At 42.7% G+C, this 72,089-nt stretch overlaps 1 protein-coding gene across 6 annotated transcripts; it reads left to right on the top strand.

Annotated features, from left to right (window-relative positions):
- Positions 1–19,401: 19,401 nt before the first annotated feature.
- YWHAZ (tyrosine 3-monooxygenase/tryptophan 5-monooxygenase activation protein zeta) lies at positions 19,402–53,956 on the top strand. Of its 6 annotated transcripts, none has more exons than XM_030795433.1 (8): positions 19,492–19,606; positions 19,829–20,036; positions 20,577–20,956; positions 23,974–24,278; positions 47,464–47,587; positions 48,211–48,374; positions 48,459–48,554; positions 51,768–53,956. In XM_030795433.1, exons 4-8 carry the CDS (start codon positions 23,985–23,987, stop codon positions 51,825–51,827), a joined length of 738 nt encoding a protein of 245 aa, XP_030651293.1. In that variant the 5' UTR covers positions 19,492–19,606; positions 19,829–20,036; positions 20,577–20,956; positions 23,974–23,984; the 3' UTR covers positions 51,828–53,956. The 6 variants fall into 6 exon arrangements, with proteins under 6 accessions (XP_030651297.1, XP_004090834.1, XP_030651293.1 ...); XM_030795434.1 differs by having other exon boundaries at positions 19,493–19,606; positions 20,761–20,956; XM_030795435.1 differs by lacking the exon at positions 19,492–19,606 and having other exon boundaries at positions 19,832–20,036; positions 20,758–20,956.
- Positions 53,957–72,089: the final 18,133 nt, after the last annotated feature.

Genomic DNA, 72,089 nt, shown 5'->3' with positions numbered 1-72,089 from the left:
CAATCATAGGTCACTGCAGCCTCAACCTCCCAGGCTCAAGTGATCTTCTCACCTCAGTGCCCCCCAGTAGCTGGGACTACAGGCATGCACCACCACGCCTGGATAATTTTTTGTATTTTTCATAGAGATGTTGTTTTATCATGTTGCCTGGGCTGGTTTTGAATTCCTGGGCTCAAGCAATCCACCCACCTTGCCCTCTAAAGTGCTGAGATTACAGGCATGAGCCAATAGTTTTATTTTTTAAAAATTAAAAATTAAAAAGAATCCTCTGCAAAGCAAGTAATTATCCCTTATTCTATCCTGTCTTATCCTTATCCTATCCAAGCTATATTCAAGTGTCACATCTGGTTTCTTGAGTGACCTGATTAAAAATACAAAGTCATAATTAACAGTAAAGGGCAGGCTGAATCACAAAGGTCCTAAAGTACACCTACCTTCTCACTACATTTGAAATGTGTTGGGCAGGATACATGCAATGGCAATGGGAGTGGAGAGGAGGAGGAAACTGGATGAACAAATGAATGAATGAGTGAAAGAACAGATAGTAGGACTACTTTATGGCAAAGCAAAAGTAGAAATTCACTTCACGAATCACTCCATCTTTTTGGAACTGAGTTCAAAGGGAGCAAAATGATGCAGAAAAACATATACACAATAATCACTTCCGGCTACTTTGGGTAGCCTGACAGTTTTTTTGAAGACCATGAAAGTGAAGCAGACAGCTCAGCCTGGCATTCAAAAATGAGAGATGTGGTTGGGTGCAGCAGCTTACGCCCAGCAATTTGGGAGGCCGAGGCAGGCGAATCACCTGAGGTCAGGAGTTTGAGACCAGCTTGGCCAACATGGTGAAACTCCATCTCTACTAAAAATACAAAATTTAGCCAGGCGTGATGGCGGGCGCCTGTAATCCCAGCTATTCAGGAGGCTTAGGCACGAGAATCACTTGAACCCGGGAGGCAGAGGTTGCAGTGAGCCGAGATTGCGCCATTGCACTCCAGCCTGGGCGACAAGAGTGAGTCTCCATCTCAAAAAGAAAGAAAAAAAGACAGAGTGAGAGACAGACAGACAGAGAGAGAGAGAAGAGAGAGAGAGATGTGACAGCTCCTGCCATGGGAAAAATAATCACAGTGGTGCAGAGGCAAGCTGGACATGTTCAAAGTTTATACAAGTTGGCCAAAACTGAGACTCAAGGGACAGTTCTTAGAGGTTCAGGGTCAATCCTCATCTTTTACCCACTTTTATTATACAAAGAAACAATAATCATCAGCATTATCACTTGCAAATTCAGAGGATACTCTCCTTAAGAAAGCAATATGTCCAGATCACCTATGATTACTGGAGTTTGCTGCAAGGATATATCAGGCAGCAAAGGATATGCTGCCTCTTCAAGCAACAACAGGGCTTCTAGGTCTCACTGCCGTCTAGACAGCTCAGTGCAGCAGGAGAGAATGAGAACAACAGCTCAGTGTTCTTTAGGACACAGCCTGGGCACGTGCTTCAATCTCTCCTTGTTCACTTACCACTTGAGTCTTCCAAAAAGAGTATTGAGTTGGTTTGTCCACATTCAAAATGGGACAGTTTCACATCAAGCCACCTCCAGCCTCTTTGCTGCCTTTGCCTGCAGATCAACCCCCTGGCCAGCACTATCAATTGCAGGTAAGGAGTGTGGTTGGTCACTCAACACAGATGGCACAAGCCATGGCAACCTATGTAATAAATAAGCAGGCTGCTTTCAGTAAAAGGCAGCTGTAGGCATGGTATGAAGAGGTTATAACTCAGCCAAACCACATTTGTTGAAGTTAATGCTATCCTAGCCATCAGGGTTATCTTTGACCTCTCCCTCTATACATCTGACCAATCACCAACTCTTGTCAAGACTTCTCTAAAATATCTCTCAGATTCTTCCCTTCCTGCACTTTTAGGGAAAACACAGACATGCATGTTGCTCAAGCCATCTTCAAGAAATAACCCATGGCCAGGGGCAGTAGCACACACCTGTAATCCCAGCATTTAGGAGGCTGAGGTCAGAGGATTGCTTGAGGCCAGGAATTTGAGACCAGCTTGGGCAACATAGTGAGATCTCATCTCTACCAAAAAAGAAAGAAATGACTCTCTGCCCAGCTACACAGAGTGTGGTTTCCCAACAGCCTCCAGCTGTCAGCTCCTTTAGAATCTGCATCAGCTTTTAGGCCAAGAGCTTGCTCTTCTTGGGAGGACCCCTAGCCAATGACAGAGCAGGATGGTGCAAACGCCTAGCCATTTCCGCTTAGTGCCAGACTCCTGTAACAGGCAGTCTCTGCACTGGGGCTCCTCATGGGGATGGCAGACTCTGTCAGGTCTGCAGTACTTTCTGATGGCTCCACTTGCCCAATTCTTCTCCTTCCATTTCCCTTTAAAGGATTTACTCCCAATAAACCTTTTGTTTTCCCAACTCCTTCTCAGCACCTGCTTCTGGGAGAATCTAACCTTTAACTGGGGCTCCCTTGCCCTAACTCTGAGGGTATGTCAGCTTCCACTGTTCGAGAGAGTTGTGTAGTTTGAAAAAGTCTCCCAAGACCCTGCACCCAACCCACTGATGCTGACATGCTCCCCAGTCCTTGAGGAACAGTGGAAAGTACTCTGACTTTTCACCTGGAGAGAAGAGGTCTGAAGGGAAACACAAATGATGTGTTCAGAACTTCAATAACCATTCTGTGAATACAATGAAAAATGTGTGCAAATTATCCCATTTGAGTTCAAATTTATAATTCTTTTCTTTCTTCTGTCCTTTCTTTCATTCATTCATTAAAAAAATAATAATTAGAAGTATTCAACAGTAGAAATAGTTGTGCCTGCATTGGGAACTCTTGTCACTGGGCTATTTGAAATGCCAAATGGGAGCACATGAGTGGTAAAGTCCAGGTTCTATGACTCTATTGAGAATTCCAGGCCAGGTGCAGTGACTCACGCCTGTAATCCCAGCACTTTGGGAGGCCGAGGTGGGCGGATCACAAGGTCAAGATTTGGAGAACAGCCTGGCCAATATGGTGAAACCTCATCTCTACTAAAAATACAAAAATTAGCCGGGTGTGGTGGCGGGCACCTGCAGTCCCAGCTACTCAGAAGACTGAGGCAGGAGAATCACTTGAACCCAGGAGGTGGAGGTTGCAGTGAGCCTAGATAGTGCCACTGCATTCCAGACTCCAGCCTGGGCCACAGATCGAGACTCCATCTCAAAAAAAAAAACAAAAACAAAAAAAGAGAATTCCATTATTTACTTGTTGTGGGTAACACAAAGAAGAAAACTGTCTTTGATTTTAATAGTTCACAATCTAGTTAGCAAGACCCTGTCTCAAGCAGATCTGATTTAAAGTCATATTATATAAATAAAACTTTATAATACTATCTCAATATTTTGCCAATATCAAATGTCTGTGTACCTTCTCAATGTGTGAATTATTTAAAACAAACCTAAAAACTAGAATCGGGCTTGCTGGGTGCAGTGGCTCACACCTGTAATCCCAGCACTTTGGGAGGCTGAGGCGGGCGGATCACGAGGTCAGGAGATCAAGACCATCCGGGCTAACACGGTGAAACCCCGTCTCTACTAAAAAATACAAAAAATTGGCCAGGCATGGTGGCAGTCGCCTGTAGTCCCAGCTACTTGGGAGCCTGAGGCAGGAGAATGGCATGAACTCGCGAGGCGGAGCTTGCAGTGAGCTGAGATAGTGCCACTGCACTCCAGCCTGGGCGACAGAGCAAGACATTGTCTCAAAAAAAAAAAAAACTAGAATTGAGCTAAACAAGTATGAATGTGATTAGAAGCAGGAGGGCTCGTGTTCTTGTAATCTGCTCCCTCCTGCTACAGGTTTGGAATGACTAGAGTTCTTTGACCTTCAGGTCATGGAAATAAGAATCATCCATTCCCTTGGGCACTTGCCCAGGTAGAAGCCAGGTTAAAATGGAAAATGGGAATCATTAGAGGCTGTGTTGTAGAGGATTTTAATTTCTGAAACAGTAATCAAAATTGTAATTTGGAAATTAAAATTGTAAAGGGCTTAAAGGTAAACAAAAGAAATAAAAAGTTATAAGGATAATATTCAAACTCGTTCATTTCATTATTTTAATTAAAAATCAAAGTTATATTAACCAATACAAATATTCATTCTCTATAGTAATTCTTAAGAATTTATTTTCTTTGACCATAGCTAATACACCATCCTTAGGAATTTTTTGATTTTTTTTTTTTTTTTTTTTTTTAAGATGGAGTCTCGCTCTGTCGCCCAAGCTGGAGTGCAGTGGCGCGATCTAGGCTCACTGCAACCTCCTCCTCCCGGGTTCACGCCATTCTCCTGCCTCAGCCTCCCGAGTAGCTGGGACTACAGGTACCCACCACCACACCTGGCTAATTTTTTGTATTTTTAGCCGAGACATGGTTTCACCATGTTAGCCAGGATGGTCTCGATCTCCTGACCTTGTGATCCACCTGCCTCTGCCTCCCAAAGTGCTGAGATTACAGGTGTGAGCCACCGTGCCCGGGCAATATTTTTAAATTAAAATAAATAGAATGGGCCATGCGCAGTGGCTCATGCCTGTAATCCTAGCACTTTGGGAGGCCGAAGCAGGCAGATCACCTGAGGTTGGGAGTTCGAGACCAGCCTGGCCAGCATGGTGAAACCCAGTCTCTACTAAAAATACAAAAATTTGCCAGGTGTGGTGGCAGGCACCTGTAATCCCAGCTACTTGGGAAGCTGAGGCAGGAGAATCGCTTGAACCCCCGAGGCAGAGGTTGCAGTGAGCCGAGATTGCACCATTGCACTCCAGCCTAGGCAATAGAGTGAGACTCCATCTCAAAAAATAAAATAAATAGAACGAAACGGAATGGAATTTGACGAAGTCAACTTCTAGATCTTAGGTCCTGTAGGAGAGAAAACCTGGGTGTGCTAAACAGATCACATATTGTTCAAGTTTATATACATAACAATTCCAGTGATGTAGATGGATAATATCTGCAAGGAAACATGCAAACATAGATGAGGCTAGATTTAAAGTAATATGAGTTTTAGATTAGGTAAAGCTTGGAATGCAAATAAAAACAAAAGTGGGAAGCAGGAAACCATAGTGGCTAAAATGCCAGGGTCAGAATCTGGCTTTAGTTTGAATTTAAACTCTGCTTCTTCCTGAAGAATCCTGAGCAAGTTACTTCAAACTTGTGTGTCTCTGTTGTCTGTAAAATAAGAATAAGGAAACCTACCTGCCTTGTGAGATTTCATATATAAAGCACTTGGCACAAGTAAATGTCCAGTTATAGCCTGGCACATAGTAAATGTCCAATTACAGAAAATGATCTATAACAAAATATAACTTTAAAGTTAAAATCTTATCACAATTTCTAATTTTTTTTTTGAGATGGAGTCTCACTCTGTTACCCAGGCTGGAGTGCAGTGGCGCAATCTCCACTCACTGCAACCTCCACCTCCTGGGTTCAAGCAATTCTCGTGCCTCAACCTCCTGAGTAGCTGGGATTACAGGCGCCCGCCACCATGCCTGGCTAATTTTTGTATTTTTAGTAGAAATGGGGTTTCACCATGTTGGCCAGGCTGGTCTCGAACTCCTGACCTCAGGTGATCCACGTGGCCACCTCAGCCTCCCAAAGTGCTGGGATTACAGGCATGAGCCACTGCACCTGGCCTCACAATTTCTAATTTTTAAGTGGTTAAGTTGTAGACTAGGAAGATCAAAACATGAGAATAATAGTTACTATTTATTGAGCCAAACATAGCAGCAGGCACTTTGTTTACCTAGTCCTAATTTTCACATTACATCTAGTATCATAATCTCTATTTTATAGATGAAGAAACTGAGGATCAAGTCAGAGAGGTTGCAAGTGACTCTAAAACCCAATCCCTGTTCACTATGCCATACTGCCTGTAAAGAGTTGTGATACAATCACATTAAGCTGTAAATAAAACTGATTTTTTTTTTTTTTTTTTTTTGAGACGTTGTCTCGCTCTGTTGCCGAGGCTGGAGTGCAGTGGTGCAATCTCGGCTCACTGCAACCTCCGCCTCCCAGGTTCACTCCATTCTCCTGCCTCAGCCTCCCGAGTAGCTGGGACTACAGGCGCCCGCCACCACGCCTGGCTACTTTTTTGTATTTTTTTGTATTTTTAGTAGAGACGTGGTTTCACCATGTTAGCTAGGATGGTCTCCATCTCCTGACCTCGTGATCTGCCTGCCTCAGACCCCCAAAGTGCTGGGATTACAGGCGTGAGCCACCGCGCCGGCCAAGAACTTCCTGCCATTTCTAGAGGAGGCATACTGCAAGATACAGAGAGGCTTTTCAAAGGTAGAGAAATGAATTATTACCTTTGAGAGGGGTCAGAAAAGTCATTATGAAGAGTTATTCGATAAATGGTAACGTGGCTTAAAAGAGTTGTCATTCACATTGGATCAGCAAAATGAATCACCAAAATATTGCATTCACTTTAATTCACCAAATGATGAATAGTAAGCATTATGCTTTTTATTCTTATTTATTTATTTATTTTTGAGATGGGGTCTTGCCATGTTGCCAAGGCTGGTCTTAAACTCCTGGGCTCAAGCAGTCCATCCACCTCAGCTTTCCAAAGTGCCGGGATTACAGGTGTGAGCCACCATGTCCAGCCACGTTTTTTAGCTACTTTGTCATATATCTTCTTTAAACAACTTAGTGCTGAACATGGACATTCAAATAGATACACCAAATAAATTAGGAGATTTATTTTTCTCCCTCTTTTTTAAAAATGTGGAGCAAGTTTTATTTTCTTAAAGACCTAAGTTTCCTTGAGGCTGGAAAAAACCACTTCAGGGTTCCTTTGAGATAATCTCCCTCAAAATACTTACTTGGTATTTTAAAAACACACAACTAATAAGAAAAAGAACTCAATGAAAAATGAGGAAAAAATTCAAAGATACACAAATGGCAAGTAAGAACATGAAGAAATGCCCAATATATCATTAGGCATTAGGAAAATGTATTTTAAAATCAATATGAGATACTGGACACACCCACTAGAGTGGCTAGAATTAGAGTCTGACAATAAAAAGTGTTGACAAAGATGTAGAACAACTGGAACTCTTAGTTACTGCCGGTGAGAATACAAAATGGTTTTTGCATTCTGTATGGACCAGCCCTATGGGGCTTTGTGGGTGTTCTCCCCATGTGCAGAAATGAGAGATCGTAAGAAATAAAGACACGACAAAGAGATAAAGATAAAACAGCTAGGCCTGGGGGACCACTACCACCAAGACACAGAGACTGGTAGTGGCCCTGAATGGCTGGGCGCACTGATATTTATTGTATACAAGACAAGAGGGCAGGGTAAGGAGGGTGAGTCGTCCAAGTGATTGATAAGGCCAAGCAAGTCATGTAATCATAGGACAGGGGGCCCTTCCCTTTTAGGTAGCTGAAGCAGAGAGGGAACGCAGCATACGTCAGCGTTTTCTTCTATGCACTTATCAGAAAGATCACAGACTTTAAGACTTTCACTATTTCTTCTACCATTATCTTCTAAGAACTTCAAAGAGGAATCAGGAGTACGAGAGGAACATGAAAATGGACAAGGAGCATGACCACTGAAGGACAGCATCACAGGGAGGGATTTAGGCCTCCGGATGACTGCAGGCAGGCCTGGATAATATCCAGCCTCCCACAAGAAGCTGGTGGAGTAGAGTGTTCCCTGACTCCTCCAAGGAAAGGAAGACTCTCTTTCACGGTCTGCTAAGTAACGGGTACCTTCCCAGGCACTGGTGTTACCACTTGACCAAGGAGCCCTCAAGCGGCCCTTATGCGGGCGTGACAGAGGGCTCACCTCTTGCCTTCTAGGTCACTTCTCACAATGTCCCTTCAGCACCTGACCCGATACCCGCCAGTTATTCCTTGGTTATATTAGTAATACAACAAAGAGTAATATTAAAAACTAATGATTAATAATGTTTATACTAATTATTGATAATGTCCATGATCATCTCTATATCTAATTTGTATTATAGTTGTTCTTATTCTATTTTCTTTATTATACTGAAACAGTTTGTGCCTTTAGTCTCTTGCTTTGGCACCTAGGTAATCCTTCGCCCACAGCATTCTCACCAGCAAACCAGTTTGGCAATTTCTTATCAAGTTTCTTGTAAAGTTAAACACACAGTTACCATGTAATCCCTCAATCTCACTCCTAGGTGTTTGCCCAAATGAAATAAAAATGTGTCGGCCGGGCACAGTGGCTCGCACCTGTAAGCCCAGCACTTTGGGAGGCCAAGACCGGTGGATCACGAGGTCAGGAGATTGAGACCATCCTGGCTAACACAGTGAAACCCCGTCTCTACTAAAAATACAAAAAATTAGCTGGGCGTGTTGGTGGGTGCCTGTAGTCCCAGCTGCTCGGGAGGCTGAGGCGGGAGAATGGTGTGAGCCCAGGAGGTGGAGCTTGAAGTGAGCCGAGATTGTGCCACTGCACCCCAGCCTGGGCAACACAGTGAGATTCCGTCTCAAAGAAAAAAAAAAAAAAGAAATAAAAACGTGTCCACACAATAGCTGGTATGAATGTTCACAGCAGTTTTATTCACAATAACCCAAAGCTAGAAACAACCAGATGTTCAAGAATGGGTGAAGGTATAAACACATTGTGGTATAGCCATACAATGGAATACTACTCAGTAATAAAAAGGAATGAATTAAATAGACCTACACAAATATGCCCCACTGATTTTTTTTAATTCAACCAGAGCCTTTTCAGAATTTTTTGTGTCTTAATTTTTTAGTTTGTTTTATTTTTAGTGATGGGATCTTGCTATATTGCCCAGGCTAGAATGCAGTGGCCATTCACAGGCAGAATAATCACACACTACAACCTCAAACTCCTGGGCTCAAGCAATCCTTCCACCTCAGCCTCTTGAGTAGCTGGGACTTAGGTGAGCCCCACCTTGCACACCATGCCCCACTTATTTCTGACGAAGTTGCAAAGGCAATTCAATAAAGGAAGGATTGCTTTTTCAACAAATGATGCTGGAGCAATTGGACACTTATAGGCAGAAAAAAAAAGGAAACTGAACCTCGACCTAATTCTTATACCTTACATAAAAATTTACTCAAAATGTATCGTGAACTTAAATGTAAAACTACAAAACTTAAAAGAAACATGAGGGAAAATCTTTAGGATGTAGGGGCAGACAAAGAGTTCTTAGACTTGATACCAAAAGGACAATTCACAAAAGGAAGGGCTGACAAACCGGATATAATCAAAATTTAAAACTTTTGATCTGTTCAAGACCCTGTGAAGATGATAAAAAGACAAGCTAGAGACTGGAAGAAAATATTTGCAAAACATATCTGACAAAGGTTTAGTATCTATAGTATATAAAGGATTCTCAAAACTCAACAGTAAAAAAAAAAAAAAAAAATCCAGTTAGAAAAATGGGCAAAAAGATGTAAACAGACATTTCACCAGACAAGATTAACAGATGGTGAATAAGCACTGAAAAGATATTTAACATCATTAACCAGCATGGAACGCAAATTAAAACCACAATGAGCTATCACTTCACAGCTATCAGATTGGCTAAAATAAAAATAATGACAAAATCTAATGCTGCTGAGGATGCAGAGAAACTGGATCACTCATACATTGCTGGTGAGGATGTAAAATGATACAGCCACTCTGGAAAACAGTTTGGTAAATTTTTACAAAACTAAATATCGTAGGCCAGGCGCGATGGCTCACGCCTGTAATCCCAGCACTTTGGGTGGCCGAGGCGGGTGGATCACTTGAGGCCGGGAGTTCCAGATCAGCCTGGCCAACATAGTGAAACCTTGTCTCTACTAAAAATACAAAAATTAGCTGGGCATGGTGGCGCATGCCTGTAGTCCCAGCTGCTAGGGAGGCTGAGGTGGTAGGATCGCTTGAGACCCTGGGAGGTGGAGTTTGCAGTAAGCTGAGATCACACCACTGCACTCCAGCCTGGGCAACAGAGCGAGACTGTCTCAAAAAAAAAAAACCTAAAAACGAAAAACTAAACATCCAACTACCATATGACCCATCAATTGCACTCTTGGACATTTATTCCAAAAAATACAACCTATATTCACACAAAAACTTATGTTCACACACCAAAAAAATGTTTATAGCAGCTTTTTAAAAATATTTATTTATTTATTTAGAGATGGAGTCTCACTCTGTTGCCAGGCTGGAGTCCGGTGCTGCAATCTCAGCTCACTGTAACCTCCACCTCCCAAGTTCAAGCAACTCTCCTGCCTCAGCCTCCCAAGTAGCTGAAACTACAGGCGCATGCCACTACACCCGGCTAATTTTTGTATTTTTAATAGAGACGGGGTTTCACCATGTTGGCCAGGATGGTCTCAAACTCCTATAGCAGCTTTATTTGTAATAACCCTAAACTGGAAACAACCCCAGTGTCCGTCAACCAGTGAATAGTTACATAAACTTAGATATATCCATACCATGAAATATTCAGAATACAAAGGAACCAACTACTGATACTTGCAGAAACCTGGATGAATCTCTGGAGAATTATGCAGAGTGAAAAAAGCCAACCCCAAAAGGCTACATACTGTGATTCCATTCATACAACATTCTTAAAATGACAAAATCATAGGAATGGAGAACAGATTAGTGGTTATAGAGCAACAGCTCTCAACATACCTTGGCACTTTCACATCCCATATCACCCCCGATCCTCCGGAAAAGTTGAACGAACCAACCGAACTCTTAAAGAAACCCTAATTAAACTCACCCTCGAATTACACCTAGATTGGACAAAACTTTTGCCTGCTGCTTTATTCAAGCTCCGAGCTCTCCCAAAAAAACCAACTCTCTTATCCCCTTTCGAAATTATGTACGGCCGACCGCCTCTCCCGCCAGGCATTAGCCCGTCTTCCCCGCCATCCACCCAACACATCCCATCATCCCTCCTGTCCTTCATCCGTTGTGAGCTCTGGAGAACATACGAAAGCCTTTTGCCTACCCCTGACTACACTACCCCTACGTTCCCCCTCACCCCGGGAAAGTGGGTGTACTTCTTGTTGCCAGACAACCCACAGTCAATCTCTCTCACTCCAAAATGGAAAGGGCCCCTCCAAATTATACTGTGTACACCTACTGCAGCCAAACTCCAACAATCTCCAGGACGACTAACTCCCTGGCTCCACATTTCCAGGTTAAAACTGGCCGCCGGCCCAGATCAACCAGATGCCCCTCCCAGCGGCGCCTGCCCGCCCCCCACCAAGTACACCTGCACGCCAGTTCTGCACCACCCCCTCAAACTTCGCATCTCCAAAATGCCTTCACCTCCCCCAATCACGGAAACATAACACGTCCCTCTCTCTACGCCTTTTCCTCAGTTTTCTTCCCCTCAGCCTCCTCCCCCTTCACCTCGCGTCTCCCTCAAAACATCTCCGCAAAACTCCTTGTATGCTGCTGCCTCCCAAATCCCAGCTGCTGACTGTTTCCGATGTTCCCCTTCTAACAAACCATAAAGTCTCTGTTTGTTCCAACTCAACTGCACCTACACCACCGCTCCTCCAAACTTCCCAGCCCCCGAAGGCTGGTGCAATGGCTCCCTACACAAGTCTATCAACTCTTCCACTGGTGGCCCCTGTGTTCCCATCACTCTCTTTCCCCAACTCACCCTATTACCCTTCTCTGAAGGCTCATCAGCATACCACTTTGACCACTCTGACCTAGACCCCTCACAGATTCACCGACACAAGAGAGCAGTTTTCCTACCATTCATTCTCGGGCTATCCCTCACCACCTCCCTATTAGGCTCAGGACTAGGGGCTGCCTCCCTAGGTTACAGCGTGTCTCAGTTTTCCGATCTCAAGATTCCCAGTCCTTAGCCGCTTTACAACGTCAAATCACATCCCTAGCAGGGGTAACACTTCAAACCGCCGAGCTCTATATTTACTCACCGCTGAAAAGGGCGGTACTTGCATCTTCTTACAAACATTAAAACTTACATAACATTAGAAAGAAACTAATAGGGGCCAACTCATCCCGATCATTGTGGGACACCCTAAAGACCCCCTCCTAGCCTGGATCCTCCCATTTCTAGGCCCTCTCATGCCTCCTCTTGTGCTCTCCTTCCGTGCCTTCTCAAATTCATGAGACAGCAAGTCTCATCCATCTCTAACCAAACCTTTAACCAGCTTCTCCTTAGACGTTATCAACTCCTAGCAACCAGCGAAGAAGCGGCCGACTCCAGAGACAGACTCTGAGCGCCACGTCTCGGTTCCGCCAGTTCCTAGATGATCTCCGCAAAGACTGCTGGCTCATCACAGACCCCTCCCTGCCCCTTGGCTGGCTACAAGGAACATTCATGGACTTCACAACCGAGGAGGTGTTCACATACAGCGCCCTACTGCTTGGCCTTATACTCCTGCTGTGCCCTGTACACAACCCCCACAGTCCTCCCATACCCCTCCCCCATGACGCCCCCGCTCAGCAGGAAGTAGTCAGACGAACTACAACGCCCATTTCCCCACTTCTTAAGAAACAAAAAAGGGAGGAATGTTAGGTCGCATGGGATACCTTAAAATGGCGCCGTACCTTAAGATGGGGCCGGTTCCGGGTTCTTCTCCCCTCCTTGACCGGGCACTGTCTGAACCCGCCAAAGGAGGGCCAATCAGAAAGAAGCATCTCCCGCCTTCCCTTGGGCCCGCCCCTAGCACAATCCACGTAGGCCCAAGGGATATAAAACCCAGCACACCAGCAGCCCTCTCTCTCTTCTCTTTCTTCTCCTTGCATGGTGTCGCTCGATACCTCCAATAAAGATCTCTTGACCGCGACTGGTGTAGTTTGGTCTCCGCCCGGCCCCTTTCACAAACTCGGAAACTCTACCATGGATACTTTATCCTCTGAAAAAGAAAAGCAAAATTGATAGGAAAGAATTTAATCCTTCAAATTATTATTCAATCAGAATTTACAAATCCCAGAGAAGGCACAACAGAAATACAAAGGCCTGGCAGGTGGCTGGTTAAAAACTGTGGTGGGCTGGGCACAGTGGCTCACACCTGTAATCCCAGCACTTTGAGAGGCTGAGGCGGGAGGATCACTTGAGCCCAGGAGTTTGAGACCAGCCTGGGCAACATAGCAAGACCTCCATCTCTACAAAACAATTAAAAAATTAGCCAGGCATGGTAATGTGTGCCTGCAGTCCCAGCTACTCAGGAGACTGAGACGGGAGTATCACTTGAGCCTAGGAGATCAAGACTACAGTGAGTTATGATAGTGCCGCTCTACTCCAGCCTGGATGATAGAGTGAGACTCTGTCTCAAAAACAGAAAGAAAGAAAAGGAAAAAACTGTGATGGATAGTCTCCTAGAATAAAGAGCTGCTGATAAGGGAGCATGCGGAAACACACTGACAGCTGACAGTGTTCAAATGTGTAGTTTTTCCATTTATAATCACAGCTGATTAAAGAACCACAGATAGCTTCTGATTCTTGACAACATAAATTCCCCTCACTGCAGACAACTGGACAATTGGGTCAGGGGAAGATCTTGTCATGGCGTCCACTCAACAGGCGATAAATGTAAATGTCAGCTGGATTCCAGAATTTGGGCAAGAAAGTATGTACTTGCACCCTCCTACAACTTTAGATCAGTTTTCAAGAGAATGTTAAAGAGAAGCAGAGGAAATTTTATCTGTTGGTTGGCCAACTTGGAGACTGGAAATTTCCCTCATTGACATATAACAGAAAAACAATCACCACCACAAATAACAGCTACCAAAAATTGTGGAGTACAAGGAAATAGGACACCATCTGAAGAGTCTAAGGAAAAGCGGGTATCTGAAAATGATTACAGGAAAATAAGAAAACTTTAGAAAATGTCTGTTTGTGATCTTAACAAGGTGTAAGGACATATGGTATCTATCAAAGAGTGACCTATATGGTAAGGATGTAAGGAAACTAAAAATTTAACTGCAAAATGTAACATGCAGTGAAGAAAGCAAAATTGACTCTGGTGATAACCACATCAGTAATTTGTAAGATGAATGAGTTTTTGTAGGGAACCTTAAACTCTCCATGGATAGTTGGTACTCATAGCTCAGATTTCTTAAAGCATAATTTGCTTACCTCCATTAGCCCTTACCTCACTGTGCTGCACTGTAACTGTATTTAGTGTGTCCCTGCCCCTAGACTGTGAGCTCCTTTAGGGAAGGTCCATGACTTATCCAACTTTATCACCAGTGACTAGCATGATCTCTGACCAGTGAGTCCACATTAAGTGCTTCATGACATGTATGAAATGAGACCTCACAGTCAGCATGGCTTTCTTTCTTTCCTTTTCTTTTTTTTTTCTAAAGAGACAGGGTCTCGGCCAGGCACGGTGCCTCACGCCTGTAATTCCAGCACTTTGGGAGGCCGAGGCAGGTGGATCACGAGGTCAGGAGATTGAGACCATCCTGGCTAACACGGTGAAACCCCATCTCTATTAAAAATACAAAAAATTAGCTGGGTGTGGTGGCGGGCACCTGTAGTCCCAGCTACTCAGGAGGCTGAGGCAGGAGAGTGGCATGAACCCGGGAGGCAGAGGTTGCAGTGAGCTGAGATCGCACCACTGCACTCCAGCCTGGGCGACAGAGTGAGACTCCGTTCTGAAAAAAAAAAAAAAAGAGACAAGGTTTCACTTTGTTGCCCAGGCTGGAATGCAGTGTGGCTATACATAGGAGCGATCCCACTAAGAATTAGCACAGGAGTTTGGATCTGTCCCACTTCTGACCTGCACAAGTTCACTCCTCCTTAGGCAACCTGGAGGTCCTCCGCTCCCAGGAGGTTGTCATGTTGATGCTAAACATAGTGTAGACACCCAATTGGCGTAGCACACAATAGCCCAGAACTCCTGGGCTCAAGCAATCCTCCCACAGCATGGCTTTCTTGTTTTTTAAAAGCAGGATTCCAAAAAACCCAGTCTGTCACCAAAGTACCATAGAACACAGGGCTAGAGTCTGCAATGTAGGAATTGAGTTAATAGATATGGGTTTAAAACACTTTTTTTTTTTTTAAGAAAATCAAGGCAACGTAGTAGAAGATGGTAACAAATAAAGTAAAAAGTAAAGTAAGTAGTGAGACTATTAAATGTATTTAGAATTAAGTGAGGAAATATTACTTTTCTAAGGTCATTCTGAGAGGTGACAGTGTGCTGGCAGCCCTCACAGCCCTCGCTCACTCTCGGCGCCTCCCCGGCCTTGGTGCCCACTCTGGCCACGCTTGAGGAGCCCTTCAGCCCGCCGCTGCACTGTAGGAGCCCTTTCCTGGCCTGGCCGAGGCCAGAGTTGGCTCCCTCAGCTTGAGGGGAGGTGTGGAGGGAGAGGCATGGGCGGGAACCAGGGCTGCACGCAGTGTTTGTGGGCCATTGCGAGTTCCGGGTGGGCATGGGCTCGGCGGGCCCTGCACTCAGAGCGGCCGGCTGGCCTGCAAGCCCCGGGCAGTGAAGGGCTTAGCACCTGGGCCAGCAGCTGCTGTGCTCGATTTCTCGCCAGGCCTTACCTGCCTCCCCGCAGGGCAGGGCTCGGGACATGCAGCCCGCCATGCCTGAGCCTCCCCCACCCCACTGAGCACCACTCCCTGCTCCACGGCGCCCAGACCCATCGACCGCCCAAGGGCTGAGGAGTGCGGGTGCACAGAGTGGGACTGGCAGGCAGCTCCACCCGCCGCCCCAGTGCGGGATCTACTGAGTGAAGCCAGCTGGGCTCCTGAGTCTGGTGGGGACTTGGAGAATCTTTATGTCTAGCTAAGGGATTGTAAATACACCAATCGGCACTCTGTATCTAGCTCAAGGTTTGTAAACACACCAATCAGCACCCTGTGTCTAGCTCAGGGTTTGTGAATGCACCAATCAACACTCTGTATCTAGCTAATCTAGTGGGGATGTGAAGAACGTTTGTGTCTAGCTCAGGAATTGTAAACGCACCAATCAGCACCCTGTCAAAACAGACCAATCAGCTCTCTGTAAAACAGACCAATCAGCTCTCTGTAAAATGGATCAGTCAGCAGGATGTGGGTGGGGCCAGATAAGAGAATAAAAGCAGGCTGCCCGAGCCCACAGTGGCAATCTGCTTCAGTCCTCTTTCACACGGTGGAAGCTGTGTTCTTTTGGTCTTTGCGATAAATCTTGCTACTGTTCACTTTGGGTCCATGCTGCCTTTATGAGCTGTAACACTCACCGCGAAGGTCTGCAGCTTCACTCCTGAAGCCATTGAGACCACGAACCCACCAGAAGGAGGAAACTCTAAACACATCCGAACATCAGAATGAGCAACTCCAGTTGTGCTGCCTTTAAGAACTGTAACAGCGAGGGTCCGTGGCTTCATTCTTGAAGTCAGTGAGACCAAGAACCCACCAGTGCCGCACACAATTCTAGAAGTCAACAGAATAGATGAGAATACTTATATTTTTCTTTACTTTTTCTTTTTGAGACGGTGTCAGTCTGTCACTGAGGCTGGAGTGCAGTGGTGCAATCACAGCTCACCACAGCCTTGACCTCCCAGGCTCAAGTGATTGATCCTCCCACCTCAGCCCCCCAGGTAGCTGGATTTACAGGCACATACACCCAGCTAATTTTGTGTATTTTTTATATTGACGGGGTTTCACCATGTTGCCCAGGCTGATCTCCAACTCCTGGGCTCAAGTGATCCATCCACCTCAGCCTCCAAAAGACCTGGGATTACAAGCGTGAGCCACTGCACTTGGCCTGTATTTCTTTCAACTGCCTTTTATCAAAAGATGAGTTTCCCTTTCCTTACTCTCATTTTTCTTCCCCTTTTCTTTCATTTAAGAACAATCTTTCCCGTATTTTAGATTTGCCAATTACTTTCACAGATATTACAGTGCTGTTTTAACAGATAAGCCCTCAATTGCGGTGGCCTAAAAATAGAAGTTATCCCTCAGTAAACTCCAAAATGATTGGGGCAGGCTTTCATAGGCTTCCAGGGACCCAGGCTGTCTTCATTTTATGACCTCACTCTCCTCTAAGGCCTGGGAATTCTCTCCATTCAGCTGGAAAAACAGGGCTGGAATGAACATTCAAACAGGGAGATTTTTATGGGCCAGGCCTGCAAGTGGAGCACATGCCTGCAGTCATACTCCATTAGCTACCACTCAGTAACATGGCCACATGTAATTGCAAAGGAGAATGGGCAATGGAGTCCAACTGGGGCAGCAAGCGGAGAAAAATGGGTTTGGTGAATAGCTAGCTTGTCTCTGCCACTAACTGCAGATTATTTCAACAACAGAGATACATGATCTGGTGTACTACATGTAGGTAGCCCTTTCCTTACTTTCTCATGAAATCATTGCAACAACCTAATGGGATTAGAAATTAGTATGTCCACTTCAGAAACCTAAGGTCACACAGTTCTGAATGACAAACCAAGATTTAGTCCCTGTTCTGCTGCAAAACCTTCTGCAATATGTTGGATTTCTCCAAATAAAACACGGTGAAGTGAAATTATAGCCTGACAGAATTGTGATTATACTTAAAATATCATATAACTGCCACATCATCAATAGAGTCCATCCTTGGAGATGTTTTCCCAATTGGAGTGGTGGACTTGTGCTAATTCACTTAAACTCTTTTCCCATTTTAGTGTTTCATTTTTGAGACAGGGTCTCACTTTGTTGCCCAGGCTGTAGTGTAGTGGCACAATCACAGCTAACAGCAGCCTCTCCCTTCTGGGCTCAAATGATCCTCCTACCTCAGCCTCCCCAGTGGCTGGGACCGCAGGCACATGCCACCATGCCCAGCTACTTTTTGTATTTTTTGTAGAGAAGGGGTCTTGCCATGTTGCCCAGGCTGGTCTTGAGCCTCTGGACTCGAGCCATCTGCCTGCCTCCCAAAGTGCTGAGATAACGAGAATGAACCACTGTGCCTGGCCTTTTTCTCATTTTAATGTATAGCATTATATATTGATGTATAGCTCTGAAGAGATCATTGCAGTCCCATGTGGATGAATGAATCAATATTCACTCTCATCACTCATGTCTCATTGGCACTGAGAAACACAAATAGGCATTTCTACTTTTAAAAGATACTTAAAAAATATGGTTTCTTTCTGCTACTAAAGTTTCCTAAAAATCAAAAAGAAAATAGTTTCATTTTATCTTTACAATCCTTTGAACACTAGAGATATCAATCAGATATATCCATTTACAAATGAATAATAGCTAGGTTACTCTGTGTAAGAAATATACGTATGTGTATATTCGTTTAATCCTCAGCATCACCTGATGAGTTAAGCGTTTTTGTTGCCAGTATTTTATTGCCGTGGCTATCAAAGCACATAGAAGTTAACTAACTTGAGTGAAGTCAGAGTTGCACATTGAAGAAAATGCAGGTCAGGGTATTAGTGAAAGTCTCCAGCAACATTCCCAGGGTTCATAGGTTCTATGTATTCTGCTCTGTATGCCATAGGTTATTCCTTATTTCTTAAAAGATCTTTTCCTCAGGGCTTTCATAACATCTCGTTCCTTTCTTGCAGCTTCATTATATCTTTATTGTTCAGACACGTTGACTTGAGTATGTAAAACCTAACAGTGCCTATTGCACTAAAAAATGCCTTGCTATTAAAGCATAAGGCAAAAGCCTAACTTAGCTGTTTCCTGAAATCCACATTTATACGGAGAAACCCCTTAACTTCCTCTAAAACAAAAGGCATATACTCTACATAGACATATATTTGAGACATTAAAGAAACATCAATTTCCATTTAAAAAAACGTTTAACTTAGTATCCTCTTTCAAATTTCTGGTGCCTACTACAAAACTGGAAAGAACTGTAAAAAAAAATAGCTTTCGAAATATTAGTCATTTTAAGTGAGTCACGCCCTAGAAGAATTTACTTGAGAGTAAAAGCTAGTTGACCCTAACATCTCAGAAATAAAACTCCAATTTGTTCATCCATTTAACCTACCATGAGTCTGTGATTTGGCAACTTGTGGAAAACAACAACAAAAAACCCACTAAAATAGAACTGGTCACTGGAAACTCTCTTTCTGGTCTGTACTATCTAAATGCCTGCTGTCATGTCAGGCAAAAAGTAATTTGTAGAGCAGCCTTGTGGTCCACTGTATTATGTAGGAAGGACAATGTACTGGAAGAGCGAGGACTCAATCATTTCGTGTCTACTACTGAGAAACTAAATTCTGTAGAGAACATGAGACTAAGCGGAGGCTCTTTGGTCAGCTCAACAGACAACGTTGGAAGAATCAATGGGGAGTTTACACAAAGGTAAAATGAAGAGTTCCAAGCTCTCTCATTGCTAACCGTACACTCTCCATGACTGTTCCAAGTGGTTTTGCAGGTCATCCAAGCACTAATATTTTCTTAGCCCGAATACATTTAAAGAGGGAAGGGGCAGAGATCATTCACACTGTGAATGTTTCTCTCTGAACTTCCTGAAGTCAACTGGGCGGAGGCCCTACTGGTTCAAGCACCTGCAATTTCCGCCCTTCTCCTTCCCCTTCTTCCGGGCTCGCGTCCCGGCTCATCACCCGGCTTGTGGCCCACTCCCACCGCCAGCTGGAACCCTGGGGACTACGACGTCCCTCAAACCTTGCTTCTAGGAGATAAAAAGGTAATGATCGTCATGTGTTAAATCACTGCAGTATGAGGTCTTCACGTGAAAGCTTTATTTGGGTAGGAAAACCTAGCCTACGAGAAACGGGTCCGTGCGGTCACGCCTGACTGCCTGTCTCCGGGTCAAGGCTGACAGGACCAGCTCCAGCCCTCCGCCGGAGAAGGTTGTCTTTTCCCCTCGGAACTCTGGCTTCCCTAAAGCGGCCGCGCCTCCTTCCAGGCCTCACCTCCCGCCGGCTCCGCCCGGCCCGGCCCACCTCGCCCCCACCTCGACGCCCACCCATTGTCCCATCGCGCAGTCACCGAGCGCAGATCCCGAGCTCTCGATTGGAACGCCTCCCCATCACTCAGCCACACTCAGGGGCTGGACGCCTCACTCCCGTTTCCGAGCCATAAAAGGTCTAGGGCCGCTTCCCCCGTGCCAGCAGGTAAAGCCGCGGCGGCGGGAGGGAGGCCGGGAGGGGCCGCGCGCCCCGGTCGGCCCAGCCGGGGAAGAGGAGCGGCGGGCGGGGGGGGAGGGCACCACACACACAACCCTCCTTTGCCGTGCGACCGCACCCTGCCCCCGCCCCAGGGCCCCCACCCCTCAAGTCCTGATCACAGTGCCAGAGCCGCGGAGCCACCCTTGTCATCCTGCCCGGGGACGGCCCTGGGGCAGTTACTACCGCGAAGCACGGAGGGCGGGGCGGGCCGGGCCTCGGGGAGGGGGTGGGGGGATGTGAAAGGTCCCGGATGTTGCTGAACGGGAGCCCCTTCCAGAGGGAGTGACTGGGGCAGGCGCTGACGGGCTGAGCGAAAGCTAAGGTGGGGGTAGGGAGAGAGCGCCTTCCCGCAGGCTGAGAGGAAGAGTGGGCCGGCGGAGGCTGCAGGGGAGAGGGAAAGAGAGGGCGTCGGGTACCCAAGGGGAAGGTGAGGAGTGGGGGATTTGCGTTGGGGAGGAAAAGGAAAAAAGCAGCCTCCTGCCCTAGGTGCACTCGGGACAAGCGTAGACGAGCTGGGAGCCGAGCGAGGTGGGGAGGAGTGGCGGCTGCGGGCGAGAACGCGCGCGCCTCCGCTCGCCCTCCAGCGCGGGCGGGCAGGACGAGCGCTGGGGAGCGGCGGTTGCGCGGGGCCCGAATCGCTGTGGGCACCAATCAACGGTTGCCATAGCAGCGTTTGACGTCATCGTGCGTGTGGTGCCCCTGCTGCCGGGGCTGGTGATTGGAGGAAACCCCGTGTCTGCGGAGCCGCTGTAGCCTGTGAGCAGCGAGATCCAGGGACAGAGTCTCAGCCTCGCCGTTGCTGCCGCCGCCGCCCAGAGACTGCTGAGCCCCTGTCCGTCCGCCGCCACCACCCACTTCGGGCACAGGTGAGGAACCCGGCCGCCGCCGCGCCTCGCTTCCTGTCACAGGCCAGCCTTCCGAACGCGTGGGAGCCGTCCTCGTTCCGTCCCCTCATACCCACTCGCCCCGCGGTGGCGGCGCCGGGCTGAGGCGGAGTCTCCTCAGCGGACACGGGCGGCGGCTCCTCTTCCGCTGGGCTCGGGCGGGAGGCTAGCGGCCGCCTTCGGCTCCTTGCTTCCGCATCGACGCCCCGGCGCCGATCGGTGCTCACTCCCCCGTCCTGCCCCCGGGGGTGGGGAGGGCGCCCAAACGCGAGATCCCCGGGGATACCCCTGTCGCCGGTTCCCGAAGGTGGACGAGGCATGGCCGGGGCGCCGCCGGCCGCGATCCGTCCCCACCCTTGTCTCTGCGGACTTCCACCCCCTCCCTCGCCGCCCTTCTCGCTTCCGCCCGAGATAATGACTCGGCTGCGGCGGCGGCGGGCATCGCAGTGGCGCAGGTGAGGCCGCCCCCTCCTCTCTCCCTCGGCCGCCCCCTCCTTCCCCTCCCCCTCGCGCAGCCTCCGCGCTGGGCGCTGCGGCTGCTGGACCCGGCCCTCCCCCACCCCGGGAGGCGGCGGCGCGGCGGGGAGGGGCCGGGGGCCTCGGGTACCCAGGCGCCAGGGAAAGGCCTGGCCGAGAGCGGGTTGGAGCCCAGGCCCGGCGCGGCGGCGCCCGCCAGGTAGACCGGGGCGAGGCCGCGCGTCGGCGCGAGGGGAGCCCACTGCGGGGTGAGGTTTTGGGGTGGGGTTCGCCTGGGACCTAGAGCTGAATTTTCTGGGCTCCGCGGTGGGAGGAAGGACTTGAATTTTCCTGGCGGGGGTGGGGGATGGGTCTGACTTTTTTTGCTCCTTGTGAACGGGCGGGGGAGGTGTGGATGTGGGCTGCAAGTCCAGGTGGGGGTAGAGCGGGGTGGGTAGCCCGCGGTCGGCTCCCGTGCGTGATGGACTAGAACTGGAGGGTCCCTGCGCTCGGTTTAGGGACGCATATCCTGCTTTGGTGGCGGGTGAGCCTGAGCATAGCCGCTGCTGGCCCCCTCGGCTGGGTGTGGCTCTCGTCCCCTCCCCCACCTGCAGCTGTTGGTCCCTTAGAGACGTTGTACACGGGCACCGGCGCTGATCGGTGGCGGGGAAGGCGCTGGATGGGAGAGCGGGGTGTGTCCGCGGCGGGGCTGGTAGTGGTTCCGCTTCTGCGGGCTGCTGTGGCGTCTCTGCCCCGGGGTCAGGCGGCTTCGCTCCCCCCCCCACCCCACGGCTTGGGCGGGGGCGCCGGCTGCTCCTCCCTCTGGCTCCAGTCGGGGGGAGGAATTAACACTCTGCAGTAGGTTGGGCTCCCTGACACAGATCCGCCATGACAAAGGAGGAGAGTCGGGGACTTGAGCCGAGGCTCCGACTTGGGCGGAGCCTGGAGGGGGGTGGTTGCGGATACGCGGACCGGAGGATTTGCACTTTAAAGTCCGGGTCTGCGCGTTTTCGTTTCACCGTACCCGACGTCTCAAGTCAGGTAAGGGTTAAATGGGTGCGGTGAGTCCTGCCCGCAGTGTAGAGGCGAGGCCTTGGAGCACTCGTTACTGTGTGAGAAACCTTATCCACTTCCTCTTGTACCGAAGTGATTGGGGAGAGAATCCTTTGTACTGGCCTAAATGATTTTTCGTTAAAAGCAGAATTAACCAGAGAGCGTTTCTGAGATTCTAAGGGAAAAATCAGTAATTTAGAGACCTGAGGAAAATAATGCTGTCATAAAGGTTAAATAGTTTACGTATTGAGCCAGTACCTTGCATCCAAAGTGGCTAATTATTTGTTTAAAATGTGGGGACCTGTTCTCTCATTTGGTTAAAAAGTATTGTGGGATTTCCCTGGAAAGGTAAAAGATGATTACGGGAGTCAGTTCCCAAGGTGGACTCTTCCGTTCACCTTCTAGTTTAAAAGTGCACTTCATTCAGGGTGTGTATTTTCCTCTAAAGTCATTTATTCTGTGGTGTCACTGTGGATTAGTATCTTTGTGCTGTTTGGCAACTTGCAAAAGGGTATCTTTCCAGAAAAATGTAGCTGAGGTAAATTGAAAAGGTCCAGGAAACTAAAATGCGAGAGAAAGAGAATTAGATGGGTAGTCATGGTGAAGGACAGCTTGAGTGATAACATCCAATTACATTATGACGGCTAGAAGCAAAATGCAGCACTTCTGCATTTCAGCTGGAGCGACGACATTGGAAACACTTGTAAATTAAGTACTTCCATTGTGATATATTCTAGTACTCACAAAAAGAGTTGAAGTGCCCTGATTTTGTGGATATTTTTAAAGCATGTGGACATATAACAAGATAAAGAGTTGAGGCATTAGGGTCAGATATTGATCTTTTGTGGTGGATTTATACTCAAAATATCTGAAAACAAACAGTTTGGTCATTCCTCCCCCAAATTGTTATGCTATTATCGGCTGGCAAATGTTGCAGAGATCTAGTAGGTTTGGGTAGGGGTAACACTAAAACTAAAATGTAATCACTCTTGACAAGAGTATTATTAAAGTAAAAAGACATGAGTTACATTAAACTGATATGAATTATGATTCTGGAAATACGATAGAAATCCAGATGTTATCTGTAAACAATGCTTTTACTAAAGGAAGAAAAGCTGCTTAATTTTGGATCACTGAGTGGTATTGGAAATGAGTTGAGATTTTGGTCAGGTAAGATGAGGGGTAGTTTTTGAGGCAGCTTTTGGAAGTAATTTTGACCTTATGTGAAATTTGGATCTTCTGAACAAATTTTAGTTTTGCTACACTGATGTGTTAATGGCTGTAAGTTTACCTCTGATGCTGAGTATGCTAAATTTTTTTTCCTTTTCCGACTGTCCTTTTGTGAGGCTGCATTTTAATTCCTCATGTGAACAGTCTTCCACAGGCAGTTAGGTTTCAGGTTTAAAAAACTGAATTTACCACAGGTATAATTTTGAGTCTGTTTATTCTGATGGGAAAAATTTTAAATACTCCTTTTTTCCCCCCTGCAGAACATCCAGTCATGGATAAAAATGAGCTGGTTCAGAAGGCCAAACTGGCCGAGCAGGCTGAGCGATATGATGACATGGCAGCCTGCATGAAGTCTGTAACTGAGCAAGGAGCTGAATTATCCAATGAGGAGAGGAATCTTCTCTCAGTTGCTTATAAAAATGTTGTAGGAGCCCGTAGGTCATCTTGGAGGGTCGTCTCAAGTATTGAACAAAAGACGGAAGGTGCTGAGAAAAAACAGCAGATGGCTCGAGAATACAGAGAGAAAATTGAGACGGAGCTAAGAGATATCTGCAATGATGTACTGGTGAGAATCAATTCAGTCTGGCTTCATTATACTGTAGGGTCCCTATGAGTATCAGTTACATTACTCTTAACTTTGTCTTTGGTTTTTCTTTTCCTTCTACACATTGTGTGTTCCAAATTTAAAAGTTTTCATGGTGTCATGACTAAAAAGATATTAAGACAATTAGATACGTATATGTAAAATAATTGCAACAATGATTATGAAACAGTTCAGTTTTGTTAAAAATAACAGACTTTAGTATTGTATTTTATATTAATTGAAAAGATAAACTAATAGTATTACTGTTTTACTTATGGTTAGAATATTTGTAGTAGCTCTATAGCTGGTTATCTTAAATGTACATCTATGGATAAAGGAATTTTACATACTTTATGTAAGAGAGATGTAATAGGATACTCATTGTAGAAATAGTACTCTTCTCAGGATTAGCCGCTATAATGTTAATGTAATGAGTCAGCCATGCAGAAAACTCTGGCGTCACAACTATGAAACCTCTTCCTGCATTGAATTCTTGAAGGTAAATTTTGAACACTCACAACCATGATGAAAGGTTATGAACAACTCAAGCTTGATTTTCCAGTTTGAATCGAGTATTTTAAATATTCAGTACTTACTATGTTGAAACACTGCGCTTAAAAGAATTAAACTACATTTTGGTTATTTTTAATCTGTCATATAAAGTAGGGCTTTTTGATCAAGAATAGTTTAAATTTGAGGATAAACTAGGAGAAAATCCAACCAAGCTGGCAGTTTTTAGAATAATATTTAAAGTGGTTTTACTAAATGGTTACACTTAACCAGTATGGCAGGTCTCTGATATACAAAGAGGTGCAGCATCTCGATTTTTCTGGACAGATTACTGAATCTGGGACTCAGTATGGAAATCCAGATGTGTTACTTACTATATGAACCTTCTTTATGGAAGAAGTACTATAATGAGCAATAGGATAATGTCTGATGTGGTTGTAGGTTGGGGTTTTTTTTTAAAGTTGTGATGATACTATGATTTCTTTACATTTGTATTTACTAATGGAATAGCATCAGTTCCTAAACTGTAATTTTCTCAAATGATATTTACTTAACACTGTCTTTTTAAAGAATAGTGATTTTTTAAACATGGTTATTTGGGTTCACAATCACAAACTCAATGAGGCATCTGTCTTGGGGCATTTTTTTGTTCTTTGCTTATTGAAACTTTTAGAATGATAGCTATTATTTGTATCTAAGTTGAAAAAAGGAATATCTTGCTTTTATTGAGGCCAAGTGACAAATGCCTATTTTGTGATTTTGCTAAGGTAATAAGAATATTTAAATTTTGAAAATGTGATTTTTTTCTATAATAAATAATGTATTGGATTTTTTTTTTCCTGCTCACCTTACTAATACCTGTGTATATGTAATTCAGTTTTGTTCAGTCTGGTGTGTTTTCCCCAGTTATTAGACCTGATCAGAAAGTTTTTATTTTGGCTTCAAAGGGTGTGTTACACGTTAACATTTCCCTTAAGGTGAAAGCCAATTTTAGGAATGAAAAGGAATGTAACATTTACCTTTTACTAACACGCTTATTTGCAATACTAGGTAGGTATGTGCATGTTTTCCATATACAAAGTATAAAAGTTCCTGTCATTGTGAGTCTTTTCCAAGGAAAAGACTTGTAGCAGGTTTGTTTTTGTGTGTGTGTGTGTGTGTTTGTTTGAGACTGAGTTTTGCTCTTGTCACCCAGGCTGGAGTGCAATGGCACCATCTCAGCTCACTGCAACCTCTGCTTCCCCTGTTCAAGCAATTCTTCTGCCTTGATCTCTCGAGTAGCTGGGATTACTGGGCGTGCACCACCACGCCCAGCTAATTTTTGTACTTTTAGTAAAGATGGGGTTTCACCTTGTCGGCCAGGCTGGTGACCAGGTCAGGTCAAACTCTTGACCTCAGGTGATCCACTCACCTTGGCCTCCGAAAGTGCTGGGATTACAGGAGTGAGCCACCACGTCCAGCCCAACTTATAGCAGTTTTGACTATGCTTCCCTTTAGTTTCCTTATCAAGAAAATTTTTTGACATAGAACCAGTAGATGAGGATAACAAGATAATCTCTTAATATAAATAGCTTCTTCTTGTTATGATTATTAAGGAGGTTCATTCTGGTCCCTACCCACATTGTTACCCTCCAGAATAGCACTGGCTTCTCAAAAAGTCTAAATGGTATTTACATTTGAAAGTTTGGATAAATGAGAATTTAATTCTTTACAAATGGCTTTGAAGAGAATTCTAAACAAGCTTTTGCTTCCAGCCTTGGTCTTTTCAAGAGTAAGACTTAGTGATCTTTGCATACTCAACGTGTAGTAGATGCTCAAATATTTGTTAAACAAGCAAAAAGGCTTCTTTTAAGAAAGAGGTTAGAATTAGGTCAGCAGCACTGCAAAATTTCCCTAGCTTTTTCTTTTTCTGCTTGGGAAAATTTGATATTTACAGATAATAGGCTTCTTTTTCCTACCATCTTTTTCAAATAGGTCACACCAACTCTGGAAACATGTTGCATAAAATTCCTTCTCCCCTTTCTGTGAAATGGAAGAATAAAATGTAGCAGAACTGATATTTCTACTAGAGAAAGTTTTTGAATCATTATTACTTAATGATTAGTAAAAATATTTTAAATTATATTTTTAAGATCTTACATGATAAATCAATTATAATTTTTTATTACTCCGGCCTTTTCTGGGCTTTGATATATATATTTTTTTAATTTGAGAAAAATAAGCAGGTAATCTTTTTTGCAGAATTAATGGTATTGGCTTGTGGCATTAGTGATAACCAGATTTTTTATATTGAGCACCTATTTTATAATAGCTGTGAGAATAAACTTTCTTCCTACAAAAAGCAGCTAATCTCCAAAGTTCTGAGTTTTTCTGAAGAGCTCTTCAGTAACCCATTCTGGTTACATGTATTTATCAATTGTTTAACCATTTAATAAGGAACCAGAGCTTGGACCATGTTGCATATTGCAAGAGTTAATAGAGCGTTACCGTGGGAAGTGGTCACTGGCATGTTATTCACAATGTGGACTTTTCGTTATGTAAAAGAACTTGGGGCTCTTCTCTTCCATGTGTTAATTTGAAACTGCAATATGTGAACTAGTGCAATCTGCCTTTCCTGCCAGATGCTTAGACAAAAGCTCTCTTGGTAGTTGGGGAGGGACTCAACACTAGTACCTCTTTAAACCTGAAAGATGGCACCCATAAATTGCATAGTTTTTATCTTGCACATGATGAAATGAATACCAAGGAAATACAGCCTAGGAAGCCTGTTTCAAACTCAAAAGAAGTATGTCGAGGTGAATAATAGAGCTCAAGATACTGAGTCAAACTAGTTTTACCATTTAATAGATTCATGGCCTGAGGAAATCACTCAGTCCCTCTGAGAAAACTAAGCTCAATTAAATAGGAAAAATACTCATCCCACAGGGTTGTGGGGAATGAGAGTCAGGTAAAGCACCTTGACTACCTTCTGTGTCCTGTTTATCTTAGCTTTTCAGTTCTATTTAAAAGTGTGAGCCTGCCTATAATAGTGCAGTGGTCTCTTAACTTACAGTCCATGAATGGAATTTAGAAGATTGAAGAAGCCTTTAAAATTGTGTATTTTTCTGGGGCAGAAGGTACATGCCAACCATCAGATTTTCAAGTATTTCATTTTAAAATTTAAAATCCACTGCTGTAGGCAGAGAATGACTTTATAGGAGGTCTACAAGAGGAAGCAGTGTAAAATTGTGTGTCTAACATTTGTAACAGTTGGCAACTGCAGTTAAGTAATCTTAATAGTGACTCTGTTAATTTGACTGAGTTCTATTTTATTGCTGCTCTACATTTTTATTTGCTCAGGGCAATTTTAAGTTGTGGTTATGGGGCACTGATTTTTATCTCCAGCCCACAGAACTACCATTAAACAGAAATAAGATAAGAAAGCAAGCAGCTTTGGGTCCCTTTTAGTCTGAATGTGTTATTACGTGCCTTGGGCTTTAAAAACTGCTATGTAGAGTTAGTTTTTAAGATGAAAATCACTAGACAGCTCATTGGAATAAGGGCTTCTCCAAAGAACTCTGTAGGGTTATATCTGTTGTTACTATTTTATTTTATTAAGATATACTGTATATTTACATGTCTTCATGGTTTTGGTATGTTTCAAAGTATAAATAATTCAAGTTCTGTGGTCCCAGGAAGGAAAAAATTGGACAGTGTCTTTTTTTTTCTTTTTTTCTTTTTTTTTTTTTTTTTTTTTTGAGACGGAGTCTCGCTCTGTCGCCCAGGCTGGAGTGCAATGGAACGATCTCGGCTCACTGCAAGCTCTGCCTCCCGGGCTCACACCATTCTCCTGCCTCAGCCTCCCGAGTAGCTGGGACTACAGGTGCCCGCCACCATGCCCAGCTAATTTTACTGTATTTTTAGTAGAGATGGGGTTTCACCATGTTAGCCAAGATGGTCTCAGTCTCCTGACCTCGTGATCCACCTGCCTCAGCCTCCCAAAGTCCTGGGATTACAGGTGTGAGCCACCACGCCCGGCCTGGACAGTGTCTTTGGTAATAAAGTTCATTTTTTTTTAATGTAAAGTGCCACACCCAATGACATATTTTGTACAAATACAAAAAGTCTGAGGTATATGAAGTGGAAATGATGAAAATAAAGGCAAGGGAATGGAAAGGTAGAGGCCTTTGCTGTTTGATGGGAAGAGAAACTAGCTGCCTTTATAATACTAAATTAAATGTCATCGGACTTTTGGATTAATTTCTCAAATTTTTGATTCCAAAATAAGTTACTCTTGGCATATTTATATTGAAGTGCGTGTGTGTGAGAGAGAGAATTTTTAAGTCAAAATGACGGGTGTTCTGATATCAAGTAAGTTTTAAAAGTTAGCGTATAGTTTATTGAAATTCTAATACGTTTCTTAGAGTTTTTTGTAGAATTCCTGGTTCCCTATTGTGATTTCATCCTACTTCCCATAGCTTTTGCTTTACTCTTGACAGTTCTACATAGAGAATAAACACTGCTCAGGGTTTTAGGGGACTTAGAACTGCTGTCAGTTTCAGTATACTCAAAGCCAGCGTTCCTCTTCCTTTTGAAACTGCCTGTCCTTTATAACTACCCAATTTTAGCATGTTTTCTAGACTTAATCACATGACATGTTGGACTCAACTTTGACTTAATTTTCAGATTACAAGCTGTTGATGTTTCCCATATCATTGGTTCCCTATCTTTTACATTCATGCTGAATTGTATAGTTCCCAGGATTATACTCGGAAAAGTGCACATTGCCAAATAGGAAAATGATACTGTAAGGATAAACTTGATGTGCTTTTAATGGACAAAAGCTAAATTATAAACATCTTTTTACTGCTGCTTGTGGTCATTCACTTGGACTTGTTATTCTTATTTTTCCTTTTTCAGTTCTATGTTGCATGTATTTCTTATTCTAATCTTTCTAAAACGCTGATTATTTGCTTGATCCTTGCCAGAATTCCCTGCAAGAGGCTTTTAGCTTTTGTTTGGTAGTCTCACTATCACTGATAAAAACCATTGCTAATTACCATCTTTATGGCCTGAGGGTTTCTGCTTCATTACTCGATTTAGGACTTATTTTAATCTTGATTATCTGTCTTTCAGCATCAGAAGATTGGCTCTGTTCTTTTCTCCTTGAAAACATTTGTGTATTTGTAAAGTACACTGAAGGAATATATGCTTTGATATTTAGATGGCACAAATTTAAATTTTGGTGTGGGAAGAACGGTGTGCTTGGCCACCATATCAGCAGTTCTCTCTTTTTTATTATGCGTATTTCTATGTAACCGATCATTCACTTGTTCTCTAGTCAGTAATTCCCTGTAATTATGAGAAGCTTGTATCTGTGAAAGTTACTGTGCAATAGCAGTTGTCATTGATTTAGTTTTGTTTTCTGGTAAGGTATAATGTGATAGAAGTAGTAGTGTAGTGTAGGATAGTTTTACATATTGGCAGATTTCACTAGTTTTTTTTCTATTGCCATTCAGACACCAAAGCCATGTGGATGAATATAGCTGACTTGATATCAGTAAGATCATTTTGTGTGACACCTGCCCTTTTGTTTACATTGGATAGGTTATTAAAAAGTTTCAGCATGTAAGCTCTTGCTGATTTCTTTTGACAGGATTTGTTGTGAACCTTCCTTTCTCCCCCAAATAAAAATGTGCTTACAGTGGTAACAACAGGTAAAAGAATATAAGGATAGTTTCAGCCAAGTATTAATCTATAAAGTTAAGCGGACCAATGTAAGATTTGTTTAATGGGTTGGCCTGTATGCATGTGTTGAATTTTAAAATCTAAGAAAGATTATTGCATTAAATTTGCAGGGACTGCCCAGTTTTTGTTGTATTAGTATTTTATTTGAATCGTTTAATGAGTTGGGAAGTTAGAGATGTTTTTTGTTTTTTGTCGTTTTTTGTTTGTTTTTTTCTGAGACGGCAGTCTCACCTGGTCGCCCAGGCTGGAGTGCAGTGGCATGATCTCGCCTCACTGCAGCCTCCACCTTCCGGGTTCAAGCGATTCTCCCTCCTCAGCCTCCTAGGTAGCTGGGACTACAGGCGCCCACCACCATGCCCGGCTAATTTTTGTATTTTTAGTAGAGATGAGGTTTCGCCATGTTGGCTGGGCTGGTCTTGGACTCCTGACCTCAGGTGATCCACCCACCTCGGCCTCCCAAAGTGCTGGGATTACAGGCGTGAGCCACCATACCCGGCCTAGAAATGTTTTTTAGTGGTAGTTAATTTCTAACTTGCAACAATTTTTGGGATCTAGAGTTTTTAAAAATTAGCATTATACCAAGGAACCCAGTGGTATGTGGAATGTTTCTCATCTCAGTGATAAATTACAAATGCTTTTCTGAGAAAGACCTATTTGTTGATCGAAGACTTATGAACACTCAGCTTATAATTTTTTTGCTCCTTAAACGTAATAAACATTGTCCAGTTTAGAATGACATACTTGGACCACATTCAACCAAGAGACACTTGATGAAAATATTATGCAAAATACTTACTTAAATGTGATTCTGTGGAATTGACAGTTGAAGGTAGTATTATATAGGCAAGCTGTAGTTCTTGCCTAGAACAGGCAAGTTTTCAATTCAACAATTTGATGAGTCTTTTAGCATTGTGTTTGGAAGATGTTTGGAAATAAAACTCAAGCAATCTGCTTTTTGTAAGAGTAACGACTTTTCCTTCCCAGTTGCCCTTTGATTGTTGCCATCTAGTGGAGGACTATCATCAGGCTCTTTTTCTTTAATTGGAGCAGAGATAAAACTTTAAGCATATCCCTGTGTAACATTTCTAAATAAAGGATACTAAAGTGTATACTACCTTACTTTAAGAGAGGTGGTAAAACTTAGCATGAGCCATGCAGACTTGAATTTCTGATTCATTGTGTGATTTGCGGCAAGTTTTACCGCATTTCTCTGTGACTCTGTTTCCACATCTTCAAAATGGGAATAATACTTACTATCTACCTCTAGGATGTTTTGGGGAAATTGTTGAATTAACACACCCCTGTGGTGGTGTTAAATAGCAAATATACTGCTTTACCTTTTGTACCTCTGTGATACCACTTTATTGTGGTTTGATTTATAAATTTTGGATTAAATTTAAGAGAACTTTAGAAAGCTGAAATTTTTTATTTAATATTTGACAAGTTGCTATTTTGTAATAGCCCTGTGCTATTACAAAAATAAATGTAAAAGCCCTTGCTATTCAGTCTGGAGAGGGAAATAGACATGCACAAATAATATAAATCAAAGAGGGAAAAGTATTGCAAATTCATTGAACATAGAAAAGCTGGTCTTTAGCCTTTTTTGAAAAGGGGCTGATAAAATATAGTCCCCCTATGTAGTTTATCCATAATACATAGTGTGCACGTACAAGCTAAAAAGCCCTATGAAAAATGGGGTGTTTTAACTACCACCACCACCAACAACAAAAAGCATTGTGGGGGAAATACTGGTAAATTGGGCCTTGGTTTGTGAGAAACTTCAGCGCAGGCCTAGATTCTGGGGGAGGGGAGAAGAGGAAAGCCTTCAGTGAGAGCGTCAATAATTTTTAAGTTTATACTTAACTACTCATTAAGTTCTTTTTGATATAAGTTCTTTTTGATACTTGTTAGTATTTCACTTTTTTTTTTTTCGAGACGGAGTCTCGCTCTGTCCCCCAGGCTGGAGTGCAGTGGCGTGATCTTGGCTCACTGCAAGCTCCGCCTCCCAGGTTCATGCCATTCTCCTGTCTCAGCCTCCCTAGTAGCTGGGACTACAGGTGGCCGCCACCACACCCGGCTAATTTTTTGGTGTTTTTTAGTAGAGACAGGGTTTCACTGTGTTAGCCAGGTTGGTCTCGATCTCCTAACCTCGTGATCCACCTGCCTCGGCCTCCCAAAGTGCTGAGATTACAGGCATGAGCCACTGCACCCAGCCTAGTATTTCACTTTTAATCTTTAGGAACAACATTTCAAAATTTGTTTTCAGATGTTTCTTTTTTTTTTTTTGAGATGGAGTTTCACTCTTGTTGCCCAGGCTGGAATGCAATGGTGTGATCTTGGCTCACCACATCCTCCGTCTCCTGGGTTCAAGCGATTCCCCTGCCTCAGCCTCCCAAGTAGCTGGGATTACAGGCATGCACCACCATGCCCAACTAATTTTTGTATTTTTAGTAGAGACGGGGTTTCTCCATGTTGGTAAGGCTGGTCTTGAACTGCTGACCTCAGATGATCAGCAGTTCGCCTCGGCCTCTCCAAGTGGGATTACAGGTGTGAGCCACCGCGCCCAGCCTTAGATGTTCTTAAAACACTGATTCCTTCTAGGATTATTTTGCTAACATTCATGATTTGGAGGGAGACAATTCTCTGAACCCGATTTAATTTGGCAGTTTTTATTCTTGCTTCCTGCTAGCCCATTCACCCAGTTGATTAAAAAAAAGTTGTAGAACAGAACAGACCGGGCTTTCTATTAGCATTGTTTAGTATAGGTATCTTTTGTTTTGGGGTAAATATCAGGGAGCAGCTACTCTTTTAACAGGAATTATATTTAATAATAAAGTTTTAGGCTGGCTTTAACAGTTCTTGAACATCAGGGATAATATACTTTTGCTTTGCCAGATTTCTTGTTGATTAAAAGTGCAGATTTGCCATCGGTTAATGGAAAATGCGTTAAGTGATTGGGCACAAGCCTGCTTATAGATGACCTTATTTATAGAACATATGTTCACAGCTTAAAATCTTATTCTGTTAGGCCACATTGCATAGAAAGGTAAGAATTTGAATTCAAAATGTCTAAAAGACTTAATAAATTAGTTCTTGACACCTCCTAATCATTAGCATTTCTGGTGGAGCGCTTTTCTAATTGGTTGGTTGAAAGCAAGTGAGGAAATTGCAAATCAAACAATGGAAGCCACTCCGGCCACAAGGGGGAGTAAGAGATTAATTTCCAAATCTATGGGCCCCTAATGTGTGACAGATTACGGGCTTCTTGCATGATTTCTTTTTAAAATTTTAAGAGATCTAGGAATTATACAAGGCCCAGTGGCTCTACCGAATAAAAATTATAGGAAAATTATCTCTGCACAAGAGAATTGTACAAGACTAGAAATTTGAACTACACTATGCTGAAGAGTTGGAATTAAATTTCCTGTTAATGAGGATGTTATTAAAATGACATTTGTGGGGTATTTTTGTGAGTTTTTAAGTTGAATAATATAAAGTGGGAGTTTTATATAATTTGTAGGTTTGTAGAAATATGTTTAAATATACAAAAATTTCATTGAGTCATTGAATTTTAGGGTTGAAGGGACATCTGATCTAGCCTTTTTATCAAGACACTGCAGCTCAGGGGTTCAGCTATTTACATGAGGTCATACAGTAAGCATTCATATTTGTAGTCCCTTAATGTAGTATCACCTTATTGTAGATTGAAACACGACATTTAATCTGCTATCAAGATACTTGGTTTGTAGGGGGGATGAGGAGTTGTCAGAATAACAAAATAAATGGCTTTAATTTCATTAAAAACAGTGGGGTTTTTTTTTTGTTGTTTGAGATGGAGTTTGACTTGTTGGCCAGGCTGGAGTACAATGGCACAATCTTGGCACACCGCAACCTCTGCCTCCTGGGTTCAAGTGATTCTCCTGGTTCAGCTTCCTGGATAGCGGGGATTACAGGCATGCACCACCACGCCCAGCTAATTCTGTATTTTTAGTAGAGACGGGGTTTCTCCATGTTGGTCAAGCTGGTCTCGAACTCCTGACCTCAGGTCATCCGCCCGCCTTGGCCTCCCAAAGTGCTGGGATTACCGGCATGAGTCACTGCACCCAGCCGATTTTTGTTTTAGACTATATTTAGGGTGGTGTACTTACTGAGAATCACTTTTGAGGGCTCTTGTGCCTCAGTTACTTGCTACCTCAACCTTTTAACTTCTGGTGTGTGTATGCTTTGTATAAAAGCAGGCATGTCTGTGTCCTAATGTCTCTCTCTTCGTTTTTTGTCTTGGAAGAGAGCCATGACAGTACAATCTAAAACAGAAAAATGGGTTATGGAGGCTTGGTCTTTCTCTCACATATTTGGTGAAGTCATGTCAAAGTTAGCCCAGCTGTGTTCCCAAATTTCAATTCATAAATGTCTCATTAGAGGTTGATTGTTTTGCTTTGATATTCTGGGGGGATTTGCTATTTGCTAATGACACTTAATGTCTAATTATCTTTGTGCGAATTAAATTTAATACTAGGACCAATTGGTGAAAATACTCTTTTAAGACAAGATGAGAACTTTCTCTCCACCCCACATATTTTTCTTTACAAATGTATCATTGTTTTTGTACCATTTCTGTCTTAAATACAAAAGTAGTATCAGCCACATAAGGAAATTTGAAAAAAAAAAAAAGAGCTTAAAAAGGGTATGAAAAAGGGTATCTTTCAGAAATAAAGACAATTAAAAGGGACTTCTTTAAAATGTGTTAACTTCTCATTTTGAAATAATTTCAGATTTAGAAAGAGGTTGGAAAAATATGAAGAGTTTTTCATATATTTTGCCAGATTGTCCAAATGTTAATAACTACAGTATAATTATTAAAATCAGGAAAATGATTAAAATAAATGATAAACTATTATGTAACCTATAATCTTAATTAAATTTAGCAAATTGTTTTACTGTAATTTCCTATTTCTGCTCCAGAATTCCATCCAGAATTACACTTTGCATTTTGCTTACATGTCTCCTTACTCTCCTTTAATGTGGATCAGTCTTTTTTTGGTCTTTGCTTCTAATGATTTGGGCACTTTTTTCAAGAGTACTGGCTGGTTATTTTGTAGAATGTCTCTCAGTTTCGATTTGTCTGGTGATACTTTTTGTTTGTTTGTTTGTTTGTTTTGAGATGGAGTCTCACTCTGTCCCCCAGGCTGGACTTTAGTGGCACGCTATCCTGGCTCACTTTGCAACCTCCGCCTCCCAGGTTCAAGCGATTCACCTGCCTTAGCCTCCCCAGTAGCTGGAATTACAGGCACCCGCCACCACGCCTGGCTAATTTTTGTATTTTTAGTAGAAGTGGGGTTTCACCATGTTGGCCAGGCTGATCTCAAACTCCTGACATCAAGTGATCTGGCTGCCTTAGCCTCCCAAGGAGTGAGCCACCATGCCCGGCCTGTCTGGTGATTCTTCATGATTAATTAAATTTAGGTTGCAAGTTTTTGGTGAGAATTCCTGGAAGTGATACGGTGTCCTCCTCAGTGCATTATATTAGGAGGCACGTGGTGTTGTCCTGTTACTTAACCAATTATATTTAGATAGTGCATTGTGCTGTTAGGACTTCTGAAAACACACCCCATGGTGCAAAATACCCATTGAATCTTTTTTAAGGTATATGCCTTAAGATTATGATTACTTTGTCAAAGGTTACAAACTAAATTATTTTGCCAAAGTGCTTTTTAAATAAGCTGTGTTTATGCTGAACAGGTTGCTTCTTCAAAGGGGAAAATACGATCCCAGCTCTGTAACTTGTAATTTTTTTTTTCGAATTTATTTTCATTAGTTGGCTTCTTGTGTTCTAGTTGGCAAGCCCAAATCTCAGCACATAGCACGGTGGTTTGAGTGTATAGTGGCAGGGTGGCTATTCTTCAGGGCTGAGGTAAATGTACAAATACTTAATGATTGAGTTCTTGTTCATAATTTTGGGGTTTGGTCTAAGGACCCTTAGTCTATAAATTCTCTGATTCCTTTTTAAGAAAAAAAGTGATCTTGAATTTAAAGAAATGTAGGGAATAGTGGTGGGGTGGGAAATTCATTATGTTAGAGATTTCCTGGCATTGGAAGGGAGATTTTGAAATTAATGCTGTAGTGAAACACAAGAAGATTAAGGTGAGGAGGAGGCTGGTCATAGTTTTGTATTTGAAATGCGTGTCTTGCCTCTTAGTTAGCAGAATTAGTACCATAATCTAGGACCCTTGACTTTTTAACAAGTTGACTCTGCCTTGCAACCTCACACTCTCTTCCAGTTCTCTCTGCAGGATTTTTCTTAGGTTCTTCTTTGTTCATTACATAGAAACCTGGAGTTTATCCATATTAGGAGGTGCTTAGCCTGCCCCTTTACTGCTGTTTCTGAATATATGTGTTTAGTTCAGCACTCACTTGTTATTTTAAATGAGCAATTTCTTAGGTTTTCAGAGAAGTAGAACATTGTTTTGTCTCTTACAGCAGAATATTCATTATCGAATGTAGTGTCAACCTCAGTTTCTATCAGGTTTTGTCTTAACTAGGAATTTGGTAAGGTAATACACTCTTGATGATGAAGACTTTCTGAAAAATAGTTTTTAGGATGTTGAGATATTAAAATATCCTCCAAGATAGTTTTAAAATGTTTAAATGAAGCTATTAAAGTTAGGCGTATATTATTCAGTCAGGGAATTTAATATTTTTGAGTGCTTAAAATGTGTAGAACGTGTCTTTAATAGAGCCTATAAGTGGGTTGAGTATGTATGCTTATGAAAAGTTAAAGGTGCAAAACCATAATTGTTTTATTTGAGATGGAGTCTCACTCATTGGAGTGCAGTGGCACAATCTCGGCTCACTGCAACCTCTGCCTCCCGGGTTCATTCAAGCAATTCTGCCTCAGCCTCCCAAGTAGCTGGGATTACAGTCGTGTGCCACCACATCCAACTTTTTTTTTTTTTCCAGTGGAGACGGGGTGTCACCCAGGCTGGTAATCTTTATTTTAAATTGTACTTGTTCCATATAAGAATTTAGGTGTTAAAAGCATAGCATGTAGAGGGAAAAAATAAAGCTGCTGTAACCTCATCCTGCCTTCTTGGAGGTAATCTCTGTTAGTCCTTTGTGTATCCTGGGAATTTATGTGCAAAGTAAACAATTCTGTCCTTGAAGAATAAGGATCATATACTTAGTTTTGTAAATTGTACCCCCACACACACTTTGATGTATATCTTATGGTTCATATTGACAGGTACCTCCTTACTCTTTTTTTTTTTTTTTGGAGACAGAGTCTCGCCCTATCGCCCAGGTTGGAGTGCAAATGGCACAACCTCCACCTCCTGGGTTCAAGTGATTCTCCTGTCTCAGCCTCCTGAGTAGCTGGGATTACAGGCGCCTGCCACCACACCCAGCTAATTTTTGTATTTTTAGTAGAGACGGGGTTTCGCCATGTTAGCCAGGTTGGTCTTGAACTCCTGACCTCAGGTGATCCACCCACCTTGGCCTCCCAAAGTGTGGGATTACAGGCGTGAGCCACCACAACCAGCCCATACCTCCTCACTCTTAATGTCTGTATAGTACTCTATTATTTGGGTATGTAGCAACTTACTTAGCCAGACCCCCCTTTAAAAAAAAAAAAAAAGAGTTTCCCTCTGTCCCCCACACTGGAGTGCAGTGGTGCACTCACTGCAGCCATGACGTCCTGTGCTCAAGTGATCCTCCCACCTCAGCCTTTGGAGTAGCTGGGAGTGCAAGTGCACACTACACTAGGCTAAAATTTTTTTTTTTTTTTGAGACAGAGCCTAGCTTTGTCACCCAGGCTGGAGTGCCTTGGCACGATCTCGGCTCACTGCAACCTCTGCCTCCCGGGTTCAAGTGATTCTCCTGCCTAAGCCTCCCAAGTAGCTGGGATTACAGGTGTGCACCACCATGCCCAGCTCATTTTTTGTATTTTTAGTAGAGATGGGGTTTCACTATGATGGCCAAGCTGGTTTTGAACTCCTGGACCTCAAGAGATCCGCCCACCTCTTCCTCCCAAAGTGCTGGGATTCCAGGTGTTAGCCACCGCACCTGGCCACACTAGGCTAAGTTTTTAAATTATTTTTAGTAGAGATGGGGTCTTGCTGTATTGCTTAGGCTGGTCACTAACTCTTGGCCTCCAGCAGTCCTCCCAGCTCAGCCTTCCAAAGTGATTGTGATTAAAGGTATAAGCCACCACACCTGGCCGTTAGTCCTTTATTGACAGAAATTAGGATATTGCCCTTTTTTCTCTTCAGTTAAAAAGCTCTACACTACACACTATCTGTACAGACAATGTAGATGAAGCTGAATAGCTTTGAAGAATTAGCTTTAGGGAGAACATAGCATTAGAGCTAGGTATGGAAAGTTATTTAGCACAGGTTTTCATTTTATTTTTCCAGCTTTATTGAGGTACAGTTGGCAAAAAAACACATGTATTTAAGGTGTACAACATAGCAGAGGTTACTTTAAATCAACAGTTGTTAAAGTGATATGCCGACCACTGGGAGTCCTTTGGGGAGGTGTCTGTTAGTTAAGTCACAAAAGTCACAACTGTTTTCTTTTTTTTTTTTTTTTTTTTTTGAGACGGAGTCTCGCTCTGTTACCCAGGCTGGAGTGTAGTGGCACAATCTCGGCTCACTGCAACATCCGCCTCCCAGGTTCAAGCGATTCTTCTGCCTCAGCCTCCCAAGTAGCTGGGATTATAGGCGCACACCACCATGCCCAGCTAATTTTTGTATTTGTAGTAGAGACGGGCTTTCACCATCTTGGCCAGGCTGGTCTTGAGCTCCTGACCTCGTGATCCACCCACCTTGGCCTCCCAAAGTGCTGGGGTTACAGGCGTGAGCCACCGCGCCCAGCCAGGTCACAACTATTTCCATGGCAAATACTGTTAATACTGATTCTTATCACTTTGTTGACATTTAGCACTGGTGCAAACCCAAAGGTAGCTCAAACTTACTGGTTCCTTATCACTAATCAAGGCAGTGGTACTATACTGTACTAGTGATTATTGTATTTCTTTACCATTATGCACTCACTGTTTCTTTTAAAAAGAAAAAAGACTTTTTTTTTTAACGTCCTTGAATCTGAAACATTATTGTATTAATAGCCCTTAAATAGACATCTTTCAGTGAGGCAAAATGGGAAGTCCAGTGGTTGTCTCTAAGGAAAACACTTGTAGTTATTTGAATTGTGAGATAAACTAGCTGCTCTTCTTTTTTTATGGGACACTTTTTTCTCCAAAAAACTGCAGGCAGATAAGCTGTGGGTATTCAGACTTAGGTATTCGACAGATATCCTAAATGAATTGAGCCTCTCACTTTAAGGGAAAATGATATTGTTGACAAAGATAAAATTGAAGCTTTGGAGCAAAAATGAGAACTTTGGAAAATAATTATTACCACCATGATCTTAGTTTTCTACTTTTTTATGACTATAAAAGTGTCTTGAGACAAACTTTTAAGGCATAAATTTTTGAAGTATTGTTACCGTTTAGGGTTTTTTCCTAGAAAATGTACCTATTTATAGAGATAGTACATATGTACCATGATTGGGAGAAATAAGGTAATATTATTTAAATATTAGGAAATTATTTCACATAAGAGGGAGTTCAGAGCTAAGGTGGTTTCTGGGTGGGTGAGTGGGTGGGTTAAGATCAGTTACTGCAGTACAAACAGTACTTGAAGTCTAATGTGGTTGACAATAGACTTTTACCTTCCAAAAGGATGGCAGCACTTCTTTGTTGCTTACTATTTGCCAGACTCTGCTAAATGCTTATTATATGTTAATTCATTTAATCCTTACAGCAACCTTGTGCATTATGTCTACTACTAATATCCACCTTTTACAGATGAGAATCTGAGACCCAGGAAGATTTCAGAGTTTTGTCAAGGTGACAGAGTTTGGATTTAGGCAGTAAGCAGTCTGTCTCCATAGTTTGTGTTTCTAACAAGTCTGTTGTTTAAAAAGAGAAAATAAATACTAAAGGAAATGTTCTTTTTTTCTTTTGTTCTTTGATACGTCTTAATCCTGTGTTTTTGAATGAAAACTTTTTTGCATCCTACTTCACCATTTTTCCCAGTTATACAAATTTTAGATTACCAAAGCCAAAATGATGTACTTGAGAGTACAAGAGCACTAAAGCAGATTTTTGAATGTCAGAATCTCCATACTTTATTTTCACGTAACTGAGCAACCAGTGAGTAGAATGCCTACTCTCGGTTGGGAGCTGTGAATGGTGCCTTTCTGTTTATATGTTCATTTAGACCTCATAACAGCCTTTTGATGTGGATTTTCATATAGATGAGAAAATAAAGATTAGCTATTGTGTAAATCTCAAAATTAATGGGTTAGGGTGGAATTTCAAGTCTGCCTGGTTTTAGAGTTTATATGATTTGCATTACATCAAGCTCTTCTTCTACAAGTGTTGAATGCCCAAAAGGTTATAGTCTTGCCACCAGCTCAGGCAGCAGTTTTGGTGGTTTAGGGGTAATCATACTGAAAGACCAGTGAGAAAGGCATATCACTAGAGATGGAGTCTCAGTTCATTAACTTTTCATTAGGAATACTTGACTACAGGCAGGAGTGTTTATAAAATTCATATTAGTGGGAGCAGGTTGAGTCTATCCCAAGAAGGGATCAGAAGTAGACGACCTGTCAATTTATGTGGTTCCTTAATTTTAATAGACTTAATTTTAAAGACAAAACATCATTGTAAATGTAGACTATCTTTGGAATAAGGCATCTGTTGGAAACTGGCTTGGGAGGAAAAATGTTATTTGAACCCCATCTCTTGGAAGTTTTTTTCACAATCTAAGAGGTTAATTATACTATGGTGCAGTAGAGAGAAAAATCTCTTTTATCTCTAAAATCTCAAATTTCATGTAATTTACCTGTTGGTTAGGTTAAGGATTAGTGTCCTCTCTTCAGAGCCCATATCACATATTTAACTCTGGATTAGTAGGAGCTATTTACCAAAGAGTATTAGATACTGGCTTCTTGTGGCATTTTGCTGCTGAGTAAATGATTTCTTATCCTACTTAGTATTATTAGGGTGAATGCTGTATAAATGCATTAACTCTAATTCAGCAAATTAATCTTGGGTATTTTTTAAAATGTTGGCCATGGTATCTTTAAAAGACAGTGGCTGTCATGAAAAAACATACTTAAAAGTTAATGGTAGCAGGGCAAGCTATGATGGGGCCACTGCATTCCAGCCTGTGTGACAGAGCAAGACCTCATCTCTAAATAAAAATTAAAAAAATTAATGGGAGGGAAAAAAGTAAAACCACATTTTGAAGTAAACTGAGGAAATACTGTGGATTTCTAAATGAGATTATATTTCAGGAATATTCAACAGATTAACATTTAGCCTTGATTTAGCTTGAGTGTAGGATGTTCTTGAATTTTGTTTGACCTGAAAACCCTTTAGATTTGGTTTAAAAACTTAATGTACTGTGATAATTGGAAAATTTTACAAGTTGAACCTTCAGTCAACCTAGCCCTTGTTTTACAGTTGGAGTTGGCTGGGCACGGTGGCTCACACCAGTAATCCCAGCACTTGGGGAGGCTGAGGCAGGTGGATCACGAGGTCAGGAGTTCAAGACTAGCCTGGCCAATGGGGTGAAACCCTGTCTCTACTAAAAATACAAAAATTAGCTGGGTGTGGTGGCATGTGCCTGCAGTCCCAGCTACTCAGGAGACTGAGGCAGAAGAATCACTTGAACCTGGGAGGCGGAGGTTGCAGTGAGCCAAGATCACACCACTGAACTCCAGCCTGGGTGACAGAGCGAGACTTCGTTCTAAATACAGTTGAAATTGTGACACTTAGTATATACTTCCTTATATTATGGTGTGCCCAGTCCCTCCCCTTTTTACTTCAGACCTTATTTCAGTCATGATTGCTTTCATTGTACTGTTGTAGGTGAGCGAAATTTAGGAGGTTTATTTCTGTGTTGAGCAGGATATTCTCTGAAGTTGTTGCATATTTTGAAAGTAGCTATCAGCCCTTTCCTCCCTTCCATTCTCTATTTGGTGCACCTCCATGTTTTTTTCTGCTTTGTTGTAACTGCTGCTTTCTGATACGTGCTGCTTCCTTTTTCTTTTGTTCTTTTATTCATTTTTTTCTATTCTCCCTACATTTGGTTTTATCTTCTGGCTTCCAAATCTGGAAAACTTGGATTTGTTATTCTTTGGTCAGTTTGACAAAGCAGCATACTTAATTGCCTCTTTTATGTTACCATTAACTTAATTCTGTGAACTCTGTCTTCCCTTAGAATTGAAAAAGACCACGTGTACAAAAATCCAGTTAGTAGAAATAAGTTCTAGTATTCAGTAGTACAGTAGGGAAATTATAGTTAACATTTATTTATTCTACCAAAGTAGCTAGAAAAATGGCAGTGCTCCTAACACAAATGAAAGATCAATGTTTGAGGCCACGTGCAGTGGCTTTACGCCTGTATTCCCAGCACTTTGGGAGGCTGAGGCAGGTGGATCACCCGAGGTCAGAAGTTCGAGACCAGCCTGGCCAACATGGCGAAACCCCATCGTTACTAAAAATACAAAAGTTAGCCGGGTGTGGTGGCACATGCCTGTAATCCCAGCTACTCAGGAGGCCGAGGCAGGAGAAACGCTTGAACTCAGGAGGCAGAGGTTGCAGTGAGCCGACATTGTGCCACTGCACCCCAGCCTGGGCGCCAGAGCAAGACTCTGTCTCAAAAAACAAAACAAAAAAAATCAATGTTTGAGATGATGGATATCCCAGTTACTCTGATTTGATCATTATATCTTATATGCATGTATCAATATCACATGCACCCCCAAAATATGTACAACATTATGTCAATTAAAATTTTTTTTAAAAGAAACAGATGACATCTTATTTATGAATCCCCTCTACAAAATACCCAAGTTATCCTCTTTAGTTTCTTGTTTTACCTTTATGTGAAAAGAGGGAATTCACTGAGCAGGTGACCTGTTCCCAGTACTGGACCACTCATAAGTTCTTTCATACTGAACAGAAATCTTCCCTCTTGCTAAATTTAATTGGTCTTGTCTCTTGGAGCCATTCATGTCCTGTTCTTTCCATTATCCTGACAGTTTCTAGTATACTCGCCATAACTTTGATTCCTGATTGTGGAATCACGTCCTTTCTAATAGGTATATCATCCCATTGAGGCTGAGAATATGTTCCTTTTTTTTTTTTTTTTTTTTTTCTTTTTAAGACAGAGTTTCACTCTTGTTGCCCAGGCTGGAGTGCAACGGCGTGACCTCGGCTCACTGCAACCTCCACCTCCCGAGTTCGAGTGATTCTCCTGCCTCAGCCTCCTGAGTACCTGGGATTCCAGGCGTGTGCCACCACGCCTGGCTCATTTTTTTGTATTTTTGGTAAAGACGAGGTTTTACCGTGTTGGCCAGGCTGGTCTCGAACTCCTGACCTCAGGTGATCCACCTGCCTTGGCCTCCCAAAGTGCTGGGATTATAGGCATGAGCCACCGTGCCTGGCAGAAAAATGTTCTTTTATAGTTAGCTTTTTTTGAGCCACAGTGTTAGCCCCTTTAAATTTAATCTTTAATCCAGTCTTGCTTGGTTTTTGGTTTTTAAATCTTAATTAGCTTATGTCATTGGACGATTTATTAGAAGTAGGCCATTTACGCCTTTCTCAACTCTTTTTTTTTTTTTTGAGACAGTCTCTCACTGTGTCGCCCAGGCTGGAGTGCAGTGGCACGATCTCAGCTCACTGCAAGCTCCACCTCCCGGGTTCACGCTGTTCTCCTGCCTCAGCCTCCCCAGTAGCTGGGACTACAGGCGCCCACCACCACGCCTGGCTAATTTTTTCTTTTTTTAGTAGAGACGGGGTTTCACCATGTTAGCCAGGATGGCCTCGATCTCCTGACCTCGTGATCCGCCCACCTCAGCCTCCCAAAGTGTTGGGATTACAGGCGTGAGCCACCATGCCCAGCCACCTTTCTCAACTCTTATGGTCACCCTCTCACCAGAAACACTTGGCGCTTGTTTGGTTCTTTTGGTCTATCATTAGGCCAGTAAGCAGCCTGACTGCTGTTTACCCAGCCCTCCTGTTACTTGTGGGTTCTAACAAATAGTTTTAAAGTTGTTTTATGGTTAACTCAGTGTTCAGCTTTGGGGAAAGAAGTGCTTAACTGCCGTTTTAATTCCCAGGGAACTACTTAGTTCAGCATATTACCCAGGTGCAAAGTTACTACCTACAAAAGATAGATTACTAATTTTAGTAGCATTTATCAACACCTTTCCTAAAAAATTTAAGTTTTTAGTACAGCTTTAAAATTTTACATCTTAAGTGATTGGTTCACTCTTAAGTAACTGCATGTGTTTAATGGCCTTCATCTCTGCCTACATAGAGGGGGTTAAAGTTACTGAAAAGTGAAGGACGTGATTAGGCAGTGTTACTCTTTTTGAGACAGTCTCACTGTCACCCTGTCCTAGAGTACAGTCGCACAATTCAATTATAGATCACTGCAGCCTCAAACTCCTGGACTCAGACGATCCTCCTGTCTCAGCCTTCCAAGTAGCTCGGACTGTAGGGGTGCGCCACCATACCTGGTTAACTTCTAGTTTTTTTGTAGAGGCAGGATCTCATGTTCACCGGGGTGGTCTCAAACTCCTGGTCTCAAGAAGTGATCCTGCCACCTCAGCCTCCCAAAGTGTTGGGATTACAGGAGTAAGCCACCGTGCCCTGCAATACTTGTTGTAAAGTGTATTGTAATGGAAGGAATGATAGCCTTGTCTCTATAGCTAGATTATGAAGTACCAGAATATTGTGCTTCCAGCTTCTAGCATGGTGTCTGGTGTTATTGTGATAATAAACATTTAATTGAGTGCTTACTCCTAAGTGCTTACCTGTATTTTTTCTCAACAATCTTAGAGGTCTCTGCCTTACAGGTGAGATAACTGAATCATTGAGATTAAGTAGTTCACACAGTGTATAGTGCTGTAATTCAAACCCAGACTCACCCCAAAGCCACTATGTTTATACCATCTCCCATAGTTGAATGAATAATACAATTCGTATAACAATGAAACTTTTGAAAACCCTGGTCATTTGTTTCTTAAAACCATTGTTTTTAAGTGGAAAGACAAACTTGACTATTTTAAATGCAATTATCTTCCACTGTTAGAGGCAGATCTCCACAGAGCAACCATAGGTGGTAAAAAGCATTGTATTCAAAGGACAAAACACTTGCAGCTCAGAGAACTTTGAATATGAAAGTATGAATGTGGTGTAAGACAGAGGTTGTTGTCCTAACCAAAATGTTCTGATTTCCAGCCAGTAGGTTTATTTTTATTTTTTATTTTGAGATGCAGCCTTGCTCTGTCATCCAGGCTGCAGTGCAGTGGTGCAACCTTGGCTTACTGCAACCTCTACCTCTCGGGCTCAAGCAGTTCTCCTGCCTCAGCCTCCCGAGTAGCTGGGATTATAGGCGCCCGCCGCCACCATGCCTGGCTAATTTTTGTATTTTTAGTAGAGACAGGGTTTCACCATGTTGACGAGGCTCACCTCAAGTGATCCTGGCACCCCTAGCCTCCCAAAGTGCTGGGATTACTGGCATGAGCCACTGCGCCCGGCCTCAGGCCAGTATTTTTAAATATCAGTTAATAATTGCAGGAAACATCATTTCAGGTTGACTTTTCTCATCTTTAACCTCTTTATAGCACAGTGCAATCTGGCCCTGCTGCCACTTCATCTGGGTTATCTGTAGCTTGAGTTGTAAAAAAAAAAAAAAAAAAAAGTTGGGGGAAGAAGTAAAACTGTTCACCTACCCACCATTGGAACATAATGGGTAAACACAAAGTTGGAGTTGGTATTTAAAAGCATTTTTCAAATTTATATTTTGCATATAAGTAGGTGCTATATAAACCGATACTTTTTTTTTTGTAAGAATGGATTTGGAATTTAGCTCAGCTGAAAATTGACTTCACCTTGATTCTCAGAGTGTACTTGAATTTTAAAGGAAGTGGGGTAGTGAGAATGGGTGGTTGGGGTTTTTTTGTTTGTTTTAATGTTTACCTAATTCTACTACTAGACTTATTTTTCTCCCCCTTAACTGAAAAGAAAAAAATTACACATTTATGGAGACTTCTTCCCATCCCCAACACAATGATCTAATTTTTTTGCTTTAAAATCAATTAAAGAGTGTAATTTTTAAAATCCTGATCAAATGACTCAGGTTGTAATAGTAGTTTTAGACAGAATTTTATAGGATGATGTTTTAATTTTATCTGTTGTCTGGGATGATCTGTAATCATGTATCTTACAAGCCGAAAATGACTTCAGTGAGATTAAAGGTCTGCTCTTTAAGATCTGTAAGTCTCCTACCACTGTCTTTAGGAAAAATAAAACTTTTGAACAGTTTTTTTATGTGTTGTGAGGTTTGCTTGAATTGTGTTCTTATAAATGAAGTTTATTTTGTTCCTCTTTCTCTGGCATGGACTCCTTAAGTGTCTTACATTATCGGTTTCTGCTTTAGTCATTTCTCCAGAGTCCCAAAAGGTTCATCCCATATGTTCTATTTTCATGTCATGACCACATGAAACTTCAGATGGAAAGCTTGCCAGCTCATTAGAAAATGTTCCTAAATATGAACGGTCATGCTTCACATTCATTGAAGTCAGCATGTAAATAGATAATTGTTAGGGACCAATATTCAATTGTATTGTCCTCAAATAATAAACTGAACACTAACTTCAAACTTGAAGTATTGCTGCCCAAAGCATTCTGCTTTAAACCACAAATGCATGTGCCAGCTGCATTCACAATTGTATTGACAGTGACTGGGCGTTAAAGTTTTATAACTTAGGCTATAGCTTGTTCTTTAAGAAATGCAAGTTCTTTCACTTCTGTAAATGTTTTATTCTCACTATGTCTGTTTCTTTTCTTCTTAAGTCTCTTTTGGAAAAGTTCTTGATCCCCAATGCTTCACAAGCAGAGAGCAAAGTCTTCTATTTGAAAATGAAAGGAGATTACTACCGTTACTTGGCTGAGGTTGCCGCCGGTGATGACAAGAAAGGTATGCTGTTTTTAAACCTGTTGGTTGAACTTGTATAAGATAACATACTGAGGAAGAGTCTCTGAAGCTTACATAATGTCTTGTTTTGAATTGCTTAGAGTGCTGAATAAGGAGTAGCAGTGGTCTTTGTGTCCTGAGAATACATATCTACTGCCTCATACTGCTATTCTAAAATAAATGCTTTCTGAAAAGCCAATTTTGTGTACAGGAATGTTTTTTCAAGATTTTAAGAAAAGTGACCAGCCTGAGCAACATCTCTCTCTACAAAAAATATTTTGAAAATTAGCTGGGCATGGTGGTGCAAGCCTTTGAAAGGTCCCAGCTAATCTGGAGGCTGAGGTGGGAGGATTGCTTGGGTGTGGGAGGTCAAAACTAGTTAATTTTTTAAAAAATATAACAATAATGAGATTATAAAGTTGTTTTATCTTGACATTGGCCAATGGCTAGTGTGTACCAGGAGAAACCTCCCTTTAAAAGAAAAAAAAGGACCTTGTTCAATTAACAAATATTAAGCTGTTACAGGTTAGTATTTCAAAGGATATGTGAGATATTAAAGGTTTGGTTTGAGGGGTGAAGATATAATGCACACTTTATCTTAGTACGTTTTGGCGTGTCTTATCCAGGGATTGTGGATCAGTCACAACAAGCATACCAAGAAGCTTTTGAAATCAGCAAAAAGGAAATGCAACCAACACATCCTATCAGACTGGGTCTGGCCCTTAACTTCTCTGTGTTCTATTATGAGATTCTGAACTCCCCAGAGAAAGCCTGCTCTCTTGCAAAGACAGTATGTATTTTACCTGTTATGTAGAAATTTAGCAGTCTTTATTATTTGAGCACTGAAATGTAATGTACTATTTTTAAATCATAGGCTTTTGATGAAGCCATTGCTGAACTTGATACATTAAGTGAAGAGTCATACAAAGACAGCACGCTAATAATGCAATTACTGAGAGACAACTTGACAGTAAGTACATAACAGCATCATTAGTGATGAATGTGGTTGAAGAGGTTATGTTTTACTGTAAGGAATTTTTTTTTATTAAATAAATCTTTTTAAAATTTTTTCTCAACACAATTCATAGGCTCTCATAAATATATCTTAGCTACTGTTAAAGTCCTATGAAGGAAAATTACAGAAACTGAAATATTAGACTAAGAACTAAAAAATACACACATTGATGAGTTACCTGTCTTGTTAAAATTTGTTAGTATCAAAAGTGTGCTGAGACTCTACATGTTTTATTTCCTTTAAGAATGATTTTCTTGCCCATCAGGTTGCCTCCGTATTTGTAAAGATAATGGTAGGGAATTAATAACTTGAGTTACAAAATCTCAGGTATCTACAGAATCCAAGTGGAAGTCTATTTTGCCTAGCTTCTTATTTTAAATGACTTAATATGAAAGGTCGTGATTGTCCTTGGGATACTGCAGACGTATAAAAAGAAACAGTGTCACTATCACACCAGGAACATCAACAGTAATTCCCTAATAATGTTTGAATATCTAAATAATACTTGAATTCCAACTGTCTCTCTTTAAGTTATTTGAATTGGGATTCAAATTCAGTCCACAATGCAGTTGATTTGTATGTCTCGTTAGTTTCTTAGGTCTTCTCATTCTTCTTCAGATAAATACTAGATTTGAAATTTTGAGGCTTAGGTGAAAAAATTATCAAGCATTTGCTGTGTGTCAGGTAAAGAGGTAGGAATTGCAGATCGTAATCTAGGTATTACTGTTTTTTTTTGTTAAGACTTTCAGGGCCATTTCTCTTGGGGACTATGTAACCTCATTTTATACATTTCTCTTCCAACTTCATTCTAGTCCACTGCCATTTTCTGTAAAGCAGTTCTATATGATAGTGCTGAAAATCTTGAAGAGTTTTTTGAATACTATTGTATACTTGTTTATTAAACCTAAAATTACTTTATTAGCACAATTTGGAGCTATCTATAAACTTTTCTGATACTTGAGTCAAGATAATAAGCCACAGTAAAGAATGAAAGACTCTTTATATCAAACCTAAGAAGCACTTTGTTAACTAACTTTAGTATTAAGGATTTTTCTTTGCTAGTTTGAAGTGATGACATTTTTAAAGTGATGACTTGAGACCTAGATACTGTGTTTTGTTCACATCACTTTTTGAGAGACCCTGATCTACTGTCTGCTTCCAACTGAATTTTGCTATCAGTATAGCATGAAGAGCGCATATTGCAATAAGAAAACCAGGGTTGGCCGGGCGTGGTGGCTCACGCCTGTAATCCCAGCACTTTGGGAGGCCGAGGCGGGTGGATCACGAGGTCAGGAGTTCAGGAACAGCCTGGCTAAGATGGTGAAACCCCATCTCTACTAAAAATACAAAAATTAGCCGGGCACGGTGGCGGGCACCTGTAATCCCAGCTACGCGGGAGGCTGAGGAAGAGAATTGCTTGAACCCGGGAGGCAGAGGTTGCAGTGAGCTGAGATCACACCACTACACTCCAGCCTAGGCAAAAGAGCAAGACTCTATCTCAAAAAAAAAAAAAAAAAAAGAAAACCACGGTTTTTATTCTAATTCTGTCACTACTTGTATGTCTTCTCTGAGCCTTATTAGTGTCAGTTGTCACCATTATAGGTTGATTGGAACATTTATCTGTCAAGAAATTATCCCAGAACTTAATATTTCATTCTGAATTTGGTTGACCAAGACTGTCAACACATTACTCTAGAAAAAGAAATATTTTGTATCAAATTTGCATGTTTATACAGAAAATTCAAGAATCCTTGAAAGTTAGAACAGGAAAGAGACATTAGAAACAATTTCATCTTGCATTTACAAAACCCCTTGTTTGACAGGAGGAGCACACAGTTTCTAAGAGGTCATTTGGCTATCTGTATGACCCTGGAAGTAGTCTCCTTTCCAGGCCAGAGATATATTTGCTTTGTAGATAAATGAAGCTAATGGATGATTTGGGGAATATAAAAATAATAATTAGTGTATTTTCCCCTTCCCCTCAGTTTTCATGTGTAAGTCATATAAAATTTAAGATTGTCTTGAATCCTTTTGTAATTACCTCTGAAAATCACTACAGAGTGGTTAAGACTTCAACATTTTTAACATTGGAGCTGGTGGAATAGAGTTCATAACCCTACCACCTATGGGACAGCTTTCATTTTTACCTGTTAAAAGATATGGTTCTGGTTTTTGTCCATTTATTTTGAATCATATGATAGGTTAGTGCAAAAGTAATTGAGGGTTTTGCCATTTAAAGTAATGGCAAGAGCCGCGATTACTTTTGCACCAACCTGATAAATAAACAAAGGTTTGTTTTTCTAAGCTTAAAGTGTTAGAAAAGCTAGATTTGTAGTTTAGCTCAGAGTTGAGGCTGGTTCTTGAATTTCATGGAGTATAGGATTCTGTTTGGAGTGTGAGTCACTTTAAGATCTACCAGAGGAGAGCAGTCAACCCTAGCTCCTTCAGCATGGGCCAAATTAGATGCTTCTGGTATAGTTGCACTCACCTTGGATGTCCATCTTTCATATTGGGGCTCTTTAGGTTCTGACACCTATTGATGCTTAGTTTTTAAAAAATAATTTAGGGCCTGGGCACGGTGGCTCACGCCTGTAATCTCACCACTTTGGGAGGCCGAGGTGGGTGGATCACAAGATCAGATCAAGACCATCTTGGCCAACATGGTGAAACCCCGTCTCTCCTAAAAATACAAAAATTAGCTGGGCGTGATGGCACACACCTGTAGTCCCGGCTACTCGGGAGGCTGTGGCAGGAGAATCGCTTGAACCTGGGAGGTGGAGGGTTCATTGAGCCAAGATCACGCCACTGTCCTCCAGCCTGGTGACAGAGCGAGACTCCATCTCAAAAAAAAAAAAAAAAAAAATATATATATATATATATATATAAAATTTCTTCTGCTTTCTCTTCACCTTCTTTGGATAACCAAAACTTTCCTGTATCTAAAGATTATTTGAAGGCAACTCTGTGGTGTACTTACCCTGCTTATATAGTGGTTACAGAGAAAGTAAATTTGTGTATTGAGATGTTTTTGTATCTTGAAGCTAAGTGATGCTGCTGCCTTTTTAAGAATGCTTTCCAACTAAAACATTCGGGTATCTTGGCACATGTATGAAAACGCCCCCCGCATCCCATTGAAACTTGCTGAAAAATCTTTCCTTCTTTTACCAGTTGTGGACATCGGATACCCAAGGAGACGAAGCTGAAGCAGGAGAAGGAGGGGAAAATTAACCGGCCTTCCAACTTTTGTCTGCCTCATTCTAAAATTTACACAGTAGACCATTTGTCATCCATGCTGTCCCACAAATAGTTTTTTGTTTACGATTTATGACAGGTTTATGTTACTTCTATTTGAATTTCTATATTTCCCATGTGGTTTTTATGTTTAATATTAGGGGAGTAGAGCCAGTTAACATTTAGGGAGTTGTCTGTTTTCATCTTGAGGTGGCCAATATGGGGATGTGGAATTTTTATACAAGTTATAAATGTTTGGCATAGTACTTTTGGTACATTGTGGCTTCACAAGGGCCAGTGTAAAACTGCTTCCATGTCTAAGCAAAGAAAACTGCCTACATATTGGTTTGTCCTGGTGGGGAATAAAAGGGATCATTGGTTCCAGTCACAGGTGTAGTAATTGTGGGTACTTTAGGGTTTGGAGCACTTACAAGGCTGTGGTAGAAACATACCCCATGGATACCACATATTAAACCATGTATATCTGTGGAATACTCAATCTCAATGTGCACACCTTTGACTACAGCTGCAGAAGTGTTCCTTTAGACAAAGTTGTGACCCATTTTACTCTGGATAAGGGCAGAAACGGTTCACATTCCATTATTTGTAAAGTTACCTGCTGTTAGCTTTCATTATTTTTGCTACACTCATTTTATTTGTATTTAAATGTTTTAGGCAACCTAAGAACAAATGTAAAAGTAAAGATGCAGGAAAAATGAATTGCTTGGTATTCATACTTCATGTATATCAAGCACAGCAGTAAAACAAAAACCCATGTATTTAACTTTTTTTTTTTAGGATTTTTGCTTTTGTGATTTTTTTTTTTTTTGATACTTGCCTAACATGCATGTGCTGTAAAAATAGTTAACAGGGAAATAACTTGAGATGATGGCTAGCTTTGTTTAATGTCTTATGAAATTTTCATGAACAATCCAAGCATAATTGTTAAGAACACGTGTATTAAATTCATGTAAGTGGAATAAAAGTTTTATGAATGGACTTTTCAACTACTTTCTCTACAGCTTTTCATGTAAATTAGTCTTGGTTCTGAAACTTCTCTAAAGGAAATTGTACATTTTTTGAAATTTATTCCATATTCCCTCTTGGCAGCTAATGGGCTCTTACCAAGTTTAAACACAAAATTTATCATAACAACAAAAATACTACTAATATAACTACTGTTTCCATGTCCCATGATCCCCTCTCTTCCTCCCCACCCTGAAAAAAATGAGTTCCTATTTTTTCTGGGAGAGGGGGAGATTGATTAGAAAAAAATGTAGTATGTTCCATTTAAAATTTTGGCATATGGCATTTTCTAACTTAGGAAGCCACAATGTTCTTGGCCCATCATGACATTGGATAGCATTAACGATAAGTTTTGTGCTTCCAAATCACTTTTTGGTTTTTAAAAATTTCTTGATACTCTTATAGCCTGCCTTCAATTTTGATCCTTTATTCTTTCTATTTGTCAGGTGCACAAGATTACCTTCCTTTTTTAGCCTTCTGTCTTGTCACCAACCATTCTTACTTGGTGGCCATGTACTTGGAAAAAGGCCGCATGATCTTTCTGGCTCCACTCAGTGTCTAAGGCACCCTGCTTCCTTTGCTTGCATCCCACAGACTATTTCCCTCATCCTATTTACTGCAGCAAATCTCTCCTTAGTTGATGAGATTGTGTTTATCTCCCTTTAAAACCCTACCTATCCTGAATGGTATGTCATTGTCTGCCTTTAAAATCCTTCCTCTTTCTTCCTCCTCTGTTCTCTAAATAATGATGGGGCTAAGTTATACCCAAAGCTCACTTTACAAAATATTTCCTCAGTACTTTGCAGAAAACACCAAACAAAAATGCCATTTTAAAAGAGGTGTATTTTTTCTTTTAGAATGTAAGCTCCTCAAGAGCAGGGACAATGTTTTCTGTATGTTCTATTGTGCCTAGTACACTGTAAATGCTTAATAAATATTGATGATGGGAGGCAGTGAGTCTTGGTGATGAGGGTGAGAAACTGAAATCCCAAACACTGTTTTGTTGCTTGTTTTATGATGACCTCAGATTAAATTGGGAAATATTGGCCCTTTTGAATAATTGTCCCAAATATTACATTCAAATAAAAGTGCAATGGAGACCTTGGGGTCTTTATTTCCAGGAGAAAAGATACCTTCTGCATCTAGGGCAACAATCCTTTTCCCTCACAGCTCTTTCTTTTACCTCACTTACTGATTTCTCCTGACCCTCAAGTCAAGGAGGTAAAAAGATCATATATCTATATATTTTTAAGTAATCATATTTTATAGCTAAGGGATGTCAAGCTAGACTGAAGAGATGGGATTTTTTTTTTTTTTGGAGACAAGAGTCTTGCTCTGTCACCCAGGCTTGAGTGCAGTGGTGCGATCTTGGCTGAGTGCAACCTCCACCTCCTGGGTTCAAGCGATTCTCCTGCCTCAGCCTCCCGAGTAGCTGGGATTACAGGTGCCCGCCACCATACCCGGCTAACTTTTGTGTTTTTAGTAGAGACAGTGTTTCACCATGTTGTCCGGGCTGGTCTTGAATTCCCGACCTCAGGCAGTCCGCCAGTCTCAACCTCCCAAAGTGCTGGGATTACAGGCATAAGCCACCACACCCAGTAGAGATGCGATATTATTCAAGTAAATAAAACCTGAAACTTGGCACATTTGCCTATTTAATGTGCATCAGTCATCTGAATTAGGTTGATCCTGGAATAATGAAAACACTTCAATTGTATTAACTAATGTTTTCTACATACTTCCCAATAGATTAAGGAAAATTTCCAACCTGAGATTCTTTGTCTTGGAATTTGAATAATGTGTTTGTAACCATCTCCTTGATTGTCCTAAATCCAGGCCTTATGTCTGCTTATGGCAGTTTAACATCCTAGTGCCAGGAAATTGGAAAATCCAATGATTTTTTGTGTGTAAAGTATTGGAATTTTTTTGTTTGTTTGTTTTTAAGACAGTCTCAACTCGCCCAGGCTGGGGTGCAGTGGCACAATCTTGGCTCACTGCAACCTTTGCCTCCCAGGCTCAAGTGATTCTCCTGCCTCAGCCTCGCAAGTAGCTGCGACTGCAGGCACGTGCCACCACACCTGGCTAATTTTTGTATTTTTAGTAGAAACAGGGTTTCACTGTGTTAGCCATGATGGTCTATGGTCTCGCTCTCCTGACCTTGTGATCCGCCCACCTCGGCCTCCCAAAGTGCTGGGATTACAGGCGTGAGCCACTGTGCCCATCCTGGTATGTTTTTTTTAAATTGGCCACTTGAGAGTTATCCTTCAGAAAGTGGAGCAGCAGTGTTACTAGTAAAAACGATGGGCTTTCCTGCAGCTCTGGCTTATGGTCTTTGTTTTTCCAGTTAACAGCTGTTACTTAATGCTGTTATAGGGGATGGGGGGAGTAAGAGAATATGTCCAGTGGCTTAATTTTAGGGCTCAATTTGTTTATTATGTTTTTCCTGCAAAATAGTCACCAGTCTTGTCATGGCTCAATGCATATTTTAAAATGAGTCAAAGCCAGTTTGGAAGCTGCTATCAGGTTATTTGTAGTCAGGTTTCAAATGGAGAGTGAAACTGAGTGACTTTGAAAACTATCTGGTGCTCTATGCTCAATGATGGTCTTCCACATTCCTCTAGGGAAAGGTCAAGAAATAAATTTGGCTTTATTGTATTCTGTCATTTACCACATAGGAAATACTATGGTAGAACTGAAATATGTACAATATTAAAGTGGTGGCTAAGACTGGACACTTGGAAAACAGACTTGGATTCTTTTCTAAGTGTGAAACTAATTAAATAACTTTTATGTGACTTGTAGCAGTCACAATCTCCTTGATTGATTCTAGTTCCTTTTCAAAGTGGAGAGACCTGAATATAGATTGTAACAGGATGTCCAACCTTGCCAGACAAGCAAGCATATATGTCTCTGGGATGCAGAAGCAGTTACAAGTTAATATATTTAAGCATAATGTTAGCCAATCCTAGATGATACCAGAGATGTGAATATTTGATCATATTTGAGTTCATTCCTTGAAAGCCCAAACCTAACTGGTCTTAATTACTTCTTAGTATTCCGAATTTTAGAATTTAAAACCTATGAATTTTCAGTTGGTGCTTACATTTTCTAACATTGGATGTTTGCTTTGGCCAGGTGCTGTTCTGTGTGTTTTCTTACAAAGGCTTAGAGATTCTGGCCGGGCGCGGTGGCTCACGCCTATAATCCCAGCACTTTGGGAGGCTGAGGCGGGTGGATCACCTGAGGTCGGGTGTTTGAGACCAGCCTGACCAACATGGTGAAACCCCATCTCTACTAAAAATACAAAAAATTAGCCGGGCATCGTGGCGCATGCCTGTAATCCCAGCTACTCGGGAGGCTGAGGCAGGAGAATCGCTTGAACCCGGGAGGCGGAGGTTGCAGTGAGCCGAGATCACACCATTGCACTCCAGCCTGGGCAACAAGAGCAAAACTCTGTCTCCAAAAAAAAAAAGCGGGGCGGGGGGGGCGCGCTTAGAGATTCATGTTTGAGTGAAGACTTGCAGAATGGGACCCAAATGGATATATAGCATGATCAAGATGTGGGGAATTAAGAACTTAACATGTGCTTGTAGGTTTGGGGGCCATGTGGGAGCATAAAAAGAAATAGGTTATGTCTAGACTCCCGAGGGGAACTTGTTTTAAATGCCTATTCTCAGCACTCAGTTTCAAGAATTCTGAATATTTAGGTTGGAGCCCAGGAATATGCATTTTCTTAGCCAACACTCCCATGGTTATTAATGATGCAGTTGTCCATACAGCTGATGTCTGTAGGGGGAGGAGAAACACAGATAGGAAAAATGCAAGACTACATTTCAAGCCAAAAAACAAAAAGGCTTTTTTTTTTTTTTCTAAGAGGGATCTCACTTTGTTACCCAGGCTAGTCTCAAACTCTTGGCCTCACGCAGTACTGCCTCAATCTCCCAAGTAGCTGGGATTACAGGTGTGAGCCACCACACCTGGCCAAAACAAAAAGGCTACTTGTAGAATAAAAAGTTTGAATCTGCTTAGCAGATCATGTTTCCCAAAGTAAGAGATTAAAGATAGAGGTTATTTATCAGAACAAATTTTTCACATTAATTACCCTGACTTAGTTTAGGAACAGACGCCATTTAGAACTTTTACTGTGTTGAGGGAAAGGTTGTACACACACATATAAAATGTGATTTTTGTCAATTTTTTTTAGTGAATGCTATTTGTATTTTTCTTACCTTAGGCCATATATTGAAGTCAACTTGAGGTGAATGAGCAAACTTTAGAGTGAATAACTCGCTGACCATTAAATGTAAGGAAAGCTCTCTTAAAATGGACACAGCACTAACTAGAAAAGAAAAATACATATAAACTAAAGCTACAAATTTGACTGTAAAAATTGACACAGATTGAAAAGATGGCTGAGACAAGACAAACATAACAAGATTGGTACCATGAGCAGAGGATGAGTGAGCAAAGCTTCGTCTGTATTTACAGCCACTCCCCATTGTTCACATTACTGCCTGAGCACCTCCTGTCAGATCAGCGGTGACATCAGATTCTTATAGGAGCGTGAACCCTATTGTGAACTGTACATGCGAAGGATCTAGGTTGCACACTCCTTATGAGAATCTAATGCCTGATCTGTCCCTGTCTCCCATCACCTCCAGATGGGACTATCTAGTTAGCAGGAAAACAAGCTCAGGGCTCCCATTTAAGTGGGATAATTATTAAGTTGTATAGTTATTATATATTACAATGTAATAATAATAGAAATAAAGTGCACAATAAATGTGCTTGAATCATCCTGAAACCAACCCCCACCCTGTCCATGGAAAAATATGTCTTCCACCAAACTGGTCTCTGGTGTCAAAAATGTTGGTGACTGCTTTAGAGGAAATGAGTTACATTTAGTCCATATTGATTCAGTCCGTATCGGTGAGGCTCTCTGATTACACCCAATACATGGCCAAATTTTAAGCTTTTCAGGATTTCGTCATCTTCCTTTGGGATTCTTCAAGGATTCTGTATTTAACTGAATTTTTTTTGTAGGAAAAGTCTACTGACAACAGAACTGGAAGTACAGAATTTACTTATGATGTGTAAACAGTATATATCAAATATAAATATGGTCGTTGGCTTTTTCTCAGGATTTGCAAGAGAGGAGTCCAGAAAGTCCTTTTTGGAGACCTTAGTCCCTTGTTAGAGGGTTTTATATAAAGGGTCAAAGTTGAAGAGCCCAGATAATTGGAAATGAGAGATTTTCTTTGGAGAAAGCTTTCAAGTGCCAGGCATTTCTCCCCATCATGTGCCCCCCTAGTGGAGGAGGGGAGAGAGGGTGCTCTACTGGGAGCACTTCACAAACTCTTCTGGAATGTAACTTGTGTGGCACAGAGAGTGATGCCAGGCTCTGGGGAAGTGTCAAGTCAGGAGATGCTAGCTAGCTGGCTGTGCTGATGGCAGAATAGGGAGAAGTGACTGCTGTCAGAAATGGCCTATTCCTTCAAGGTTTGTGGAGACCAAGAATGTGGACGTGTTCCCAGCAGGCCAGGATCAAGACAGCCTCTACCTATCTTAAAAGGAACTGGGCTTTTGAAGCAGTCTATGTGGGATGGACTGACAGAAACCACAGTCAACCAGGAGCTGGTGGAGATGGCTGTCAAGAGAGAATCAGCGACAGGTCTCCAAATAATCTGTAAGGGACTGATTTGAAAGGTGGCTTAAACGTCTGTCAGGGTCTAAGGAGACCAATGCCCAGTTTTTCTAAGTTCCAGACAAGTGAGACCTTTTCTGTCCCCACCTCACTGCAACCCCAGCGGAGCCAGCGCAGCCAGGGGGTGAAGAAGGAGTGGACTAGGTAAAGATGTAGAGATGAATCTGACCACAGATCCTTTATACCCTGGACCACAAAAGGGAGGAGAAGAACTTGAACAGAAAATGCAGTTAGGGGTTTGGATTACTGCTTTGTGACTAATAAATAGGACTAGACATTTTCATCTCCACATATAAGACAGTCAGCTCACAGAAAAAAACGACAAGGTGGGTCTGCAGACGGAAGTATTGGCGCACCAAAACTTGATCTACAGAGCCATCTGAAACTATAAACAAATATGCTGATGAATATTAAGATTAAGAAGATGAAAGAAAGAAAACAAAGGTTTAAAAATATGACGCTGAAACCAATGAAATGTCTCTAGGTAATTAAACAGTATGGCAGGTAATCTAAAACTAAAACCCAGCTCAAACTAAGAAAACATATTCCCACCCTCTGCTTGATTTGTTTTCTTTCAAGAGCCTTTAAAGCAAAACACTAACCATGAAGAGTTTTACTTTTCCCAGGAAATAAAATACTTTGTCTAACACAAAACAGCAAATAAAATACTTTCTAACACAAAACAGCAGCTTTATTTTTAAAAGTCTTATTTACTCTTATTTTTAAAAAAATCCAGCATTTTGATTGTATCATTTACACATTCAAATATGTTCAGTGTTGTATAAGTTTTGGTGATTTGGGGTTAAAGACCTTTTTTTTGTTTTTTTTTTTTTTTTTTTGAGACGGAGTTTTGCTCTTGTTGTCCAGGCTGGAGTGCAATGGCATGATCTTGGCTCACTGCAACCTCTGCCTCAGCCTCCCTAGTAGCTGGGATTACAGGTGCCTGCCACCACACCCGGCTAATTTTTGTATTTTTAGTAGAGATGGGGCTTCACCACGTTGGCCAGGCTGGTCTCAAACTGCTGACCTCAGGTTATCCACCCACCTTGGCCTCCCAAAGTGCTGGGATTACAGGCACCATGAGCCACCATGCCTGGCCGCATATTCTTAACTGTAGGAGTGAACATTAGATATTCTGCCATTTTTTATTTTTTAAAAATTTTAAATTTACAGAAAAGTGACAGAGTACACAAAGTTTTATGTACCGTTTTATTTTACCCAGACTTCCCAAATGTCAACATTTTTCCATTTATTTTTTCTCTAAAAAAGTTTTCTTCTGAATTAATTGAAAGTTGAAGGTATGGCCAGGCGCCGTGGCTCATGCCTGTAATCCCAGCACTTTGGGAGGCCAAGGCGGGCAGATCACCTAAGGTCAGGAGTTTGAGACCAGCCTAACCAACATGGAGAAACCCCGTCTCTACTAGGAATACAAAATTAGCCGGGCATGGTGGCACATGCCTGTAATCCCAGCTACTCGGGACGCTGAGGCAGGAGAATCGCTTGAACCCAGTAGGCAGAGGTTGCAGTGAGCCAGGATCGCACCATTGCACTCCAGCCTGGGCAACAAGAGTGAAACTCTGTCTCAAAAAAAAAAAAAAAAAAAAAAAGAAAGTTGCAGATATGATGCTGCTTTATTTCCATAGACTTGGTTGTTTTTTTCTTAAGGATACAAAATAATTAGTCTCATATAAAATTATGTAAATATCAAAATTAGAAAATTATCAAAACCAGAAAATTTAGTCTCATAGAAAATTATATAATTATCAAAATCAGAAACTTAAACTGCTATGATACTATAATCTACAGAACTTATTCAAAGGTATCAGTTGTACCATTAATGTCCTTTGTAGCAAAAGAAAAACAATTTTTTGTCTAGGTCCTGGATCCAATCCAGAATCTCCAATTAATTTAGTTGTTAGGTCTCTAGTCTTTAGTCTCCCTTAATCAGGAAGTTTCTTGGTTTTGTCTTCATGGCCTTGACAATTTTGGAGAGTATAAGCCAGTAAGTTTTTATAGTGTCCCTCTTTTTTATTTCCTCTAATGTTTTCTTGTTAGTTTCAGGAATCTCACTGAAGATCAGTTGAGTCCTTAGGCATCCTAACAAGAGGCACGTGATAACTCTTTATCCCTTTACTGATGCCATTGAAGAAAAATAACTTTTCAGATGAGAAGTTAGAGGACCCATTATTTAATCAACATTTTCATTGTTGATAATTGCTAGCAGGAGATCATTTCTACTAGCAGCAATTGCCTGACTGACCTCCAGCAGGAATTCTTAATGACAAAAAACTGTCATCAGTTAGAACCTGCATATACAAGGGGTATCAGCAAGAAGTAACCCCTCCACCGCCACCTACCCAGGGCAAGCATTCCGGAGAGACACTCCCACCAAGTGCTATACCCAAAAGAGACACAATTTAAGCTTCGGAAGGGCAGAAACTATGTCCTCTTTATCATTCTGTTCTCAGCACTCAGCATAGAACCTGGCACAGGGCAGATACTTAGCAAACATTTGTGAATAAACCTTGAATCTCCTTCTGGCACCTATGCTTCCTAACAAAAAGTCTACCTTTCTCCCTTTGTAAAAACCAAACATGATGAATGACAGAATAGGTACTCAAAAAACTGTTGGGTTGGAGAGAATGAATCTAACTTGGGAAATTTGTTTTTAAGACCTTATTTCCAGAATAAAGTTTGTTTTGTTTTGCATTTAACAGCTGATCTTTAAAGAAGTAACGTCTGACACAGGGTATCAACAGTACCAACTGAGCTGGGTACAGTGGCTCATGCTTTTAATACCAGCACTTTGGGAGGCTGAGGCAGGAGGATTGCTTGAGGCCAGGAGTTTGAGACCAGTTTGGGCAACACAGAGAGACCCTGTCTCTACAAAAAAAAAATTAAAAATTAGCCAGGCACAGTGGCACGCGCTTGTAGTCATAGCTACTCAGAGGGCTGAGGTGGGAGGATAGCTTGAGCCCGGGAGGTTGAGGCTGCAGTGAGCCTACACCAGCCTAGGCGACAGAGCGACACCTTGTCTCAAAAAATAAAAGTAAAAATAAAAGTATCACTTGGAGTTATTGGTTAATTTGAAAGGGACTTTAGGGAGAAATGTACCTGGCTTCTAGAGTCCTAGTGCACAGCCAGCTTCCTTGTGGATGCCTGTCCTGAGGACTGCTGGGCTGGCGCTTGTTCATAGGCATCACATGGATCTGGGCTTTTCTGACCTCCACGGGGGCTTGTTTTAGTATTTCCAGCCCATGATCAGAGTGTTACATCTATCTTCACAGGCTTATTCGTAGTCCCAGAATTTTGTCATAACTTAAGTCTTTGAGAATGAAGAGAGCTCCTCTTTGGGATGTTTTGGTATGATCTGGTTGGCCTGAGACCACAGCTACATTGACCTGGTAACATACAGTGCATGGACTAAGCTTCTAGGGCCTTGGTGGGGTGTGTGTGTCTACACATAAGTGTGTGTGAGAGAGGGAGGTGGAGGCAGAGTTGGAGACAGAGTTTAGACCAAGTGCAAGCCTGCCAGTTCTGATTTGGAGAGAGCAGCTCCTGAAAAAAACACCATTCAACTGTTCCCAGACTGATAATGAGGCTCAAGAAAAAAAAGCGCTAGAACAGTAATTCCTAAACTAGAATCACCTGGAGAGCTTTTAGAACTCCTGATTCCCCAGCAGCACTCAGACCTCCGATGTGTCAATATCTGAGGTGGGACCACCAAGGTAGCATTCCTTTAAGCTCCTCTGATGATTCCAGTGCAGTCGAGTTTGAGAACCAGAGCACAAAACAGGTCACAGATGAGGAGCTGTAGGACTGCACTGTCCAATACAGCAGCTGCTAGCCGCCACGTGGGGCTATGGAGCTCTTGAAATGTGGCCAGACTGAATTAAGATGTGCCATAAATAAAAGGCGTACAACGCACACTGAAATATGGACCTAGTTTAAAAAAAAAAATGAATGTAAAAATATCACTGATGATTTTTAGTATCATGTTGAAATAATGCTTTCAATATATTGGGTTAATACAACATTAAAATAATTTTACCTCTTTTTGCCATTTTAAAATGTAGCTATTAGAAAGTGTTACATTACATATGTGGACTACATTATATTTCTACAGTGCTATTTCAGAAAATCAAATTATTATAAGCAAATATATTACTCCTATTTAAAGAGATCCTCTGCGTCTTTTAGGAATACAGTCAGCTTCATCTAAGAAAAACCCACCTGCAGTGGCTTAACCAAATAGGAATGAATTTTTCTCCAAAAACAAGAGTCAGGGTTTTCAAATTGCATAAATGGTGGCTCCTCGGGTCTCCAGGGACCCGGTCTCCTCCTGTCTGTCCATCCTCCAATTGCTTCATTGCGGCAGAGTGTTGGTTCTATCTCTAGGTATCTGGAAATTTCTGGACCCATTACCAAGGATTCTCACAGGATAGGTCCTGATGGAACCCAGGAAACTGCATTTCAAATGGGTAATCTAGGTGCTTCTGATGTGTGTTGTTTGAGAAAAAGTGCCCTAAGTGTAGACTCTGTTAACATAAGGCAGCAAAACACAGTGGTTAAGAGCCTTGACTCCGGAGCAGCCCATCTGACTCTGCCGCTGGCTGTGTAATCTTGGACAGGTTTCTTAACCACTCTAGGGCTTTGCTTCCTCATTTTTAAAGTGAGGGTGATAATAGCACTGACTTTATAGGGTTATACCAAGTATTAAATGAATCAATACCTTGTAAAGTGCTTGGTCCCTAGGAAATATGATAGAAATATTTGTTAATAAATGAAAAAATTAAATATAAAGTGACTTCAGAGTATAAAGCTCACACATAAAACACAAAGCAAAACCCAGACCGAGGTGTGTCTGATTCAAAAGGAAAAATACGAGTCACTTTTAGAGTCAGACAGTTGATCGCTTACAGAGCACAAAGAGCAGTAAGCTGAGAGCCAGCTCCACAGGTTCCTGGTCCCACACACAGAAGGGAAGACACAAAAGTAACAGGGGCGGATGCCATGAAAGTTGTGGGTGCCCTGTTACTGAGGAGCCACTTACAGACTGCAGCAAGGTGGTTTCTTGTTCTGAGGGGTACAGGGCAGAAAATCCCACGCTTCATCAGAACCTAGAGGCCATGAAAAACTGATCGCTGTGGCGGCCCTCCTGAAGCGGCTACTGTGAATACACCAGCTGCAGCCACGAAGGCGCGGCTGGGGCTCCAGGCTCCACGGAGCTGGCGGGAGCCGGGAAGAGGCCGAAGCCCCGCCCCCTTCTGAGTCGGCGGGGGCGGAAGCCCCGCCCCCTTCTGAGTCGGCGGGGCGGAAGCCCCGCCCCCTTCTGAGTCGGCGGGGCGGAAGCCCCACCCTCCTGCGCAGCTGCAGCTGCCTAGCCAAGGCTCCCAAGCCCGGCATCCCTGTGCTCTCGGGGCCCCGGGAAGTCACCCTTCCTCTGCAGGCTCAGAAGTGCCTGCTCCAGATGCGTGGTTTCTCCTGACTCCCAGTGTCTGCTCCGGGACGGAGCAAAGTTTTGGCCAAGTCCGGGCGCTTTGCAACCCGGCCGGGTGTGCGTACACTCGGGGCAGCGCTGCCATGCCAGCCCCCTGCCGCCTCTGCCTCCTCCAAACTTTGGGTGCCAACGAGCACGGGGAGGAAGGCTGAAAGGGGCCTGCAAGTCCCCCATGGCTCGGATAACCAGGGCGCCGCGGTGGATAAACCTGTCAATGGCAGCAGGAGGCAGATAGGTTCCTGGGTGGAAAGGGGCGGTCCCGGTGAAGCCCCACTTTCAAGACAAGGACGACCTGAGGCCTGGGGCCTGTCGGTTCCCAGTGGAGTCCACCGCGGGAGTGAGAACTTTTGGTGTTTTTTCCAGCCCCGCCCATGGCCACCCATGGACCAATCAGCACACACTTCCTCCCTTCAAAACCCGTCAAAGTCCCAGACTCAGCTAGACTCGCAGAGAGAAGTCAGGATGACCTGCTTGCGGATAAGAGCTTCTCACTCCGGGTCTCCTCTCCCCTGAGAGATGGACACTTCTCAGGACCACCTGCCTGCAGAAAGGAATTACCCACTTCAGGTCTCCTGAGAGCTGGTCTGTCACTCAATGAAGCTCCTCTCTGCCTTGCTCACCCTCCAGTTGTCCATGTACCTCATTCTTCCTGGACTTGGAACAAGAACTTGGACCCGCTGAATGGCGGGACTGAAAGAGCTGTAACACAAACAGGGCTGAAACACGCCTCCCACCCCACTCACCATGTTGCAGGCGACTAGGAGAGAAGAACTGCTACCTTTTAGGGAGCCCAGACCCAGGAGCTCCCCGAGCCAGGGCTGTGACACCCTGTTTGGGGCTCTGCAGTTCCTGTTGTCTCCAAGCTTCTGGGTGCCACCACGTTGCCCGGTGCCTGCAGTAGAAGCGCTTGCGATACGCCTGATCCAGCTGCAGCCTCACATGGAGCAGGTGCCTGGGCCAGCACCTGGAACTGTCCTTTCCGGCACAGCCCATACACCTGGCAGCCCATACACCTGGCTGTGCACAGTGGCCGGACCCTGTGCTTGCTCACACATCCCTTGCTGCTCAGCACTTGGCTTGCCCTTGGCAGGTGTGGGATCCGGGCCGGTATGGTGAGCCAAGCACAGCCTGCTGGGCTGAGTGGGCAGAACAAGCCCAGGGGGCCCAAACAAAACTCGGGCAAAGACACCACTGGCCGCAGAGGTTTCCAGCTGAAAAAGTGACACCCCAAGAATCCTGTGACAAAACTGTCTCCTGAGAGCCTTCCAGGGGACATAGGGAGGTGAGTAGGGGATGGCCTCATAGCAGCTTCATAGAGGTCTCCCTGCCTCTGCGTTCTGGGAGGATCCCGAGGTATTCTGCCAAGACACAGAGAAGCTGTGACGCAAGCCTTTGCCCATATGGGTAACATGCAGTGGTGCTAAGGCACCATGGCAGAGCCATTGCCTGCACAGAGCCATGTAGTCTTGGGCAAGAAGGGATTTGGTTAAATAAGGAATAAATCATACCCTAAAAACACAATGGCCATTTGGATAGAATCATGATGTACCTTGTAGGGAGGATGTGTTTTTGTTTTTCCTGGAAGTTTATATTGCATTAGTCACCAGAAGAGTGACATCTGGTTCTAAACAAACTGGAAGGTCATACTGGATACAAAATGAGAAATGAGTCTTGTCAGGCCTAGCGTGCAGGTCTGGGAGTAGAGAGACCTTAGCAAGGATCATAGATCCTGAAAAGCCACTGCGGTGGTGAGGAGAAAACATTTGGGCATTGCTGTGGGGTGTCACTTGGTACAACCAACTCAGAGGACAATTTGGCAATATCCCTTCAATTTCAAAGGCACACACCCTGACAACCGAGCAATCTGCTTCTGGGAAGGTTTCCTGTAGAAATACTCATATACCAAAGTTATTCAATGCAGCTTTGCTTAAATAGCACATGACTGGAAACCACCTATATCTCTATCAGTCTACTGAACACCACACAGCCATAAAAAGAAAGAGGAAACTTTTTATGTTTTCACATGAAAAAGCCTACAAAATATATTGTTAAGTAAAAGAAGCCAGGTGGGCTGGGCACGGTGGCTCACACCTGTAATCCCAGCACTTTGGGAGGCTGAGGCGGGTGGATCATGAGGTCAGGAGATGGAGACTATCCTGGCTAACACGGTGAAACCCCATCTCTACTAAAAATACAAAAAATTAGCTGGGTATGGTGGCGGGCGCCTGTGGTCCCAGCTGCTGGGGAGGCTGAGGCAGGAGAATGGCTTGAACTCGGGAGGTGGAGCTTGCAGTGAGCCGAGATTGCACCACTGCACTCCAGCCTGGGTGACAGAGTGAGACTCCATCTCAAAAAATAAAAAATAAAAAAAAATAAAAAATAAGCCAGGTGCGGGACAGTGAGTATATCAATTGTGAGAAAAAAAAAAACAAAAAGCAAAACAAATAGATTTGCTTATATATATATTAAATATCTCCGAAAAAAATATACAAGAAACTGATATATTTTGTTGCATCTCAGAAGAACCGGGTACTTGTGGGGAAAAGGTGGGAGGAACAGTCTCTTGAAAATGTTGTATTTTTGACCGGGCGTGGAGGCTCACGCCTGTAATCCCAGCTCTTTGGGAGGCTGAGGCAGGCGGATCACGAGGTCAGGAGATTGAGACCATCCTGGCTAACACGGTGAAACCCTGTCTCTTCTAAAAATACAAAAACAAAATTAGCCAGGCGTGGTGGCAGGCGCCTGTAGTCCCAGCTACTCGGGAGGCTGAGGTGGGAGAATGGCGTGAACCCAGGAGGCAGAGCTTGCAGTGAGCCAAGATCACGCCACTGCACTCCTGCCTAGGTGACAGAGTGAGACTCCGTCTCAAAAAAAGAAAAAAAAAAAGAAAATTTTGTATTTTTGACCCATGTTTGTAAATTATGACTACAAGTGGCTAAAACAGTCTTCGAAAATAATGTATTATGTGATGGCAAGCATTCGTCATGGGCCATTGGAGAGAGGGTCCGGCCTTAGTCTCACCTCCCACTCATCACTTGTGTGTTTGCACAAGTGATAACTTTCTTGCCTCTGAGTTTGGTTTCCTCATCTGTTTAAAGGATTCTTTTTTTTTTTTTTTCTTTTTTTTGAGACAGACTCTCTTACTCTATCTCCTAGGGTGGAATATAATGGCATGATCACAGCAGCCTTGAACTCCTGGCCTCAAGCAATCCTGTCACCTCAGCTTCCCAAGTAGGTGGGACTACAGACATGCAACACTACACCAGGCTAATTTATTAGTAGTAGTAGTAGTAGAGACCGAGTCTTGCTATGCTTCCCAGGCTTATCTCAAACTCCTGGGCTCAAGCGATCCTCCCACCCTGGCCTCCCAAAGTATTGGGATTACAGGTAAGAGCCACCGTGCCTGGCCTGTTAAAAGGATTCTAATAATGGGCTTTGGAATCAGACATCCTCCTAGAACAGGAAGGAGATTTGTAAGGAGCTGGGATTCCAAAGACAGAGCTTCAGAAGCCAGGCTGGTAATGGCTTTTGCTATTGCTCTGAGTGCCTGTTGCTCATCAGGTGTCCAAGTTGAAGATGTGAATAAAAAGAGAGAGAAAGCTGGGCTCAGTGGCGTGCACCTGTAGTCCCAGCTACTTGGAGGCTAACGTGAGAAGATTGCTGGAGATCACAAGTTGTGTCAAAAAAAAAAAAAAAAAAAAAAAAAAGAGAGAGAAAGAGAAAACCCTTACTTACTTATTCATGTCATCTCTATTTCCTCGGAATCCAGTGTCTGTCACTACAAAGACTCTTAGCCTAGAAGAAAGAAAAAAATTCACTGTGGATTTATCCACCAATGTCCAGAGGACCATTAGACTTTCACAATAAAAATAATACAGAGAGGGGCCGGGCGCGGTGGCTCACGCCTGTAATCCCAGCTCTTTGGGAGGCCGAGGCAGGTGGATCACGAGGTCAGGAGATCGAGACCATCCTGGCTAACATGGTGAAACCCCATCTCTACTAAAAATACAAAAAATTAGCTGGGTATGGTGGCGGGCGCCTGTGGTCCCAGCTGCTCGGGAGGCTGAGGCAGGAGAACAGCGTGAACCCAGGAGGCGGAGCTTGCAGTGAGCCGAGATTGTGCCACTGCACTCCAGCCTGGGCGACAGAGCAAGACTCCATCTCAAAATAAATAAATAAAATAATAATAATACAGAGAAAAAGGGTAATATCAAAGAATATTTTCCCGTCTCACATTTAAAACACATGCAGCCCATACTTTAACCAAGAGTTTGCAAGCCCATGATCAAATTTCCTCTAAAACATAATAAGGACAGACATTAAAAACCCGAGTTTACGTGAGTGCCTGTGTTTGCTGGTCCTTTAGGATCAGCATTATAATAACCCTGTATTTGTGTAGCATTTTGAAATTTTCAAACAGTTTCATTGGCTGCGCATGGTAGCTCCTGTGTGTAATCCCAGTACTTCGGGAGGCTAAGGTGAGAGGACTGCTTAAGGCCAGAAGCTTAAAATCATCCAGGGCAACATATTAAAACCACATCTCTAAAAAAATAAATAGATAAAATAAAATTAAAAAACAACATTTTCATAATCAGGATTATTCCTTACTTCTTACAACTGCCCTGTGAGATCGACAGGGTTGATATAAATCTTCCTGTTTTGATACTGAAGAAACTAGGCAAGTTAACTGGCTGGCCCCTAATCAAACATCCAAGGCTTGCCAAGCAACGCTGGAGCCTGGATTGGAAGGAGGGTAGGCCAGGTAAAGCTGGGGTGGACAGAGCTTGGGGAGTGGAATGAGGAAGGCATGTCTGGATGAAGCCAAGGTTTGTGTGGAAAAGCAGAGGGTGATAGGTATGGAGGGGCAGGCGGGAGCAGAGCCCAGAACACATGCAAGGCACTGGCTGTTCCTACAGGTGAGTGACTGATATCCCCAAGCTCTAGGGAGGGAGGGTCCAGGTCCTGCAGTGCCTGGGGAAGAGGGCAGCAGAGAGTCTCTAGCACCCCTTGCTGGCTTCCTTCCTAGCTAAGGGCAAAGCTGATAAGCACTAAGAAGGCTAAAGATGCCTCTTCTCCCAGATTTACATGTACTATGCTAAAGAACTCCTAAAATTCCCACCCTTCAAGATGCAAAGGAATTATCAGTACACCCCAAAATGGTGGGATTTCAGACAGCAGAGAAGGTGATATTTTGTGCTCTCCCTAGCATCTCATGAATCATACCACTGAAGGGCTCTCTAGGGCCCTTGTATATAAGGCCAGTCTTGTGGCTTAACGTGACAAATGGGAACCGTCCTGAATGGAAAAGCTCCAAGGTGACAGAAGGCATCTCTGCCCCTGCTTCTCCCCCGGCCCCTTTCTGTTAGAAGTCACCACCAGGAGGAGAGGGACACCTGCTGCATGAACTCCAGGCTGTTCTGCTGGGAGAAAAGGTCAGGAGAAAGAACTGTCACCTGCCAGACCTCAGCCTCAGAGAAGGGAGTCATGGTCTCCTCTCTGTTCGTACTTCACTGAACTGTTGAGCCTCAGGGCTGAAGAAAATGACCTCGTCCAACTACCCATCTGATGTAAGAATCACATGTTCATTCATTCATGAATTCACTCATTCATTCATTGATTTATCCATCAGTTTTTTGTTTGATTGATTGGCTCATTCATTCTTTCAACATCTAATGAGTAGCTTACTCTGGCCCAGGCAATGCAGAAAAGTTGAATAAAAGGCACAGAACCTTATCACTTGATCAGGATTCAAGCACAACTATTATTTAACAGTAGATTGCAGTGTCAGTGTCAGATTTTAAAGAGATAGAGAAAAAAATATCGTAAGGTAATTTCAACAATGAGGCACAGATGGAGGGTTCTAAGCCACCACGTGTACCATTTTTCCCAGGTGGTCATTTGGACTCTGCCTGGACCTCCAGGACCTGCATCTCCTGCCTGTTGATTTGCAGGGCTTTCTCACCCTCAGAGTTTCCCTCCACTTACAGACAGAAATTGGTTCCTGTAGTTTCTGTCCCATAGGTGCTCTTCTGGGGCACCATCCAGTTAGGCCTCTTTTTGTTATTTGGTTGTTGGGTCCCCAGGGGACAGACATTTTCTTGGGTTGGGGAAGGCATATCCACTTTGGTTTCCCCTCATTGATTTATTTAAGAGAAATATTCACCATCAAACCCCTTGTTTAATCCAGGGCTCCAATGACTTTTAGCTACAGAAATTAAGACTTTGTTATAGCTCCTTCAGTGAGCAATCAGTTTGTAGCTTCCCTTTTTCCTTTGTTACACTCAGACTCCAACTTTCCTTCACAGTCTCTTGGGGATCCTCAGAAGATAATTCTACCGCTAAACTTCCTTTATCTTCTATTGCTAATGATTAACCACAGCAGCTCCAGGAAGCAAGAAGTGCTCCTTAAAAATACACGCATAGGCCAAAAAGAAAGGTACGCCTAGAATTCTACACATCCAAAGTCTTATCTCCCCACCTCTCCAAAGGGAGCAGCCACTCTTAGTTTGGGTAGGCAGCTTAATATTCGTTTCCCAGCCTCCGAGCACCACTTACTCTAGAGGTGGCTGAGAGCAGGTGGCAGATCTGGGAAGTGCCTGAGAGCTCCCAAGAGTGGGTGGCTGCTCCCCAGAGGATGCTGCCTGAGTCGCGGTTCAGAGAATGATGACACATCAAAGACAGAAGGGGCCTCATCTTCAAGTTCAACCCTCTCATTTTGCAAATGAGGAAGCTGAGAAGCCAAGAGAGGAGGTGATTTGCTCAAGGTCACATAGCTGATGAACAGAGAGGAGGGAAATATCTGCAGGAAAGACGTGGATTTCCAGAGCATTGACATATGCTTTAAGGTACAGCTGCACACCTACCATCCCCAGCCCTGTGGTTTCCTTGGATAGAAAAAGATCCCTTTGTAGAGACAACTGCCTTCCAGCTCACACTGGGACACTAGAGGACTTGAACTGCCTTTATTTGTTGGTCATCATCCTTCTAAGCATAGGATCGAAACCTGCACGGCTCAATATGGTAGCTACTCACTGTATGTGATTCTTAAGAAGTTGAAATGTGGCTGGTCCAAACTGAGATGTGCTAGATTTTGAAGACTTACTATAAAAAAAAGAATGTAAAATGTCTCCACCACCACACCTGGCTATTTGTTTTGTTTTTTGTTTGTAGAGACAGGGTCTCTCTGTGTTGCCCAGGCTGGTCTCAAACTCCTGGGCTCAAGCAATCCTCCTGCCTTGGCCTCCCAAAGTGCTAGGATTACAGGCATGAGCCACCTCACCTGACCTGAAATTAATTTAAATGATATGTTTTCTTTAACCCAATATATCAAAAATATTATTTCAACGTGAACTCAACATTAAAAATGTTAATAAGGTACATTATAATTTTTGTTATACTAAGTCTTTGAAACCCAGTGTAGATCATACACTTACAGCACATCTCAACTCAGACTGGCGTATGTCGGGAGCTCTGTAACCACACTTGGCTAGTGGCTATTGTATTAGACTGCGAGATTCATAAAGGTGGCCTGTTACCACCTACGATATTGAAAGGATGTGCCAGCCACCTTCTTGGCCTTATCTCCAGGTGTTGGATGTTTTTTCTGACAGCATCCAGAGCTTCATGTGAAATAGGTGGGCCCTGGGGACGTCAGGAAAGGAAGCATTCATGTAGTGGATCCCAAGGTGTGCGGTGGGGCCAGAGTATCCGGGATGGAATCGTCACAAGGTATCTGGGATCATTAAATGAGATGATACACATCGTGTCTAGCATAGCATCTGGTGACAGGGAATGCTCTGTGTTCATTCCTTTCTTCCCCATCCCCCCAACCCACATTTGCTGCAGCTTGGCTGGCTTCTCCTGTCGAGGGAGTTACCCAGATGAGTCATCTGCACGGCATGGCAGTGACTCACCCAGCAACGGGTGAAAGCACTGCCGGCTGAGAAACCCTTTTCAGAAACTTCCCACGTTTTTGGTGCTTACTCATCCAGAACTCTCTGCAGCCCACAATGGGATTCGAACTGCTTCC

The sequence above is a fragment of the Nomascus leucogenys genome, chromosome 16, assembly GCF_006542625.1.
Source record: "Nomascus leucogenys isolate Asia chromosome 16, Asia_NLE_v1, whole genome shotgun sequence".
NCBI classification, from domain to species: Eukaryota; Metazoa; Chordata; class Mammalia; order Primates; family Hylobatidae; genus Nomascus; species Nomascus leucogenys.
Note: the sequence above shows the minus strand (reverse complement) of the source record. Positions and strands in the feature narration are given on the sequence as shown.

What these genes read in the sequence shown, in the direction of transcription:
- YWHAZ (XM_004090786.3), top strand. Translation starts at nt 23,985, where the DNA reads ATGGATAAAAATGAGCTGGTTCAGAAGGCCAAACTGGCCGAGCAGGCT. An exon ending in CGCCGGTGATGACAAGAAAG is followed by an intron (nt 47,588 to 48,210) that starts GTATGCTGTTTT and finishes TGTCTTATCCAG; the next exon opens with GGATTGTGGATCAGTCACAA. An exon ending in CCTGCTCTCTTGCAAAGACA is followed by an intron (nt 48,375 to 48,458) that starts GTATGTATTTTA and finishes TTTAAATCATAG; the next exon opens with GCTTTTGATGAAGCCATTGC.